The 72,089-nt window shown below is 41.6% G+C and overlaps 2 long non-coding RNA genes across 2 annotated transcripts; one reads left to right on the top strand and one right to left on the bottom strand.

Annotated features, from left to right (window-relative positions):
- Positions 1-29,504: 29,504 nt before the first annotated feature.
- Positions 29,505-41,109, bottom strand: LOC122688051. Its single transcript, XR_006339316.1, has 5 exons — positions 40,906-41,109; positions 37,904-37,988; positions 32,817-33,007; positions 31,307-31,416; positions 29,505-30,226 (listed from the first exon to the last, which is right to left on the bottom strand). It is a non-coding gene; the product is annotated as an uncharacterized LOC122688051 (long non-coding RNA).
- A 1,775-nt stretch (positions 41,110-42,884) lies between these two features.
- On the top strand, positions 42,885-63,762 carry LOC122688113. Its single transcript, XR_006339336.1, has 3 exons — positions 42,885-42,992; positions 45,609-45,791; positions 61,626-63,762. It is a non-coding gene; the product is annotated as an uncharacterized LOC122688113 (long non-coding RNA).
- Positions 63,763-72,089: the final 8,327 nt, after the last annotated feature.

Here is a 72,089-nt window from a genome sequence, read left to right as displayed (position 1 = left end):
CCTGATACAATCTTGGCCTTGAGGAGCCAAGTTCAGAGTTTTTACAGCTAATAAATTCCCTGAATGAAAGCACACTGCTCTTATAGTTGTGAATGTTTGGAATGCTATTTGAACTGTCCCGTTATTTCACTCTTTTCCCTATAAATTAATAAAAACCATTAAGATGAGAAATAGGGCCAGCTGATGATCATACCTCATTGTATTATGAAGGTCAATAACAGGTCAAGAGGGCAGAATCATTTCTAAAAGTTGAAAAACAGAAAATAAAGTTATGTTTACTTTCTTGTTGTAGATGTATACCCACAGAATAAGACGAAAAAAATATAACAATTGCATTTTATAACACGTGATATGGAGGGAATGCTCAGCTCGGCTCTTTGTTGTAGTTCAGTCCCTAAGTCATGTCCAACTCTTCGGCGACCCCATAGGCTGTCCATGGGATTTTCCAGGCGAGAATACTGGGGTGGGTTGTCATTTCCTTCTCTAGGTGACCTTCCTGGCCCAGGGATCGAACCCAGGCTCCGGCTACGTTTCCCGCATTGCAGGTGCGTTCTTTACATCTGAGCGCCAGGGAAGCCAGCTCTTTATTTGTGTTCCTGTTGAATAGCTGTAGTGTTTTCAATGGCTATGTTAACTGGAAAAGTTGCACATACACTTTTGCAAATTGTATTGCATTTTTTAATATTTCTCATGAAGACTATTTTTTAATTGTCTGCCAATGTGTGATTAGACTTTATATTACATCTCCAGTGGATGTGCTATCCAGATAATTCCTTTAATATCTAAAATAATTGGATTCAAGTGTTCAGGGATTCAGTATGTATAAGGATTTGTATTGAAGTTAATACATATTTTGTCCTGTACCCCTTAAGTTTCAGTTTTGTCTAATATTGAAGCAAATTAGATAATACTTATTTTCTAATTTAGCCATCTCATTTTTTATACCTATTCTGGTGATATATAGGTATATATGGGATATAAGTGTAACATATTTAATTATAATATAATAATAGCCTTTACCAAAAGTTGACTCTGCCAGGAATCATAAAATTATTTGATCTCCATAAAAATCCCATAAGATTGTTCTAATTTTAACCCATGAAGAAACTGAGGCTTGGAACTCAGAAATTTTTGTTTTACTCAGCAGTTTATAATGCCTTTCTTTCATAGCTTAATTTGATATTCCAGAGGTGATTCTAATGGGCAGCAAAGTTACAAAACTCTGTACAAGTTAGTTACCTTCATCCATCTGTTTTCTTTTTCCAAAATTCGCCAACTGTCATTTACTATTGTCTCTCCCCCCCATCCTCTTGAACTAAAATCTCTTGTTTGTTTTCGCTTATTATGATCATTTTTTCCTGGCTGTGCTGGTCTTTGTTGCGGTGTGCAAGCTCTTCACTGTGGGGCGCGGGCTTCTCTAGTCGTAGGCTTAGCTGCCCCGTGACACATCGGATCCTAGTTCCATCCCCTGACCTGGGACCACCAGGGAAGTCCCTTGAACTAAAATCTTAGAGGGGCTTCAGAAGATCCGGAAGATCGTGTTCACCCAGACTTAGTCATTTCAGAAAAGAAATTTCAGCCACTTGTCTGAGTGAAAACACATACACACACGAGTGACTTCAAGTTAGTAAGCAAGGCAGTGTGCCAGATTTACGTTTGCTATACTATTTATGAGTAGGCTATAGGCAGTATTTACTTTGCATGATGCACACACACAAACATACATATCCATTTATTTTCTGAAACGTACAGACTTTATCAGTTTGCGCCATTTCTTATCTGAAGCAGAGAAAGTATTGCCTTGGTTTGAGTGTTAATGCATAGAAGGGGACTCACCTGGGCTTATCTTGCTAGTGAAAAAATTAATCTAAATTTCATTTGAGACTCTGGGGCTAGTTAGCAATTCAGATATGCTTTTCAAAAACTGGTAGTGTCTCTTTGATGTGCCTGAAATGGAACAAGCTCTGTTCCTAGATGGTGTCACCTGTTTATTGCCACAATTCAGTATTTGAATTATGCAATGGAAAAAAAAATCCAGAAATTGCACAAAAAGAAAAGAACCAACCAGAGAATCCCAATAATGAACATACATGATGACTCAGACTCTCTCTCTACCTTTGCCTAATTCCATTTCTTAACCTTATTTCTTGGGTAAAGTTATTTTTACATCACTATCAAATTAATACTTGGTATGGGTGATTGTAAAAAAAATAGGTTCCTGCTTTGGAAGAGGATTCTAATGAGCTGGAGTGATTACTCTGGGGTCAGTGAATATTTCGGTGATGATGGAGAATCTGTTAACTTGAAAGTTAGTTGGCAAATGCTGAGCTACAGAAATATTCACACTGACTTCATGATGAATGATTAACATCCCAAAGGTTCAACAAGCCAAGATGTTCCCTCCTAAAAGTTTTTTCCAACAGTTCCTATACAGGCAAAATCCTTTCTGAAACCACTGCCCGTCACCAATATAAGCCAACTCTTTTTCCTATCAGGTTATCACTGACAATGTTGCCTTCCTTGATGTGTAGTTCAGATAGCTTTTAGAAGACAATGTCCTTGTGGCTGATGCTTTTACAATATTTTTTCTTCTGATTTCTGTATGGACACTTGAAAAGTCCTCTCTCTGCGTTCACTCCCCTTCCAGCCCCCTCCACTTTCTGACTTCAACCATTGGTGAACATCCTTAAGGTTTCTAAAAGATCATTATTTTTGTTCACAGAGGAGTCAAATCATAGGTGCTTTAGTCTTAAATTCAAGTCTATGTGTTATAAAAGAGAAAGCAAGCACTATAATGAGTGTAAATATAAAACATATTAAAAATAAATAATAACACAAGTGGAAATTCCAGCCATGGATTCATGCCTGGGGAGTGAGTCTGAGTGGGGCAAATGAATCACGCTCTTAGCTGTATCTTCCCTGATTTCTCTCAGAATGAGAACAATAAAGGCTGAATAAGATGATACTTTCAGGCAAAACCTTCGAAAAGGGTGTATGAATGATTTTAAAGTATTCAGTACTATTAAAAACAAACAAAAAGCAACCCCACATGTTTTAGTTTAGCCAGGAAAGTGGGTAGATCATTGAAGAAACTTATGAAATAAGATTCCAAGAGAAATCTAAGTGAACAAAGAATTGAGATTATTGGCATAATTGTATAGGTGAAGTCATGCTGAGTAGTTGCAATAATTTATTTTACAGCAATATATACTAAAGCCTGGCTTTCAAAATTTTGCCTACTATAATCTAACCCATGCCTCTCACTTCAAACTCATCTGAAACACTAAGTTACTTCTCTTTTATCTCAAAGATACCAGATTTTAAAAACAAAACTACAGTAAAATTGATCACAATATTATGTTAGTTTCAGCTGTACAACATACTGCTTCAGTATTTTTATGCATTAAATAATGATCACCATAATAAATCTAGTTACCATCTCTCACCACTCAAAGTTATTCCAATATTATGGACTATATTCCCTTTGCAGTACATTACATCACTGACTTATTTATTTTATAACTGGAAGTGTGTGCCTCTTAATATTTCCCTCACCCATCCCACCCTTCTGGCAACCATAGTTCACACTCTGCATCTATGAATCTGTGTCTGTTTTGTTGTATTTGCTCATTTGTTTTGTTTTTTAGACCCCCATATATAAGTGAAATAATATAGGTTTTGTCTTTCTCTGTCTGAGTTACTGCACTAGTATAATACCCTCTGGGCTTCCCAAGTGGTGAAGGAGGTAAAGAGCCTGCCTGCCAATGCAGTGAGACATATGAGATGTGGGTTCAATCCCTGGGTGGGGAAGATCCCCTGGAGAAGGGCATGGTGACCCACTCCAGTATCCATGCCTGGAGAATCCCATGGACAGAGGAGTCTGGTGGGCTACAGTCCACTGGGTCACAAAGAGCCGGACACGCCTGAAGCAACTTATCGTGCATACACACGCAATACCCCAGGTCCATCTATGCTATCTTAAATGGCAAGGTTGCATTGTTTTTCATGGCTGAGTGACATTCCATTGTGTGTGTATGCATGTATATTCCATATTCACAGTATCCCATTGTGTATACATCCATGTATACATTGTGTGCTCTGCATAGTGTGGTTTTTTATAATAAGAATAATTCTTTCAATCCATGAGCATTGTGTATCTTTCCATTTGTCTGTCCTCTCTTCAGTTTCTTTCATCAGTATCTTATAGTTTTTAAACAGATTGTTTACCTCCTTGTTTAGATTTATTGTAAATGAGATTGTTTTGTTAATTTCTCTTTCTGATAGTTTGTTGTTATTATATAGCAACACAACAGATGTCTGTATATTAATTTTTTCTAACAAACCTGAATTTTTACTCCCCCATTTAGTAGTATTTAGAAGTCATATTTCACATTATTTTGTTTTGTGTATCTTTTAGCTACTTATTGTGGATATAGCTGTTTTGACTACTTTTGTCTTTTAAACTTCTTACGAGACTTTTACGTGGTTGATCTGCTACCTTTCTTGTATGTTTGCATTCATGAATGAGATTTTTTTGTTTGTTTTAAATTTTCCTATTTTTTAGTTGTGATCTTTTCGATCTTTTCTTTTCTACTTAGAGAAGTCCCTCTACATTTTTTTTTTTTTTTTTTTGTAAAGCCACATCAGTGGTATTGAGCTCTTTTCACTTTTGCTTGTCTGTAAGACTCTTTACTTCTCTTTCAAATCTGAATGACAGCTTTGCTGGTTAAGGTATTGTTTGCAGGTTGTTGTTTTTTTTTTTCATCACTTTGAAATCATGGCAATCCCTTTTGGTCTTCAAAGTTTCTACTGAAATGCCAGCTGATTGTCTTATGGGAGTTCCCTGGTATGTAAGTAGTTGCTTTTTTGTTGCTGTTTTTAAGATCTTCCTCTGTCTTTAGTTTTTGCTGTTTAAGGACAGTGTGCATTGATATGGTTCTCTTTCAGTTTGTTCTGTTTGGGACTCTCTGTGCGTCCTAGACCTGCACGTGAGTGCCTCATTACCCAGGTCAGGGAAGTTTTCAGCTATTATTTCTTTAAGTAAGCTTTTGCCTCTCTCTGTCTTCTCCTGGGAACTCCACAGTAGAATCTTTAGCCTGCTTGATGTTATCTTACAAGCCTCTTAAACTATTTCTATTTTTTAAATTATTTCCTTTCTGTTCAACTTGGGTGATTGACACGACTGTCTTCCGGTTTACTGGCCTGCTTCCTGAGTCACCTGATCTAGCCCCTTTCTTCCCTAAGGCATGTTTTATTTCAGTTATTGTTTCTTCACCCCTGTCTTCCGGCCTGCTGGTGGCTGGCCCGGTGAGTCCCAGGGATGGCGTTGGCCAGCTGGTGGGAGGGCCCAGTCCCAGGGTAGCTGTCTGTAGTTCTGGCCTGTTGTGGGCAGTAAGCCCCTGGCACTGATAGGTTAAGGGCATGACTCTAGAATTGCACTTGTCAACACCAGTGTCCCTGTAGGAAACAAGCTCCCAGAAATGGCTGCCACCAGTCCATGTCCCCAGGGTGAGCTCCAGTCACCTACTGCCTCTCTGGGAGGCTCTATGAACCATCAGGTGGGTCTGACCCAGGATCCTTTTAAATGACTGCCTCTTCCCCAGTCCCAGAGTGTGTGAAATTTTGCACTCACCTTTTAAGAGTAAAGTCTCTATTCCCCATAGCCCTCTGGCTGTCTTGAAAGTAAATCCTATTAGCCTTTAAAATAAAACATTCTTGGGGCTCGTCTTCACAGTGCAAGGCCCCTGGGCTGGGGGGTCCAATGTGAGGTTCGAACCCCATGCTCCTTGGGGAGACCTACGCTGCTGTGATTATCTTCCTGCTGTGGATCATGTAGCTGGGGGTATGGGTGTTGATTATACCACGTCTCCACTGCTCCCTCCAACGCCACACTGTTGTGGCTTCTGCTTTATATCTTTAATTGTGGAAAACAGCTTCTGCTAGTATTCAGGTAGTTCTAATAGATAGTTGCTCTGTAGTGATAGTGAAGTCGTTCAATCATGTCTGACTCTTTGCGACCCCATGGACTATAGATTTCCAGGCTCCTCTGTCCATGGGACTCTCCAGGCAAGAATACTGGAGTGGGTTGTCATTTCCTTCTCCAGGGGATCTTCCTGACCGAGGGATCAAAGCCACGTCTTCCATGTTGCAGGGAGACTCTTTGCCATCTGAGTCCCCAACAGTTGCTCTGTAAACGGCTGTGATTTTGGTGTGTCTGAGGGAGGAGTAGGGCTCACAGTCTTCCTCCTCCACCCCCAGCCACACAGCTCCAGATTTCATACTTAATGTTCAAAAATTAACTCATAGTTTACTCTTTTTCCCTGTACTGCCCTTACACACACATACACATTCTTGTTCACAATTCAGATTACAGTCTATAGATCGCATTTTCAAGGTGGCTCAGTGGTTAAAGAATCCACCTACAGTCCAGGAGATGTAGGAGACACCAGTTTGATCTCTGGGTCGGGAAGATGCCCTGGAGGAGGGAGGGTAACCCACTCCAGTGTCCTTGCCTGGAGAGTCCCACGGACAGAGGAGCCTGGTGGGGTCGCAAAGACTCAGATATGACTGAAGTTCTGAGCATGCATACGCACCCCGAAGGTAGCCGGGGTGCCTCATAGCTCTCTCAGCACGCTGCACGTTCCTCTTACAGCACTTCCACAGTTACTGGCATCGGCTTTTGGTGACATATTTCCTCTCCAGGTGGCAGTGAGTTCCACAAGGGCACCATCACAATGGTCTCCATCACCTAGTGCAGTCCTGCAGTGTTGTAGGTTCTTTGTAGGTCTAAGTGAAAAAATAAATGCTTCAAAAATATTTTCTGAGTAAATGTATACTCTTCTGTTTAAAGGTAAACGTATACTCTTCTGTTTAAAAATAAATGTTTTATCTTCTGAAAATGGATTTTCAGTGCTAAACAAATCCATTGTGCTATGAATTGTGTGGTCTGTAGAATCAAAAATTAAACAACTGTCAGTGTATCTACTACTTTTTTCATCCAAAAGAAATTGGAGGCTCTATTATATTAATTGCTAAATAAAGAAAACTGGAAAGATGTGTTTTTCTGATGGGGGATGAGAGAGTAGTCATCAGTGTTAATAAAAGCTACTTTTTCTTTTTTACTCTTAAAGTAAAAGATAAGTATGTTAGACTATTAATGTGCAAGAAAATGAGTGCCTTAGGGGTTTATTTAGTGCCAAATAGTGAGCAGATATTAATAAAATAAAAAATGTGGTCTTTCAAACTCTGCAAAATAATGAAGGAAATCTAGTCTTGACTGTCAACCTATGCGCTAACTCTGTGTTTTGGGGCAAGTCACTTGTTTTCCTGTCCTCCGTTCATTTATGCCCAGACTGTGAAGACTGTGTTTAGTGATGCCTGAAGTAGTCACAGATGAAGCGTTGAGGCATGGGTGGTCTGGCGTATCTGCCCCTAATGGAGGCTGACGTGAGCATGCAGATTCCTAGGCCCTTGCACAGACCCAGCAAAGCAAAGTGAAGGGTGAGGAGTGGGGTGGAGTTCAGAAATCTTTTTGCTTTTGGTGGAAGGGATGAGATATCTTTTTATTTTTTAATCTATTTTTCATTGGAGTATAGTTGCTTTACAATGTTGTGTTAGGTTCACCTGTATAGTGAAGTGCATAAGCTATATGTATACATATATCCATTATTTTTTAGATTTCTGTCCCATTTAGGTCACTACAACTCATTCAGAAGAGTTCCCGGAGCTATATAGTAGGTTCTCATTATTATCTATTTTATACATAGTATCACCATTTGGTGATGTCCATAACCTTTTCGTGATGGATATAACCAAATGGTCATGGACAAGGAGATCAAACCAGTCCATCCTTAAGGAAATCAACCCTGAATATTCATTGGAAGGACTGATGTTGAAGCTAATGCTCCAGTACTTTGGTCACCTGATGCGAAGAACTGACTCTTTAGAAAAGACCCTGATGCTGGGAAAGATTGAAGGCGGGAGGAGAAGGGGACGACAGAGGATGAGATGGTTAAATAGCATGACCGACTCAATGGACGTGAGCTTGAATAAACTCCAGGGGATGGTGAAGGACAGGGAAGCCTGCTGTGCTGCAGTCCATGGGTTTGCAAAGTCGGACAAGACCGAGCAACTGAACACCACCACCGTACGTAGCATCAGCGTTGATGTGTACCAATCCCAATTCACCCCACCCTCCTCTCCCCTTGGTCACCATACGTTTGTTTTCCACATTTGTGGCTGTATTTCTGCTTTTCAAATAAGTTCATCTGTACCACTTTTTCTAGATTCTACATATAGGTGATATTATAAATAAACAAAAACAAACCCCATCTTCAGGTAAATCATAAGAACATTTATGCTGAGGAATGATTTCTCATGTTTTCAGGACTTCCCAATATTAGATATGAGGATATTTAATTTTTTGGTAGACTTGGGAAATGTTAAACTAAGGAACTTCCAACACTTTTAAAATACTAGGGGCAGGAGAAACTTGACTCATTTGTCTGACCTCCTTTCTTCAGCACTCAAGTTGAAATATTAGAGACACAACTTTCTTCACATAATTTTTGTCAAGTTCAGGTCTTACAGCATTAAGGTCTTACAGTCATTCAGTCAACACCAAAACCTGCAGAGGGAATAGCCTGTGGAGACATACTCTCACACCCGCACCACTGTGTGGATTTGGGCTCCTCTGTCTCATCCTGTCAGGTATGATGGGAAGCAGAGTGGTGACTAAGCCCGGCAATGACTGTGTTCTTGGTGTGAAAAATATGTCATTACAGTAGCCATAATGCAAGGAGATCCAACCAGTCCATCCTGAAAGAGCTCAGTCCTGGGTGTTCACTGGAAGGACCGATGCTGAAGCTGAAGCTCCAATACTTTGACCACCTGATGCAAAGAGCTGACTCACTGGAAAAGACCCTGATGCTGGGAAAGATTGAAGGCGGGAGGAGAAGGGGACAACAGAGGATGAGATGGTTGGATGGCATCACTGACTCGTTGGACATGAGTTTGAGTAACCTCCTGGAGTTGGTGATGGACAGGGAGGCCTGGTGTGCTGCAGTCCATGGGGATGCAAAGAGTTGGACATGACTGAGATACTGAACTGAACTGAAATAGATATTCACCCACATAACTATCAGGTAAAGACACTTGGACTGCCTCTCACATCTCCAATGTCATTCCTGGGGTGCTCTCAGCATTAATTTTTATCTTCTTTATGGGCATAAGATATGTGCTAGGAAAGTTGAATGATCCAGAGTTCTGCTTTGCCAGGAGAATTCCCTGCAAACCACTTTCATACAGTACTTTGAGTTGATGTCATCTAAACATGTCCATAAGATGGACAGCACAGCCACTGCATCTCCATTTGACCAATGAAGAATTTCCATAACTATAGGCTTTTCCAATTTGATGTAGAACTGAACCAAAAAAAATTTTTTTCAAGTTTTTCAGCTCTGAAATCAGCACTCTATCTTCCACACCCTATTCATACCACAGTTCTGAGGTTTTGCCATATTTTTTTAACTTCAGTCTTGTAATCAAAACCATCTGCGTATCCTTGCAGTAAAGGAAGTAGAGTTATCATACTGACTTTATTGATAATTTATTCATGCCTCCCCATATTGATGGCTACCGAGCTGACCCCACGGTGTGAAATCACTAGTAGAAAGTCGACTCCCGCAGAAATGAGGCTTTAGCAAGTCCATTAAGGAGATCCCAGGGAGAGAGAATGGCATAACGAGATCTCTATTTGCTTAGGAAGAAGCCAGTGTTCCTTTTAAAGTCAAAAGAGCCTGTCGGTCTGTTCTCTGGCCTCCATTCCTTCTGCCACTGCTTCAGTCTGGGGGCTGTTCGACTTATCTGACACCCAGTAGGCACCAGAAAACAAACATTTCTTGAACGAAGGAATGACTGAACTATATAGCAAATGCCTCTGAATTGGTTTTAGCCTCCTTTCTTTCTGAAAAATGCTTGGAAGTCACAACACCAAGACTGTAACCACGGTTAGAGGGGTTCAGGGTACAAGTTCCCAGCACTATGCTCTGCTCACTGAGTTCCCAGATCACTGGTCCCCTTGTGGTGTACATAACAGACTTGCAGGACGTGGTTGTTTCAGCACCAGCAAAGACTTTCGTACGCTTTAGATTTATAATTGTAAAATTCAACTTCCTACAACTTACCTGGTGGCTTAGAGGGTAGAGCGTCTGCCCGTAGTGCAGGAGACCCGGGTTCAATCCCTGAGTCGGGAAGATCCTCTGGAGAAGGAAATGGCAACCCACTCCAGTACTCTTGCCTGGAAAATCCCATGGATGGAGGAGCCCATGGGGTCGCAAAGAGTCGGACACGACTGAGCGACTTTACTTACTTTACAACCTCCGTAGTACATTTGACTACCATACTGGAATTTCCTAGGCAAGAACATTACCATAGTCCACGTGGTTTTTAGTCAGATTTCTGGTATTTTTTGAATATTTAGCAGCTGCTTCTTTTATTGTTTAGATCTTGAGCTCTTAAAGAGGAATCATTAAGAATTGAAGATTCAGTTCTGTGAGGAGCCTGGCACAGCCCTGGATGCAGCTTGATATGCCCACCTGCTGTCTGCCTGGGGCACTTTCAAAGCTCTTCCATCACTCTTTCGGGGAAACAAGGGCCATTTTATGTTCCTGTAAAACCCGCAGCCCTCTCTGCAGGAGAGTGACCCCATGGAGCCCAAGGGAAAGCAGGGCCGGCCGAGCTTCCTTTGGCTGCCTTGCTTCAGCTGGTCACTCACAGCCATGCCTGGGAGGGACGCTGGGTAAGGATAACAGGTCCCTATAGGCCATGTGCGTTAACATTAATTACAGGCACTAGTATTCCACGGACATTTTGCTGACCACCAGCCACCCCCCCGCCATGACTCTGACTTTGAAAAGGGCTCAAAGTCATTTGGATTTGGAAAACACCACTTTCAGTTATATGGATAGAGTATAGATATGATATATATTCTATATTTGTATATCATATATGTGTATATTGTATACCTCTGTTTATGTTGGTGTGTTAATTGCTCGGTCATGTCTGCCTCTTTGCGACCTGGTGGACTGTAGCCCACCAGGCTCTTCTGTCCATGGAATTCTCCAGGCCAGAATACTGGAGTGAGTTGCCATTGCCTTCTCCAGGGGATCTTCCCGACTCAGGGATTGAACCCGGGTCTCCTGCACTGCAGGCAGACTCTTTACCATCTGAGTCACCAGGGAAACCCCTACATCTATGTATAAATCCCTTTAATAAGAATATGATATTGTGTGAGGGTTTCCAGATTAATACAACTTAATCAAAGAAAGAGAGACCTACTCTGAAAGTGCTTTTTTTTTTTCTTTTTCTTTATGTCACATTTGTTTTTTGGGCAATATAAGCCTCAGCATTGCCCAAAACCACCCAGCTGGAGACTCCTTGTGCCCTGCTGTGGCCCTTCATTAAAGTCTGGCTAGTGAGTTCTGAGTATAAGTAACACAGGCAACTAGCTCACCACATCTCTAAAACGGAAGTAGGTAAGGCAGGTAGCCCTGCGTTCTCTTTTTCACTGTCTGGTCTCAGCTCCATCGATGGTGCTGAGGAGTTGGCTACAGCCTGGAGGAGGAAGCCAGCACTTTAAAGTATATGTGTCTAACGTGCACCCGATGTTCATCTCAGCACTGTTTACGATAGCCAGGACATGGAAGCAACCTAGATGCCCATCAGCAGACAAATGGATAAGGAAGCTATGGTACATATACACAATGGAATATTACTCAGCCATTAAAAATAATACATTTGAATCAGTTCTAATGAGGTGAATGAAAGTAGAGCCTATTATACAGAGTGAAGTAAGCTGGAAAGAAAAACACCAATATAGTATACTAATGCATATATATGGAATTTAGAAAGATGGTAATGATAACCCTGTATGTGAGACAGCAAAAGAGACACAGATGTATAGAAGAGTCTTTTGGACTCTGTGGGAGAGGGCGAGGGTGGGATGATATGGGAGAATGGCATTGAAGCATATATATTACCATATGTGAAACGAATCACCAGCCCAGGTTCAATGCATGAGTCAGGGTGCTCGGGGCTGGTGCACTGGGATGACCCAGAGGGATGGGATGGGGAGGAAGGTGGGAGGGGGGTTCAGGATGGGGAACACATGGACACCCGTGGTAGATTCATGTCAATGTATGGCAAAACCAATACAGTATTGTAAAGTAAAAAAATAAATAAATAAAACTAAAAAAAAAATAATAAAGTATATGTGTCTAAAGAAAGCAGAGTGTCTGCCACTAGGGAGAGCAGAACTGCCCGCCTTTTGCTTACTTACCTACTGCACAGTTATCCTATGGTGTCACTTGGATGCGGAATCTAAAACATGACACAAATGAACTTATCTACAAAATAGAAACAGACTCGCAGATAACAGAACCAAGGTTATGGTTACCAAAGGGGAAAGGAGGCGGGGTGGGGATAAATTAGGAGTTAGGGATTAGCAGATACACATACTGTATATAAAATAGATGAGCAACAAGGTCCTGTTGCATAGCACAGGGAACTGTATTCACCACCTTATTCACCAACCTATAAGTGAGCTATACTCACATTAGTGAACTACATTCACTAACCTGCATGGAAAAGAATCAGAGGAAAATATATGTGTTTGCGTGCTAAGTTGCCTCCAACTTTCTGTGACCCTATGGACTGTAATCATAGGGTCACAAACTCCTCTGTCAATAGGATTTCCCAGGCTAGAATACTGGGGTGGGTTGCCATTCCTTCCTCCAGGGGTTCTTCCCGACCCAGGGATCGAACACACATATCTTATGGCTCCTGCATTGGGAGGCGGTTTTGTTTTGTTTTGTTTTTTTAACCCATTAGCTCTACCTGGGAAGCCTATAGATGTGTGTGTGTGTGTGTGTGTGTGTAACTGAATTACCTTTATTAACACCAGAAACTAAAACAATATTGTAAATCAACTACACTCCAATAAAAAGAAAAAGTTACTGCATCTTAGGAAAGTCGAAGAAAAAATTTTGAGTGTGGTTACATGGTGACATCATACATACAACTCTGAACCTGTTTCCTCACCCATAAAATAATGAAAATAATACATGTCTTACAATATTACTGTGAGGAATCAGATCAATAATGTAAGGAAATTATCAGGCAAAATTGTGAATTATTTTTCTTCCAACTTTTTAAAACATGTCTCAGTCTTTTTTTTTTTTTTTTGGTTTTGGGGCTGCCTAGAGTAAGTTTTATTGTAGTTAGACCACAAACTTTTATAAAGAAGGACGATTTTTCCTGTTCATTAACTGTTCTTATTTCATGGTTTTGGAGTTGACAGAAAATAGTCCTGGGCAGGAATAGACAACAGCCACCCAGCAGTGCTTCCCCCCCTCACTTCCTGAGAACTAACTTCGTAGCCGTGTGTAAAGGGGATGGGGCCTGGTGGTGTAACACAGTCACTTCTGAGGGCTGCCCTCACCATCATCAAGAATGCTCTTTACAGAATCCTTTCCAGAAAGCACCAGAGCAAATGAAAACAGACACATTCCTGCATCCGTCCACCACACTATCTACCCGTTTAGCTTTGGTGATGGAGTCTCCGCTGCTTGGGCTGGCCTGGCGGCTCAGTGGTAGAGTCCACCTGCAGTGTGGGTGGCCTGGGCTTGATCCCTGGTCGGGAAAATCCCCTGGAGGAGGGCATGGCAGCCCACTCCAGTGTTCTTGCCTGGAGAATCCCACGGGCAGAGGAGCCTGGCGGGCTGCAGTCCATGGGGTCGCAAAGAGTCAGACATGATTGAGCAGCTAAACACAACACAACTCCCCTAGGGATTTGCTCTGTTGGCAAGGGTGTGGAGTGTCTATCAGAGCTCATCTGGTAGTCTGGTTGACATCTCAACTCCCTGAATTTTATTTTTCATTTGAAAAAGAGTCGTTGCAATCTAGTCATTTCCTGTTTCCTCTTCGATCCCAGAAAAGCTGGGGAAGGTCGGCCTTGATTCGTCTGAGTGCCTGTGGTTCATCTAGGATGGATCTATGTATTAGGAAGAAAAATGGGCAAGTTACATTGCAGTGTACAACTTTTGATCAATATATATCAAGTTAGTCCTCCTGTGTGAGGAAGAACACAGAACAGTTAAACACCTGCACTCTGGAGTCAGACCAAGCTTATTTCCAATCCTGGCTCTCTCAGTTACCAAAACCAGGCATTTCCACACCGTCCCGTGGGAAGCTGCTCCGTAACTCAGGGCACCCAGGCTGGCTCTCTGTGCTGACCTAGAGGGATGGGGTGAGGGAAGGGGAGGGAGGCTCCAGGGAGAAGGGATATATGTATAATTATGGCTGATTTGTATTCTTGTATGGCAGAAACCTGGAGAAGGAAATGGCAACCCACTCCAGTATTCTTGTCTGGAGAAGCCCATGGACAGAGGAGCCTGGCGGGCTACAGTCCATGGGGTCGCAAGAGTCGGACCTGACTTAGCAACGAAACCACCACCACCACCATGGCAGAAACCAACACAATGCTATAAAGCAATTTTCCTCCAAATAAAGAAAGAAAGAAAGAAAAAATTTCTGAACCTCAGTTTCCTTGCTCAACTCTAGAATAGTTGATGACAATGTGTCTACATCAAGATAATAATACTTATCTTGCAGGATTTCTGTATCACGGGTTCAAGGACTCAGTATGTGCGAAGTATCTAGAGTAAATGTAAACACTCAAAGGGTGGTTGTTATCTATCTTTTTAGGCCACTTGCAATTGATGCACTTCACATTTAAAAAAAAAAAAAATGCAGTTGTATTATAGAAGGTGAACCTGAATCAGCCTAAGCAAGGGAGCTTTATCTTATGCAAATAGAAATTCAAGACACTTTCCACAGCCAAATGTAAATGGTGGGTTTGTACTGCCTACAATTTTAGACTATCCATAATCCTGCTGTCTTTCACTGATGTAAAATTATGTATCTACATTCTCGTCTAAGCTATGAAATTATACTACATTTAAGATTCCTTACCTGCTATTTCGATGTAATACACAGTTCTTTAAATTCAAATTCATTCACTAAGTATAAATGATACTCAAGATTACAGAGAAATTTGAGACATAAACTATATATTGGTTAACTCAAAATCCATTTTCAATCCCTTCTCTCTTTCTTTGCTTACTAAGAAATTTAAACTGAACTGACAGCCTCTCTTGAAGTTAAGGGTGTCACATAACATGATTCTGATTAATAAATTGTTAGTAGAAGTCTGCCAGAAGCCTTTGGGGAAACACAAAATTTTAAGAATAGAAAAAGAGATGAGGATAAAAAACCTTGTGAAGATTTTAACCTACCATTTTCTTCCTGTCTGAAATGTGACTAATGCTAAATGTGGAGCTAGCTATTCTACAGCTCAAAATTCTAAATATAATCGAGTTAAAATATGGAAAGGACCCAAGTCTTGATGTCACCAATGAACATGTGAGTCAACACTTTAGCTCTTTATTCCACTTTAACCAAATGTTGATCAAATATTGATGTTCCCAATATTGTCTTTTAGATTTTGAAGGTGTCACAATGAAAACAACAGACAGAAAATCCTGCTCTCATGTATCTTACATTCTAGGGTGACAAGAGAGACAGAAGACAGGTTTATAGGTGTCTGTGTCTGTGTGTGTATGGTATGTCAAAGTGATAAAAAAATGCATCCTGCCTGAATGGGAGAGAATTGGTACATGTGTACGTATGGCTGGGTCGCTCGGCTGTGCACCCAAAACTATCACAACATTGTTAATCTGCTATACTCCTATATAAAATAAAAAGTTAAAAAATTCATCCTAAAGAGAAAAATAAAGCCGGGAGAAGATAGGGCGAGGAAGCGCTAGGCTATGAGCAGGTTTCACTGCTGAAAGACACATGCAGGAATCAGAATCCAGAAAGTTCTGGATTTGGGGCTTTATGTTCTACAGTATAAATTAAGAGCGCATGATTAAATTAGCCCCTGTGGCCACAAGGCAGATGGTGTGGGTGAACATGTGGGTGGGGAGGGCTTGCTGGGAGCGAGCGGAATCCTCAGGGCTCCCTACTGCCTGGTGAGGCTGATGCGGGTGGAGCCGACCACAGACAGAGAGCAGCAGGGTCTCCGCCCAGGTCTCCTCAACGGGTTAGCACTGCTCCACAGGAGGACCTTTTCTTTCTTTCTTTTTAATTTGTCGCTGTGCGCGGTCTCCACGGCTGCACGCCGGCCTCTAGCTGCAGAGAGCCCCGGGCAGACTCTTGGCTGTGGGGAGCGCGCTCTCCTTCCGGTGAGTTCTCCTGTTGGGCAGCCCAGGCTCCAGAGTGCGGGCTTCAGCGGTTGCGGTGCCCAGGCTGAGTCCCCTGCAGCAGGTGGGTCCCTCCAGGACCAGGGATCAAGCCCAGGTTGCCTGTGTTGGCAGGTGGATTCTTAACGACTGCACCACCAGGGAAGTCCCCGTAGTAGGACCTTGCTTATCTGTGTTACATATGGCGGTGTGTGTCTGTCAGCCTCAAACTCCCAATTACCCTTCCCCCACCTCGTCCCCGCTGGGAACCGTGAGTCTGTTTGCTATGCCTGTGATTCTGCCTCTATTTTCTAAATAAGTTTATTTGTATCATATTTTAGATTCCACATAGAAGGGATATCATGATATTTGTCTTTCTGACTTACTTCCCTTGGCATGGTAATCTCTAGGACCATCCATATTGCTGCAGAAGGCATTGTTTCATTCTTTTTATGGCTAAGTAAGGTTCCATTGGATTATGTACCACATCTTCTTTACCCATTCCTCCATCGATACACATTTAGTTTGCTTTCATGTCTTAGCTGTTGTAATACTGCTGTGATGAATATTGAGGTGCATGCATTTTTTGAATTACAGTTTTCTCTGGATACATACCCAGGATTAGTCTTGCTAGATCACATGGTAGTTCTGTTCTTAATTTTTTTAATTAATTAATTTATTTATTTTATTTGGAGGCTAGTTACAATATTGTATTGATTTTGCCATACATTGACATGAATCTGCCATGGGTGTACATGTGTTCCCCATCCTGAACCCCCCTCCCACCTCCCTCCCCATCCCATCCCTCTGGGTCATCCCAGTGCACCAGCCCCAAGTACCCTGTCTCATGCATCGAACCTGGACTGGCCATCTGTTTCACATATGATAATATACAAGTTTCAATGCTATTCTCACAAATCATCCCACCCTCGCCTGCTCCCACAGAGTCCAAAAGTCTGTTCTTTACATCTGTGTCTCTTTTGCTGTCTCACATATAGGGTCATTGTTACCATCTTTCTAAATTCCATAAACTCTACCATTCCGATACTGTGTTGGTGTTTTTCTTTCTGACTTACTCCACTCTGTATAATGGGCTCCAGTTTCATCCACCTCATTAGAACTGATTCAAATGCATTCTCTTTAATTGCTGAGTAGTATTCCACCGTGTATATGCACCACAGCTTTCTTATTCATTCGTCTACTGATGGACATCTAGGTTGCTTCCATGTCCTGGCTATTGTAAACAGTGCTGTGATGAACATTGGGGTACACGTGTCTCTTTCAATTCTGAGTTCCTCGGTGTGTATGTCCGGCAGTGGGATTGCTGGGTCATATGGCAGTTCTATTTCCAGTCTTTTAAGGAATCCCCACACTGTTCTCCATAGTGGCTGTACTAGTTTGCATTCCCACCAACAGTGTAAGAGGGTTCCCTTTTCTCTGCACCCTCTCCAGCATTTATTGTTTGTAGAATTTTTGATAGCAGCCATTCTGACTGGTGTGACATGGTACCTCATTGTGGTTTTGATTTGCATTCCTCTAATAGGTGATGTTAAGCCTCTTTTCATGTGTTTGTTAGCCATCTGTATGTCTTCTTTGGAGAAATATCTGTTTAGTTCTTTGGCCCATTTTTTGATCGGGTCCTTTATTTCTCTGATATTGAGCTGCACGAGCTGCTTATATATTTTTGAGATAAATTCTTTGTCAGTTGCTTCATTTGCTATTATTTGCTCCAATTCTAAAGGCTGTCTTTTCACCTTGCTTATGCTTTCCTTTGTTGTGCAAAAGCCTTTAAGTTTAATTAGGTCCCATTTGTTTATTTTTGCTTTTATTTCCATTACTTTGGGAGGTGGATCATAGAGGATCCTGCTGTGATTTCTGTCAGAGAGTGTTTTGCCTATGCTTTTCCTCTAGGAGTTTTATAGTTTCTGGTCTTACATTTAAATCTGTAGTCCATTTTGAGTTTATTTTTGTGTATGGTATTAGACTTAATATTTTAAGGAAATTCCATACTGTTCTCCACAGCGGCTACACGGATCTATACTCCTCCTAGCAGTACAGGAGGGTTCTCCTCTCTTCATGCCCTCTCCAGAATTTATTGTTTGTAGATTTTTTCATAACGGCTGTGTTTATGGGGGTGAAGTGACGCCTTATTGTAGTTCTGATTTCACTAACAATTAGATGTTGAGCATTTTCTCAAGTGCCTGCTGGCCATCTATATGTCTTCTTTGGAGAAGAGCCAGTTTAGGTCTTCCAAACATTTTTTGGCTGAATTGCTTTTTTGTTATTGAGTTGTGTAAGCTGTACACAGCAATACACGAACAGTATATTATGGAAATTAAGCCCTTGTGAAACCAACAGTTATTAGCTGTGTATATATGTCTAACACTAGGCTCATCCATATACATGTCACTATCACTGATTTTCACCATTATTCTGTAAGGCAGATAACTTTTATTATCATTTTATAGATAAGGGAAGTAAGGAACTGGTTCTAGCCTTTAATTAGTAAGTGAAAGCCTAGATTAAAATCTAGATATTTGCATGTGAACAGCACCCATGCTTATTTTCTTATTCATTCAGTGAAAAATTAATTAATGAGTATCTTTTATGTGTCAAGCATTCTGCTAGACACTTGACTCAGGAATAGTATGATAAACAAAAGAAAGTCCTAGTCATCTACAGATCTCTAAGTAGTGAAGAGAATGAACATAAACATAATTTTAAAATTAAGTTTAGTTGATTCACAATTTATGAAGTGCCTCTTATGTTCTAGAACCTATGCAAGGCATGGGTGTATCTGTGAATGAATTCACAGAAGTCTAATAGGTCAAATCCATGCCTGTTTTATCATCCATTGGGAGAGTTAGGTCAGAAACAAAAACTTCCAGTAAGGATTGAGATATCTGTTTGAAGAGTTAGGTGAATCATGGAGGAACCAAAGCAGAGATAGTGGTGCTGGAGAATGAACAGGCAGAGAAGGTGCTGGTATTCTTGGCGGAGAAAAGTCATGTGATGGAAATTAAAGAATGAAAAGACCTCGAACCATGGAGCTGGATGTTTCAGAGTGAAAGACGGGACTGACAGTTGAAAAAGTAGCTGGGGGCCAATAACGAAGGTCAAATGGGTCAGCTAAAATGGTTGGGGTTTTCTGCTGTACACAAAAGTTTTGAGCCAGGTGGTTGAAATCATCAGATGTAGTTTTGGAAAGGTAAGTATACCAGATGCAACAGGCAGGCACATGTAACCCTGTTTATCCTCCTGCACTTTGAAATCCCTTCTTTTTATACAATTCAGGACATAGTCTTTAGATAGCTCATCCTTTAAAAAAAAAAAAAATGCTTATCCTTCATAGGATGAATTAACTCTTCCCATTATTAAACAGTTGTAAATTTCAGCAGTCTTAAAATTTCCAACTTCTATTACCTCTGAAACTGTTTGATATGTCATCCCCTTTCTTCTGGGAAAAATTTCAATTAGTCTTTCCTACATGAATAAAGGGGCCAGTCATAATGTTAGGGGAAAAGAGGAGAATCATTCATTTTTTGGGTGTGCAAATCCTTCATGTTCAATCTGAGCAGCTTCCTGTCTTCTGGTCTGGTTATTTTTCTCCCAAATGTAAGTGTGTAATGAGTGCATGATGTGTTAGACCACAGAGATAAAATGCAGTGTGTTCAGAATATTATTGCCTTCTGTTATAAGACATAAAAGTAAACAAAATAAAAACAAAGGCAAACTCATGCATTTGAAAATAGCAAGGCTTCTGATGTCAGTTTTATCCTTACCAGGTAATCTCCTGAGGCCCTGGATCAGCTGAGATTTGCCACTATCCATTATCTCCTTTTATGAGCATCAGAATTGCTTTATTGTAGCAGTGCTTGGCAAAATACTTCTTTTACAAGTAATCTAGATCCGTCAAACTGTCTGTTTCTACTACATCAGTCACTACTCTGTGGTTTATTTGGTGATACTGACTGTCAATAAAATAACATTGTAAAATATTCCAGTGTGAGGAGGCTAATCCAGTGCAGGTTAATAAAGCTACCTTGCCAGGTAGCGTGCCTTTTATGTCAGACTCCTTTTAGGTGGATAAGCAAAATCACATTGAGGTTTAGCTGGAATTAATGCCATACCTAGAGGGTTACTTAATTTATATATTTGCTTTTTTTTTTTTTTTTTCAGACCCACATTTGGAATAAAGTGTATAGGCTGCTCTTTGGGATGATAGAGTATTTCCAAGGGTGAATTTTGAACAGGCTGGTGAATTCGGGTCGTAAGGCCATGGCAGTCTGGGGCCCGTTTGACAGTTCCTTCTCTTTGAATCTATGCAAAGCGGAAGTGGGACCCGAAACCTTGGAGTCAGTGTTTAAGCGGGCTTTTCCAGAACTTGCTCATCAGTGTTTTTTTCCATGAGTGTTTTAATGACCTCAGTTCAAGCCAAGAGCAATAAATGTCTCAGAAAGAGGCTGTTAATTGAAAAGACTGGCGATTTCAGAGGGATTAATATTACTGTCAGATTCCACTTGCCTCCTCTCCCTTTTAATTGGGCCTTCTGTTTCAATTTACAAACAGTCATACAGACTGGAGCTTTCAAAGGCAGGAGCGGAAGTGGGGAAGAGAATATGCCTGGAGCACCTTGGACCAGGGTTAAAATGCCCGGGTAGCGACCTAGTCTCAGCTCGGTCATTTTTCTTCTCTCCTCTGTAAACTGGGTATTCTAGAGTACTTTTTAGAATCACTATAACATTACTGTGACAATCCCTTGTCTGATTGATAACAAAGGGCTTTTTTAAACCATCTGTAAAATAAAAGTAAAGTGAATAAAGATAAAAGATAAAGAAATAATGTAGAAAAATGTTTAAAAGATAAAATTAAGGTAGTATATTCACTTTCACCAGCTGGAAGTACAAATAGGTTCAGATCATTTTCTTATCTCAATTAATTACTTGAGTTCTCAGATTCTACTGACAAATAACCTGATGCTTGAAACCCTCCTACCTGCTCCAGCTCTCCCACGTGGTATAAACTTCAGTTGCTGACTCAGTCCGGCACCTACTCCTGGTCTGCTGCTGTGGCTTCTGCTGCTGCTGTGACGTGGGGTCACTGTTGCAAAAGCCTCATGCAGGCCCCAGGGAGCGACCCCCGCTGCAGTAATTGATGCCTTAGCCGCGCAGACCCTCGCCCTGGCTGCAGTGGCGCCCACCCTTGGACGACCGAAGTGGCAGCCCTTTTGAGCTCTGCGCTCGTGGGCAGAGCCACTGTGTGGGCACCGCGCAAGGTCCAAACGGGCTCCGCAGGCAGCCCGCGCGCTGAGGCCAAGGCACGTGCGAGCTGAGATGGGGGTGGACGGGGCCTTTTCACGCTGAGGGCCACCGAGGAGGCTCCACGCCCACCGGGTCTCTGAGCGGATTCTCGCCGGGTCCCCCTCAGCCGGGTCCGCGCCCCTCGGCCTGTGTGCACGTCTCTCCCGGAGTTTCTGGGGTCCCAGGTAGGCTGGGAGTCGGTCCCCTTGCCCCGCGGAGGTGGCGTCGGCTCTGCCCACACTCGTCTCCCGAGACACTGCCACTCCACTCTTTGGGTGAGTCAAAGAAGGTGCCCAGGAGGAAGACATTCCCGTAGACAAAAATCATTAGTGCTTATTTCAATGAAAGAAACCTGTAAGTTGCTCTCTGTGAAGACTTCTGCTCTACAAGCAAACTTTTTTTTTTTTTTTTTGCTGTTTTTGTTCTATTTTTGAGTCATTCTATGAATATTCCTTTTCTGCTTCAAGATACAGTTCCAAAAAAACCTTTCAACTTAGGTTTCTCTAGACAAATCTATGGAGAAGGAAATGGCAACCCACTCCAGCGTCTTGCCTGGAAAATCCCAGAGACGGCGGAGCCTGGTGGGCTGCCGTCTATGGGGTCGCACAGAGTGGACACGACTGAAGCGACTGAGCAGCAGCAGCAGCAGACAAATCTAAGGGCTTCCCTGGCGGCTCAGTGCTGAAGAATCCGCCTGCAATGCGGAAGAATCAGGTTCGATCCCTGGGTTGGGAAGATCCCCTGCAGAAGGAGATGGCAACCCACTCCAGCATTCTCATCTGGAGAATTCTATAGACAGAAGAGCCTGGCGGGCTACAGGCCCTGGGATCGCAAGAGTCAGACGCCACTGAGTGACTAAACCCCCACCAGAGAAATTTAAAGGATTTCTTTCTTACTGTGAATCCCCATTCCCAATGCTGGGGCTTGGTTTCTTAACATACATGTAAACTTTGGGGAAAGCAAGTTATGTAGTAATGAATGTACACATGTGGCGCTGAATCTAGTGTGTTAGTTACATGTCCTGCGTTGCAAGTTTGCAGCCTACACAAGAGAGGTGCTCAATTACTTCTACTCCAACATGGGCTGGAATCCAGCCCTCACCCCATCCTGGTGGTTTCCTTGAAGAAAATATTTAATTTGATAGAGCTTATTTCTTCTTCTATTTTTAACCATTAACCACTGACATTTCTTTTTTGTTTATTCCCAATGTTTCTTAAAACTTATGTTTTTATTTCCATCCTTCATTCCACAGTGAAATTTCAGCTCTTCATCATCTCTTGTCCAGACACTACAAGGTTCTCCTAACAGCTTCTCCTCCCTGGCTTGCTCCTGTCCATTCCATCTTCTGTCCTCTAGAGAGTGGTCAACTGAGAAGGCTAATCTCACTGTGTTCTTTTTTTAAAAATAAAATTTATTGGAGTATAGTTGCTTTACAATCTTCTGTTAGTTTTTGATGTGCCATAAAGTGAATCAGTCACACATACTCAAGTATCCCCTCATATATGCACCCCTGTGTTCATAGCAGCAATATTTAAAATAGCCAGGACATGGAAACAACCTAAATGTTTATCAACAGATGAATAGATAAAAAAATGTGGAGCATATATACAGTGGAATATTATTCATGGAAAGGAATGATATTATGCCATTTGCAGAGACATGGGTGGACCTAACCTCACCATGTTCTGTCTCTCTTTTCCGTGGGTCTCCATCATCCTCAGACAAAGCCACATTTCTCAGCAGGGCTTACCCCACTTGCCAGCCATTTCTCCCACTTTACACACCCTTTTTTTTTAATGTTTCCCCTTGCTTTTTAATATTTCTTCTAGATCCTCTGTAATGTCTTGTCTCCATTTTTTGGGAATCTGTATTTCTCCCTAGAATTTTCCTCTCCTTTTTCTTTGCTTAAGTCTTTCTATTTAAGCCTCAACTCAGTTAGCATCCCTTTCTCAAGTCGCACGATATCTTTGGCCTATTTTCTTTTATTGCACTGAGTAATTATTTCATTGTCGCCCATATTTCTCCTGCATTAGAGGATGAGTGATTTGAGGTACAGATTCTCATTTCAAAGATTTCTCATCAAAGATTAGCACACAGTAGTAGTTCAACAAGTGTCAGTTGAGAGAATAGACCTGCAATGTGGAAGTCATCATGCCTACCTCAAAGTTTCATCATGAAATTTCAACGATATATCTGCTGAGGTGGCCAGATTCACCTTTATCACCTGGTAGACATTCAGTGGGATTCCCAAGTGGCTCAGTGGTAAAGACCCTGCCTGCCAATGCAGGAGATGCAGGAAACTCAAGTTCATTCCTAGGTTGGGAAGGTCCCCTGGAGAAGGACAACCCACCCCAGTATTCTTGCCAGGAAAATTCCATGGACAGAGTAGCCTGATGGGCTTCAGTCTGTGGGGTTGTAAAGAGTCAGGCACACCTGTGTGACCGAGCATGCACGCAGGCATTCAGCGCCTGTTTTATTTCCTTCTGCTTACAAGGAGTCACACAAGGCATAAATCGCTTAAAGTTCATGAATGGAGGTTTGAAGTGAAGCCATGTCTTCTATCTGTATTTCTTCTAAACCCTACTGGACATTTTGACTACTAATTTTCAGATGTACCTGTTGGAAGACTTTTTAAAAAATATTGTTCATAATGACATTGCAGGATGGATATTTTATTGAAAGGTGGTGAACCCTAAGTTGATAGTTATTGGATCCTGTTTCTCTCCTTAATTACCATCATCCCTTTGGTCTGTTTCCATATCCAAGTCTGACTGTGTTCCGACATGAAAGAGAAATTGGTTTTCAAGACTGCTGTGTGGCTCGAAGAGTTACTTTGTGGAGTGCAAGGTAGGATGAGTCCAAGGTAGCTCCAGGTAGCTCAAACTAGCCTGTGGGGAAAGATTCAAGCACTTGGGAAAGTAGGGACACTTGTTTATCTGAGTCATTTTTGTGGCATTTCTGTCTCTCTTTTCAATTTTTATTTCTTCCAAGAAGCAGAAGGAATGGTACCCTTCTGTCTCAGGACATGAACTCTACCATTCACCAGCTGTATTACTTTAGCAAGACCTCTTTCATGAACTTCAGTTTCTATTATAAATGGAATAATTATGCCCATCTTATCTACTCTACAAAGTTATTGTAAATGTATGAAAATCTTAAATCACAAAGCAAAATGAACAGGTAAGGAGCTATTATTAAGGTTTTTCTTTCAAGAAAATCCCTTTCTCCCACAATATCTCGAAGGTTTTTAGAATATGGATTAAGCCATAAACTGTCTTTCATGAATTCTGTAAGCTGGCATATAGAACATGATCATAAATGGTAAATAATCACAAAAACATTGTCTCAGTATGTAAATTTGCCCACTAAAATGTCTTTTGTGTAGCCAAATGTTGCCTTTTATCCAAATGTCTCATAGCATTTTGTGAACAGATTATGTATGACACATACCAAAAATAATTCTGTCCCCATCATTCTAATAGCACCACCTTTCAAAAGAAAGTGTTGTTTAAAACCCCAGGCTACCGCCAATCAGGAGAGCAAATAAAGAATATTTTCACCTCCTTGAAAATGGTAGCAGGCAGCTAGTAACCAGCTAATACTGGAGCCAATACTTTCAGCAAGATTTATGTTCCAGGCAGCATGAAAGCTTTATAAGCATGCATATTAGCTTTCTAAGAAAGTTTAGGTGTGTATATCTTTATTTTACAATGGTAAGATTGGGAATAGTAGTTTACAATAGTAAGACTGTCTGTGAAGGACAGCCAGGAGGAAGGGCTGAAGACTAGCTGGGGCCTGCAGAAGCAAGACGGTTTCAATGTGCTTGGAGTCACTGCCCCTCCTGCCAGTGCTTGTCAAGGTCACAGCTCATAGGCTGATGGTGTCACAGTGCCAGAACAGTACTGGCGTCACTGACCAGAGTGGAAAGCCCTCACGGACTGCAGGCTTATTTCTAGAGCCCTTTGTCTTTCTGTCCTGGTTTCCTGCCTTTTCTTAAAGATAAAAGTATCCCAAGGAAAATCTTTTTCTATTTTTATTTTGCCGGCTGAGCAAAAAATGCAGGAAGTGAAGGAAGGGAAAAGGTAAATATTTGTGATAAGCAATTTGCCTGAACATTTTCCCATCTTTTAAGTCATTCCCTCTTGTGTCTCTAACACCTCTTCAGTTTTGCTACTTGCCACTGGTCCCAAGGAAGAGGGAGTTAGAGCAGTGAGCCTCAACCTTGACTTTGTGTCAGAATCACCTGGAGGATGACTGAGTGGGACAGACCCACCCTTGAGACTGTGACCTGGGGGGTGGTCTCGGGTGGGGCCTCATAATACACATTTCCAGCCAGTTCCTAGGTGATGCTAATGCTCCCAACCCTGGCCCCACACTTTCAGAACCACCAGTTCACAGACCACTGGGCAAAGCGCCGGCTTTTTCTTTGGAGGAGAGATCAACAGCAACGTAAGTGGTTTGACCACGGCTTTTTTTCAGTAATAATTTCAGCTATACAGAGAGAACTTCAGACAAGTGACCAGTAGTCCCTCAGGTAATTAGGGTCTGAATACAGAGAAGTCTCCTGAAAGCAGGAGCCAGTTGACAGGTGTAGCAGTGAATAGAGCCGGCCCACTCATACTGCAGGGGCTGTTTGCTCTACCTCATCTGTTTATCTCAGTTCTAGAATGTTTGTGGTCGGACCCTTCAGCCAAGGACCCCAGAGAGATTTTCGGTCTTGGATTTGGTATCATGCAGACCATTCATGATGGGTTTTGTTCTTTTTTTCGCCTAGTAGTGTAGTCGAAATGTCTGCCGTTGGAAGAGAAAGAAGCCCACTGCTCCTGCACGCTTTCCCGTGGTTGCAGACCTGGGGAAAGAAAAAGAAACTGAGGCATCAGTTAGGGTCAGGGGTTTCCAGCAATTTAAGAGACAGCCTTTATTTATATAATATCTTCCTCAAAACCTCAAGATCAAAACCTGGTAAATATTTGATTGCTTTGGTAAAGCAAGTAGGCAGAGCCCCCATTGCCCAGATGGGTTTTAGACTCACAGCTAGAAAGCTCTGCAGTTTCCAAATGGAACCAGGCCCTGGTGAGCAAGCAGTGGTTGTTGTTTTGTAGATAGTGGGAAGCCTAGGGAGATTTTGAAGTCAGGATCAAGGGCTCATTGAACACTGCCCAGGTCTTTCCGTATTGAATTATACATGGAGATCAGCAAGGTCTTGTAGCTCCTTCCTCAGTGAGTGTAACATCCTCCCACAGAGGTGTTTATCAGGACAAATGGGTGAAGAAGATGTGCTACATTATACAATGAAATATTGGGTTTTGTTTAGTAGCTCAGTCATTTCCAACTCTTTGCGATCCCATGGACTCTAGCCTGCCAGGCTAGATGGGATTCTCCAGGCAAGAATTCTGGAGTGGGTTGCTATTTCCTTCTCCAGGGCATCTTCCTGACCCAGGGACCGAACCCAGGTCTCCTGTCTGAGCCACAGTGGAATATTACTCAGCCATAAAAAAGAATGAAATAATATCATTTGCAGCAACATGGATACAATGAGAGATTATCATACTAAGTGAAGAAATCAGAAAGAGAAAGACAAATACCATATGATATCACTTGTATGTGGAACCTAAAAATATGATACAAATGAACTTATTTACAAAACAGAAACTGATTCACAGACTTTGAAAACAAACTCATGGTTACCAAAAGCAGAATGCTGAGGGGAGAGGTGGATCGGGAGCTCGGGACGGAGGTGTACACACCGTTATGTGTGCGTGCATGATCAGTTGCTCCAGCCACGTCTGGCTCTCTGTGACCCTGTGAACTGCGGCCTGCCAGGCTCCTCTGTCCATGGAATTCTCCAGGCAAGAATACTGGGGTGGATTGCCTTGCTCTCCTCCAGGGGATCGTTCCCAACCAGGGGATCGAACCCCCAACTCCTGCATCTCCTGCATTGCAGGTAGATTCTTTACCACTGAGCTGCCAGGGAAGCCCACACATTACCATACGAAAAATAAATAATCAACAAAGAATACTGTATAGCACAGGGAATTCCGTCCATTATTCTGTAATAACCTAAATGGAAAAGGAATTTGAAAAATAATAGACATGTGTATGTAAAGCTGAATCACTTTGCTGTACATCTGAAACTAATACAACATTATGAATCAACTATGCTCCAATATAAAATATTAAAAAGAAAGCTAAATCCAAGGGAGAAATGCAGGAGCCAGGATCAGGAAAGCCAGTTGTCAATAATCTCAAGAACATTCTTTTAACAGCAATTATTATGAATACACCATTTGTACTTAACTTGAAACTGTTGATTTCCATAGGTTTTCAACAGGGGAAAAGTTGAAAGCAAATGAACTGTTTAAATCTTCTAAGCAGCAACATATTCAACTTTTAATTAAAAAATCAAACATGCTACCTTGAGTGAAATAAAAAAATAATTGAAGAGGGGCAAGTATGCAATCTTTCATTGGTTGAAATTGAGAAAACTGATGTTTAAGAATTGGCTAAAACATTTTGATGAATCCATTAAAAAAAGACAAAATATACTCTCTAATTAAAGGAGATGTTATGCTTCACTCAGAATACAACTTTGAAAATATTAAAAACAAAAATTGTAAATAAATGTTAACATAAACACACATGCAGAGAAAGGAAATTATTTGCATCTGGTTTATTCAGATCATCGTTGCCACTGGGACACTTGGAAATCACTATCATGACTCATATTTACTAAGTAGGAAGTTGAGAGGTTACAAATACCATGATGAAATTTCACCAAATCCTTAGGGGTTTGGTATCTGAAGTATGACTTTTGAATACATGCATTTTATTTGAAAGATACTAACCTGTTTGTAGGATAAGAAATTTTTGTTTGTTTTTATTATCATCATTGACTGTTAGTTAAATAGCATTTCTGTTTATGATCTTCAAAAGGCTCTTGAATCTTTATAAACGAATTCTCTTTTAACCCATTTCAGATAAATGCTTCCTTAGCAGCTAGTATTTGCAAACAGCTTTGAGAGATGTGGGTAATTAGAGAATATTTCTTAGCATTGACTTCCTTTACATTTGCTTTGCCAAAATGATTCTTCTACTCTTCAGGGGAACTCCTAACCTGTATGTGTCATAACAGTTTTGAGAGTGACTTTTCTAAAACCATTTCTGGAGCAACTCATGCCTTTTTGCATTTGCATACTTTGCATTGTTTATCTGGAATGTTGAAACCTTTCTCATTTGCTGGCAAAGTTCTGCCTGAATTTCAAAACTCAACTAAAACATCGCCTTTTCTGTGAGGCTCTGCAGGGAGGGTGTTCACCCTTGCTCTGATGCCTACACCTTAAATGAACACCCACCCTGCCTTGCTAGGAGGCAAGTTTCCTGGAAACTTGAAATTGGGTCATAATCCCTGTTGGGATTGAGCAGTGGCATGAAACCAGAGCACAGAAGGCCGTGCTTGCTCAACTGCAGACGCATCGAGAAAAGTGACCCGCAGGGAAAGAGAACAAAGCCAGCCTGGAGGAGCAGAAAGCTGAAGCTAGGTGAGCAGAGGAACCACGGGGGAAGAGTCCAGGAGAGGGAGAGATCTGCTGCTTTCATTCTTGGTGACCTTTCAGAGCACAGCCCCATGCCTCTGCAGTTTTGCTTCTAGTTTCATAAAATGTAGCTCTAGGCTCTCAAGAATGTCTCTGTTTTGTTCAGGCTGTGTGCTGTGCTTAGTCATTCAGTCGTGTCCTACTCTTTGTGACCCCATGGACTGTAACCCACCAAGCTCCTGTGTCCATGGGATTCTCCAGGCAAGAATACTGGAGTGGGTTGCCATGCCCTCCTCCAGGGGCATCTTCCCAACAAAGGGATGGAACCCAGGTCTCCCGCATTGCAGATGGATTCCTTACCATCTGAGCCACCAGGGAAGCCCGAGAGTACTGGAGTGGGCAGCCTGTCCCTTCTCCAGGAGAACCTCCCAATCCAGGAATTGAACCGGGGTCTCCTGCATTGCAGGCGGATTCTTTACCAGCTGAGCTATCCAGCAAATGAGCTAGCCTGAGTGATTTTTGTCATGAAAGCAAATAATCCCCCATCACCTGTTAGACAACCTCATAGAGGAGGCTCTTCTGCATTTCTGCTATTTTAATTATCTGCTTTTTCTACAATATACTGTATTATACTATGACTCTCCACTAGTCTGTGCTCTCATTAATCTATAGCACCCTAAAAAAATCAGAAACAACAACTCCTTCGTATGCTGTCAGCCTCTAACATAGCACTTGACCTTTAGGTGTTCAATCAATATGTACTGAATACATGAATAAATGCACTATTCATTCTACAGAAATTTTGTCTGGGGGAAAAACCACAAGAGAGGCCGATGATTAATCAGAATGAAGTCTAGTAATTCAGGTGGTGGCAGAAAGCTCTGAAAATGTCCGGCTTTCCTCCCCGGGTTTTCTCAGGCGTTGAGGGCTTGCAGTGGTGCAGCGGTGTTCCTGCCATCTCTTCCTGGTGCTGCCGTGACTGTGAAGGAAGCTTGGCTTGCCACCGTTGTCTCTGAACTCCCTGGTAGCAGCCCGCTTATCTGTGCAATCTGCAGCTTCAAGTCGTAAGGCCGAAGTATTTATGGTAAAGAGCCTGAGATGACAAAGAAAATGAATGGAATTAGACATGCTTGGAAGTCTCCTTCCACCTCCCTTTTAAAACACATAGTTTATGAGATGAGATTGGACGGTTTACTAAAGGGAACAAGAGCTGGCTGAGCTCTTCTCTCCGTTGGTGTGGACAGGGCCGCTTCTGGAGTCTTTGGGCAGTATGCAGGAGTCTCTGAGATGGAAACTTTGTTGCTCCCATCCTCCCCTTCCTCTTTCTGCTGTTCCTTCTTCTTTGCTTATTGTAGTGTAACATGCAGGCAAAAAGTTGTATATATTGTAAGTGTGGGCTTCCCAGGTGGTGCTAGTGGTAAAAATCTCACCTGCCAATGTAGGAGACATAAGAGATGCGGGTTCGATCCCTGGGTCAGGAAGATCCTCTGGAGGAGGACATGGCAACCCACTCCAGTGTTCTTGCCAGGAGAATCCCACGGACAGAGGAGCCTGGCGGGCTATGATCCAGGGGGCCACATAGAGTCGGACATGACTGAAGTGACTTAGCAAGCACGCATGCATCGTAAGTGCAGAGCGCGGGGACTATTCATAGACAACATATGTGTCCAAGCAGCAGCCAGGAAGTCCTCCTTACACTTCTTTTGTCACTATTACCCCATCCTCAAGGGTAATCACCATCCTTCCAACATTTTGCCTGGTTTGGTACTTTGTTAAGTAGGAGCACACAGTAATACTCTGTCTTTTGTTCAGTGTTATGAGGTTCATCCTTGGTTTTGTGTGATTGTTTGTGTTCACGGCTGTGTATTACTCCTGGTTTGAATACACCATAATTCATTTATCCATTCTACTATTGATGGACATCACAGGGCTATTTATTACGAATAATATTGATATCCACAGCTTTAGTACATGTTTTTGACACCTGACTTTCTTTTCCTTGATCTGAAGTCCCCCCAAATACCTAATCACTTTGAGTCACCATCACAATCACTGTAAAGAAGACATGCAATAGTTTTCTAGAATATTCTGAGTGAGATTCATTGCTTGAGGAAAACTTATATCCAATATCTGCTTCAGCCGGGGGGTGGGGGGGGGTGGAGAATGTGCTGACCTCAGATTCCAATAGGTCCCTGGAAGATTCTGCTACTCGAATATCACGCTTACAGAAGATGTACAAACTGCTAAGAGACAAAGGAGGTGCTTCGCAGAAGGCCGGGTTACCTGTGGTTGAAAAAGCAGGAGAATGTGACAGTTTAGAAGGCATGGAGCTTTAGGTAAGGGCATGTTCTGTGACCATTATTTTTGCTGCTCCAACATGTGTATCAAGTGGGCTTCTGGGAAAACTAAGCAAAAACAAAGAACTGTTTGATGATATCACACTTTGCTTATCATGACTCCCTTACTCAGCCCTTAACTGGGCAGGATAAAACCCCACTCTTTTAGAATTAGCTTATGGGAGGAGGGTGACTTAAGAGAAAAAAAAAAGCACAAAAATAGAATTTGAAAATAGACTCCTGAAATACCATTTATTTTTTAAATTAAATTTTATTTTATACCAGAGTATAGGTCATTAACGTTTTGTTTGTTTCAGGTGTACAATAAAGTGATTCAGTTTTGTGTGTGTGTGTGTGTGTGTGTGTATGTGTCTATTCTTTTTCAAATTCTTTTCTCATACAGGTTGTTACAAAATGCTGAGCAGAGTTGCCTCTGCTATACAGTAACCTTCAGTATAATTTAAAGTGAGGTATGATTAAAAAGAGGTGATGGAGTTAAGTCTTACTAGAATCCTCTGGGAAGCTTCTTTAATTTGAAGATTCTGGGTGCCTCCCAGTTGACAGGAGCTGTGTACTTCCTCAGGCCCTCATGTTTCCAGAGCTGTCCTCTGTCTGACTCTGGGTCCCTACTTCTTCAGCTGAGACACCCGGGGTTAGGGACTTAGCCAGGTAAGATGCTACAAGCATCTAAAACCCACTATAGAACACTAAGAAACACAATATGAGTCACAAATGCAAGCTTTATATTTGGTTTCACATTTTCTAGTAGCCAAACTGTTGTTTTTGTTTAGTTGCTAAATCATGTCTAACTCTTTGCGACCCCATGGACTGTAGCATTCCAGGCTCCTCTGTCCATGCAATTTCCCAGGCAAAAATCTGGAGTGGGTTGCCATTGCTTCTCCAGGGGATCTTCTTGACCCAGGGATGGAATCCACATCTCCTGCATGGCAGGCAGATTCTTTACCACTGAGCCACCAGGGAAGTCCCGTAGAATAAAAAGAAACAAGTATGTAGAATATGTAGTATGTAAAACAGTTATGCAGAATAAAAAGAAACAAGTAAAATTAATTTTAATAGTGTATTTCATGTAATTCAACATATCCAAATTATTGTCATTCACTATATAATCAGTATAAAAATTACTAACGAGGTCACTAACAGTCATTCATTTGTAATAAGTGTTTGAAAACTGGGGTGTATTTTATAGTTATGGAACATCTCGATTCTAGTTACATTTCAAGTGCTCAGTGGCCTCCTGTGGCTAGAGGCCACCGTATTGGACAGCACAGATGATCATCTAATAAACAGTCTAGAGAATCAGATCAAATTATCAGCTAAATTGCTTACTAAATAAATGAGTAAAATCCTGAAAGTCACTCCTCTCAGCTGCTCACGGTCCCTCCTCGTCCCTGATGCTTGGAGGTGGAGAGGTCATAAGGATGCGCTCGAAAGAAACACTGACCAAAGGACGCATGCAGCGGATTCTCATTTTCAAAGCTTCTGTCTGTCGCCATTTTTATGTGTTTCTTGAATTTTTCCTTAATGAATGGAGAAGGGAAGAAGGAAGAAAAGGAAGGGGGAAGAAGGAAGGGAGTTGCATCAGAACTGAAGGATTAAATATAAACTTTTAAATTTTAATCAATTTCATTACAGCAGTGACTTTTCAATTATCACGTAACCCCTAGTCACCTAGAGAACATTCTTAAAATGCAGTATTATGAGCCTTGGCCCCCAAAACAAATTAAAAGTAGTAGGATTTGGATGAGCCTTTTAACAAACACCCCAGGCAGCTTTGATGCAGTATATGCAGGCGACAATTTTAGGAGTATTAGGTTAAATACAAGGTCTAGGACAGGTCCATTAGAAACCATAACTTTTCCATTATAATGAGTTATTCTATGGCGAGAAGAGAATGGCAGTTATTTTTCAGTGCACCAGAAAGCCACAATTAGAGGGAGCACTAACTGGACATAGTATTTCTTGAGTAGGACAAACCTTGAAGAACCATATTATGCTGTTGCTGCCTTGGAAATGTCATCATGAAAGGAAGTTTTTTAGTGGGCAATGAATGATGCAGAGACGTTCCTCTTAGAGCAAAAACACTCATTCTGAAATCTGATAGAAGTATCAGGGACCATTGACATTCATTGTCCCTTATCTTTGGAATTTAATGGATATAAGTATGCTTTGGCTCTTGCAGTGCAATCAGAGTTAGCAAAAGAAGGAAGCTCTTCACAATGAGACCTGGAGAAGCATGGACTTCTGGATGTCCGCCAAGCAGCAGCAGCTTCACACAGCAGGTGCCTCATTAACGCACACGCCCCTGGACAAACTCTAACACCAGGCAGTGTACAAGATGCTCAGTCCTGGTGGTGACCGATGTGGAGCTACAGAGGCATAGAGGAAAGGAAGAGACTCGGGAAGACTTCCTGTAGGAGGCATCGTGGGAACTGTCCTGGAGGGTAGGAAGGATGTCTTCAGGCACAGACAGGAGGGATGTTTGGCAGTGGAGAAACCTAGGGCCATTCTGGGGAAAGTGGTTACAGTGACAGAGAAAGAGTGTGGGAGTTAAACAGTAATTCACCATTGGTGAGTCCTTGTTTTCTGTCGTGAGCCCATATTTGGGTAAAGGTATTACATATCTAGGGGTCATTTTGTCTCAATTTGCATCAGACAGACCTTCCCTGGGCTCCTCATCCTGGTCAAATTGTTACTGTGGTGACTTCATTCTCGTAAGAGTCCTGATTCAGATATAAACTACACAGTCGCTCTTCGGTGACGGAAGGGCTTTCTCACTGGTGGTGCCTCAGGGAGAAGTGGGTGACTTAGCACAGACACCTGAACTGCGTTTACAAGTCACATAATTTTGCATACATGCCCGGCTTTCACCCAGCAAGGATGCTTGCACCTGTATAAACAGTTGCTGAAGAATAGACTATTTAACCTCTATGAGTCAATTTCCTTATCATTAAAGTTCAGATAATAGTGTTACACGGCCACAATCTCTTATCCAGAAACCTTGGAGAAAGACAGATTTTGAAATTCAGTATTTTCCAGATTTTAGAAAGGTATTTTTATTTTCAGATTTTGAACAATTAATTATGTACCTCCCTTCCCAGGATATATGGCACCTTATAATCATCACAATTCTATTTCTGCAGCAAATGTATGAATATTCACACAAAGTAGAATAAATAAGCCTGTTGTTGAAATGACTGACAAGGATTAATCTCCAAAATATACAAAGAGCTCATGCAGCTTTATGTCAAAAAAATAAACAACTCAATCAAAGAATGGGCAGAAGACCTAAATAGACATCTCCCTCTAAGTGAGACATACAGATGGCCAAAAATGTACATGAAAGGATGCTCAACATTGATTATTATTAGATAAACGATAATCAAAACTACAGTGAGGTATCACCTCACACTGGTCAGAATAACTATCATCAAAAAATTCATAAAGATTAAATACTTGAGGATGTGGAGGAAAGGGCGCCCTCCTACACTTCTGGTGGGAATGCAAAGTGGTTCGACCACAATGGAGAACAATATGGAAGTTCCTTAAACACTAAAAATAGAACTACCAAATGATCCTGCAGTCACCCCCTTGGGCATATATCTGGAGAAAACTAATTCAAAAAGATAACATGCACCCAAATGTTCACTGAAGCATTATCTACAAAAGCCAAGACACAGAAGCAGCCTAAATGACTATCAATAGAGGAATGGATAAGGACTTGTGGCGTGTGTATACACACACACACATACACACCCCGGACACACACCCCGGACACACACACACGGACACACACACACGCACACAGACACACACACACACACCCCAGACACACACACACACACACACACACACAGACACACACACCCCGGACACACACACACACACACACACACACCCCGGACACACACACACAGACACACACACACACAGACACACACACACACACCCCGGACACACACACACGGACACACACACACACACACAGACACACACACACACACCCCAGACACACACACACACACACACACACACCCCGGACACACACACACAGACACACACACACACACCCCGGACACACACACACACACACACACACACACACACCCCGGACACACACACACACACACACACCCCAGAATACTGCTCAGCCACAGAAGAATGAAACAGTGCCATTTGCAATATCGATGGCCCTAGAGACTGTCCTACTAAGTGAAGGAAGTCAGAGAATGACAACTATCATACGACATATCATACATACATGTCACTCATACATGGAATCTGATTTTTTAAAATGATACAAATGGACTTATTTACAAAACAGAAGCAGGCTGACAGGCATGGAAAGCAAACCTGTGGTGACCAAAGGGAAGCATAGTGGGGAGGGATAAAGCAGGAGCTTGGGATTAACTTACACACACTACTATACATAAAACAGAGCACCAACAAAGGCCTATGCACTTAATATTCATGATAATTCTCATATCGGTGAGAAAATGAATTGAAAAATAATATATGTGTGTGCATAACTGAGTCACTTTGCTATATACCTGAAACTAACACAACATTGTAAACCAACTATGCTCCAGTATTTCTTTTAAGTGGAAAAAAAAATAAATAAGTAAGTCTGGTATAGCTTCAGATCAGTTCTGCTCATGTTCTGCCATGAATAGGTTTGCCAAAAATTTGTGGGAAAAAGTTATTTTGTTTAGTTTTTACAGCTCATGAGATGTCAGAATTTCTGACAAGGGGTTGGTTGTAGAATTGTATTACACACATAGAGTGATAAATATATTAAATTAGATTTTCCATGTAGAGTGTTAGTAGAATATTCCAGGACTATGGGCTACTAACAATTATTTTAGTAGGAATATTTCCTAGAGAAAAAGTTGTGAAACTTAACCTGCACCTGTTTCCTGCTTTAGAATATCCCTGTCTGCTCAGAATCAGAATTCCTCAGATGACCCCAGTCTCACAGCTCCATCGTCCATCAACCAGAACAAACGCTGACCCTCAGTTGGATTCCTGAGTCCAGACTCCTTAATTGGATAGTGAAAATAAATAAGGTCCTATGCAAATTCGATTAAAATCCAATCAAGGAAAATAAATTGCAGACATCTGCTCTCATCTGCCAGTTCAGTGTCATTTGAACACTGTCTTCTGGTCTTAAAAACAAGAACAAAGCAAAATAAAAATTAAAAAAAGAGACCTCTAATTTTTTTTGAGTGCCTGCCAGGTTGGCATTTGAACATTTGATTCACTAAATAACTATTTGAACAAGAGCAAGGTGAAGGACACATGGCTATATATTATTTGAATCCTGTTTCTCACTCAGAAGTGTATTGTTTGGTAAGCTTACTTTTCTTTCAGATAATAGTAAATCAGTGTTCTGAGTTTTCTTTTTTTTTGAAATGTTCACCCAGCTCTGTAAATCTACCAGCCTCGATAAAAAAAAAAGTCATTATGGATATTAAAAAAAAAAGAAAAAAGAATACGTCTTTATTGGGTCTGTCTGGGTGAAGTAGGTATCTACTCAGCTGACCTCTGGTGGATCCCATCTGGGAAAAGCGTTCCTCTTTCTCTGCAGTTCAGCTCAGAATAGTCTCAATGTGATTTCCACGCCAAAAACTAAGAAGGTACTCAGTGATGTGTGAACATCACAGCCAGCCACCGTGCTGGGACAGCAGAGCTCGGCAGAAACAGCCTGCCTTCGTCAGTTCATGCTGCCGTAACAGAACAGCACAGACGGTAGTTAAACAACATGCATTTACTTCTCACGGTTCTGGAGGCTGAGGTCCAAGGTCAGGTGCCAGCCCGGTTAGATTCTCGGGGAAGGCTTCTCCTGGCTCCCAGGTCAGAGAGTAGAGACTGATGGGGGTGGGGGTGGGGTCTCTCTTTTTATGAGGGCGCTAATCTCGTCACAGGGACACCCCCTCATGACCTAATCACCTCCCAAGGCCCCATCTGCAAATGTCATCATATTAGGGCTTCAGCAGATGAATTTCAGGGGAGACAAACATGCAGTCCAGAACACATCCCCAGGACCTTGGACCCAAAGAGTTTAGACATAACGATGGTTCAGCCCAACTGGAAACCCTCAGCTGACAGTCCAGTCCAGACGGGTAGCCTCTGAGAGGCCACACGCTCCCGCCACCCTGTGACCCAGTCACATTCTCCACTGTGGCCTGAGTATCTGCTCAGGACCAACTGACCACTCGCTCGTACTGACAGGGCCCAATATGGAAGACCAAAGGCCAGTCTACACCCTAGCTAGGTGGTCTTACCCCAGCATTCCAAAGCCGTGGACGGCAGCCCTGATACCCTCACCGCTCGGGGTGACTGAGACACACCGTCCAGACTCCGGGTGACGCCGGCCCACTCCCGCCTCCCACGGTGAGCCGGGGGAGGGCGCTCACCTCTCAGACCACAGAGCGGCTTCCGTCCGTTCTCACGGCCTCTCAGGGTCCCAGGGGACTCTGCCAGTCCAGCCGAAGGTGTTCCCTGCAGGGGAAAGGACTAAGATACGTTTCTCTTGTCCTTACAATCCCTAAGACTCAACTGGGAGAGCTAAACAAAATACTTTCATTTATTCTAAGACTTGCACGAGCTTCTTGGTCTCTCACAGGGACAGATGTGAACCACTTTGTATTTTATTTTAAGGGATTGATCACTGAACACAGACTATTGTGTCTGGGAAGAATGAGATTATTAATTATGCTTATAATACAGTACACATTAATGATACAGCATTTTTAATAACTGTTAAGAACTCCTCAGATGGCTTATGTTGTGCCGAGTTAGTTGAATTTAATAGCAGAATACAGATAAATCGACAAAATAGAAAGACAAACATAAAGCACCAGTGTTTGTTTACTAGTTGGCTTCTGTTCTACCCAATTATTAAATTACTTGCCCCAGTTCACCAACTGGCTTCTTCTGTGTAAATATATTCTTTGTCAAAGCAAATGGTCTGCCAAAATGTGAATCGTTATAAATCCATTTAGCAAAAATCCTCTGTGAGGGTTTAATAACTAGTTTCCCTGATGATTTGTGCAACTGGGTAGAATAACCCTCTTCTTATTCAATTCTCCTCAGACCAACTTCTGATTTGTGACTGTGGGGTGGGAAGGATTGGATTTGCACTCAGGAGATTGGCCAGGTCTGGAGACATTTTTTAGTTGGCAAAATCAGAGGATGGGAATTGGTTGCTCCTGGCATCCTGCAATGCACAAAATACCCCATATAACAATCATCTGTCCCCAAATGTCAATAGTGCAAAGGTTGAGAAACTCTGTAGTACATAATAAAACAAAATGCAAAATTTTCATGGCTGGTTCCGTAAACAAATATTCTGACAATGCAATGACCTCCATCTTCTCAGAGATGGGAAGGAGGCACAAAAGAAAATACAACAGCAAGAAGGAAGCTAAGGATTATGTATTTTAAATATAGCAATGTGTACATGTCACAACAATAACAAAGACCTATGGCAAAACACAGGGGACTCTCTTCAATATTCTCTAATAGCCTAAATGGGAAAAGAATTTGAAAAAAAATGGAAAAAAATAAAAAACATAAACTTTTTTTTTTTTTTTTTTTTACAAAAGGGAGTAATTCACATCACAAGCCTTTGAGGCAGAAGATGTTAATGTCCCCATTTATACAAATGAAAACCCGAGACTCGGAAAGTTGAAAGACTTTTCCAAAATTCACTCTGAGTGATTGGTGAATCCTGCTTTTGAAGGCCGTGCCTTCTCCCACTCCGCAGCCTCACTGCCTGCAGCAGGGGGGGCAGAAGTGCTGGGCTCTGCACGATGCCTCGCTGGATGCTCCAGACTCCAGCGCACAGGGGCGTCTGTCTGATAGCCGTGAGGTCATGAGAACTCACTCTTGGCACTTTGGTGAGTGAGGAGGAGGCAGCGGTGACATATCACCCTTTGCAAAAAATCTGTCCGGTGGCCAACGTGGTGGGAAATCTCCCGTTTGCCCGTCTTATCTTCAGATATGTGTACAGAATGGTCAGCATAAGGCGCCATAAAAACAATTTGAGCTCTAATTTTACTACCATGGAACCCTGGAATCATAATACTTATCATGGTTTAAGTTTTTGTTTTTGTTTTTTTTTCATCTATAACCTGGAGATGAAGACCACAATTTCTGGTGCTATAGGTCTGGGTTGGGGGCCGAGAGTTTGCAGTTATAACACGTGCCCAGGTGATCATGGTGCCACTGATTGGGGATTCCACTCTGAAAGCCACACTGACTTAGGACATGGGGATTAATTCTACTAAGGAACCTCAGAAGAACTCACTGTTGTTCAGCCGCTAAGTCATGTCTGACCCTTTGCAACCCCGTAGGCTGTAACCTGCCCAGCTCCTCTGTCCATGGGATTCTCCAGGCAAGAAGACTGGAGTTGGTTGCCATTTCCTTTCCCAGGGGATCTTCCCAACCCAGGGATTGAACCCGGGTGTCCCACATTGCAGGCAGATTCTTTACTGTCTGAGTCACTAGGGAAGCCGGAAGAGTTTCCTCAAACTCATGCCCATTGACTCCGTGATGCCATCCAACTCTATACATGCTGGCTGCTTTTCCCTCCTAACTGTCTGCCAGCCTCATTCTCCACTTATGTGCTCATTTCCTGCCCCCTCGATGAAACCTGGCAGGATGCATTATCCTGCACAGCTTCTTTGGTCTGGATGGGTAAGGTGGCTTTGAATCTCGGGGCTGCCACTGTTATTTGTCTGCATGCTGCTGCATATTTTAGCTCCAGAGTATTTCTCTCTCCTGTTGCTCATTACCAATATGGAGTGTCTGTAGCTCGTTTGCCAGGCCACCTGCATCTTTTCCACAGATTGAGGCTCTGACTGTAGAGTATCCTGGTATCACTTATCCAATTTGCCTTCAACACATGGTGCTCAGAAGCCAAAAAGTAGGAAATGCGGAAGGCTCAGTCACACTCCAGTGCCACATACATCTTTAGCACCACTCACCGCCTGCTTTTAAAAAGGAAACAAACTCCTCTTCTGTGTGCACTAATAATCCTTGAGCAGGGAGAGAGAGCCTTGCCAAGACCCCTTCCTCTTAGCAGCCTCTCTGAAAAGGGTCTAACTCAGAGTGTCCCTTCCTCATAAGAATTCCCTACTTACATGACAGTCATGAGTGTAAGAAAGAGAAGGCAAGGCTAAGACCTACTGCTGAGACTTCTCAACTTCTAACTTTCCATGTCATCTACCCAGTCCTTTCAGGTTCAGCAGAAATTCCATGATACCTGTATCAATGAAGGTCTAGCCAGAAAAGTAAAATCACCACGTCAAGTCAGCCATTAGAAGAAATGCAGTATGGAAAATTAGTGACAAAGGGTTCAAAGAGCTGAAAAAGCACACAGGGAAAGGAAGAACAGCCTAGAAGACGGCATTACCAGAGGCTGTCATCAGCTGGAGAGACGGAGGGGGGATAACCACGGGTTACAGCCTCCTGGCCGAAGCTGCAGCCACAGTGGGCCAGTCTGCTGGGAGCTGGAGCAATGGTGAAGTCACAGGCGCTGCTGCTTGGAGAACGAGGACACCACTCAGAGAAGAGAGAGGAAGAGAGAGATCCTGGCTTCTCTCCTTATGCCACATTCCCTCCCATCATCCACCAGCAGATACTTCCATTTAGCCCAACCTAGGCAGAAAGAGAGTCTGGGAAGTGTAGTTTGCAGGGTCAGCCTTGTTTGATGCAAAGCAAGAGAAGGACCACAGTGGATCTGAAGGCAAACAGGCAGATAAACGTTACAATACCCAACCCCTTCAGCTTCAAATATACCCCAAGTTAAAAACAGCATTTAGTAAGTCAGCTTTCATCCTGCCTTGTGATCAAGTTACCTGGTAATTTATCTCTTTTCTACTAGATTTCATGAAAGGTAGCCATTGTAACTGGGAGTGAATCCTATCTCAGCATTTATGGGTTTTGGGAATTTGGCCAGAAGGCATCCTTGACTCCCAATGTCACCATGTGTATAATTGAGGTAAGAAGTTGCTTTACGTCATAGGGTTTTTGCAAGGATCAAATGAGACTGTTTATAAAGCACAATGTCTAGCACAGAAACGGCACTCATTATTAAAAGTGAGTGGACCTTGTCACGTGTATTTTATGTCTCTCAGCATCTTGCATAGACTCTCAAATATTTGTTGAAGACACAAGTCAATATAGTGATACCTGCCTTTCTGTTTTACTGTCTAACTATATTTGTTTTTAAGCCGATAATTCTTTATTCAAGAGGGGCTGTGATGCAGAAAGTACCAAGGACACGGGGATGTTCCAGTGCTTCAGAAATGTTTTACACAGAGCCACCCTAGACCAAATCTAGTGCTGACTTGAATATTTCCTGATGAGCTGGTCTTTAAGGTAGAGACTCACAGCAGTTTCTGTGAAAAGTGTCATTTGAATATCAATTATATTGTCCTTGCTGCTATTATTTAAGACAGAAGAGTCAATTTTGCCTTTGTTTGCCCAAAGAAACAGAGCCAGTCAGGAGGAGTGGGTCACCACTTGTGTTGTTTTGTTTGAGAAATGCACAATGAGCCTGCTTGTGAGGCAAAACAATAAGCACCTCTAATTGCAGCCTCTCCTTGTCCTTGGGCGTCAATTCCTGCCTTGGGTCATTCACTTAAGCATTTAAGGCTGACTTTCAGCTTTAGAAAGGGAGGGACAACCTGTTTTATTTATACAAAGATAAATTAAAAGCAAGAACTATCAAGGGGCCACCTATCCTTTCTTTGGGTTCCGACAGATCCCAGAGTCATTTATTTTGGAGCAACTTGGGTAAAAGCCAACACAATTTTGCTGTTTTATGGCCAGTCATTGGCAGGATGATGGTAAATGAATGGGAAAATGTCACTGCAAAAACCAGAGTAAAAGTGGAATTTTAGGTTGTTGAATTATAGTTGTTTTAAGATGAATGCTACAGCTAAAACATTTTACTCTCATTTATATTAGCATATTCATCTAGGTCAAAGGCTCACTTTTTATTCTTAATGTAACATTTTTAAGAGATCATATTTGACAGATTTAGAGAAAGGTCATTCAAAGTTGAGATAACCTGCAATTTGGTGAATGCATGGCTATAATTGAAAAAAAAAAAAAAAAAGACACATTAAAGGTCCTGAAGTTAAGTACAAACTATTGATGCCTCAAATTTAGAATCCAGCTTTGCATTTTACATGCTATGCAGAGGGAGCAAGTTCCTATATTTGAACTGGGTTCCACAAAGATGCAGGAGGCATTATGCTGTTGCACTTCTGGGTCTTTTGTTTTCTTACCTGCAACAGACAGTCGGACTCAGCAGGAATTGAATCCAAGGCTTCGTGCGGCTCCAAGCAGGCTGAGCACGGTGGGTCTCGGACTCGGGCTCTGATGCCGGCACCCCGTTTGCTCTCCTGGATCCTGAGACGCCACCGCAGGGCTGCCCTGCGAGGTCTTTTGGAGAAAGCTGTTCTCTGTCGCCACCTGCAATTGAAATCAATGGTATCATCATTATTAATGTCACATATTCTTATTTTTACTAGTAATGATCATTCAAGGCATCAAATGTTACACTCTGGAAAAATCATTAACTGGTTTATAGGAAAGTGCAAGTTAAAAGCTTCATTTCATACAAAAACTCAATTCAGCAATTAGTTCTTGATATGTTTTAGTCAGAGTGACTGTCCTGCCTTAAATATCTCTAGTTGCCTAAGATCTAGTTGGCTCTGATTTAGCTAGTATCATACCTAATCCAGAGCTTGGTTACACTGAGCATTAAGGCTGATATTTACCCTAAGTCTATTTAACGTTTACTATAAGGCATTCATTAATCGGAGAACTGACCCTCTGGTAGCTCAGACAGTAAAGAATATGCAATGCTCAGGAGATGCAGGTTTGATCCCTGGGTTGGGAAGATTCCCTGGAGGAGGAAATGGCTACCCACTCCAGTATTCTTGGCTGGAAAATTCCATGGACAGAAAAGTCTGATTGGTTACAGTCCATGGAATTGCAAAGAGTAGGAAATGACTGAACAAGTAATACTTTAAAATGCATTCATTAATCTAAGCATTAATCCCTTTATTTGTGCACTAATTCATTCAACAAGTATTTATTGACCCTCATTAAGTGCTCAGTTCTCTAAGAGACACTGAGGATAGACTCTCAATATACTTTGCTTTTCAAGTAAATCTCAACACTGTACCTGCCTTCATGAAGCTTATAGTGCAAATTGCATTTTTAAAACATGATCACACATGTGAATTTAAAACTATAGCTGTGGTAAGTTCACAAAGAGATCTTTGTTGTGCTATGGAAAACTAGAATGTGAGAATGTGGCCTATCCAAGGGAGTGAGAGATTTATTTAAATGCATTAGATAAAAAATAAGTAGGAGTCAGAGCAGGATGTTTTAAGCATAGTGCAAGGTCTTGCACTGGAAAGTGACATGCATATGTCAAAGAGCTAAAAGAGAACCAGTGACTAGATCATCAGGGATGAGAGAGAAAGACTGCCGGTGATTTTGCAGTGAAAATCACAGGTGTGGCTGAAAGGGCCTTGTAGGCCACTGTGGGGATTTGGGCTTTTACTCTAAGACCCTAAGACTCTAAGACCAATGCGAAGTTGTCTGATTTAACCCAGGGTCATGGAGGGATGAGCAGTTAGTGTGAGGATTAGAACCTAGGTGGATATCATATTCAGATGTATATTTCAGAAGGATCATTCTGATTGTTTTGTAGCCTGGGTCCACCAAGGTGAACACTAGAGCCCTAGTGGAAGATAATAACTCGATCACTCGCAGTGAATTTTAAGAGATGAAATCATGGATTAAATATGGTGAAGAGGGGAGAGGACAAAGATAAGGATGCCTTTGGGGGCATGGCCTGTATCCCTGAGTGCGTGATGGTGCCATTCACGGGGACACGTAGCACTGGAAAAGGGCTGGGGCCATCTTGCTTGTCCACCACCCTCTGTTCACACCAGACCATCTCCACATACACCTGTTAGTTTAAATCACCAAACATGAAGAAGGCAAACACAGTGACCACTGATGTACCGTACAAGTGAGACTGATTTTTATCAGAGCACTGATACTGATGCCGCTGATGGAAAAGAGTTCAGTTGTTCAACCAGAGTCGCATGGGCTTCCCTGTGGCTCAGCTGGTACGGAAGCCGCCTGCAGTGAGGGAGACCTGGCTTCCATCCCTGGGTTGGGAAAGTCCCCAGGAGGAGGGAATGGCTTCCCACTTCAGAGTCACACAGAGGAAACAGCATGAGCTTTGTAGTTTGTAATTTGCTTGGTTCTAGATATGCCTGGTTCTAGATCCTGGTTTACCACCTCTTAGTTTTGAAAGAGTGGACACTTTATTTAAAGTCTCTCAGGCTGGGCTCCATTGGCATTTTTGGTTGGGATAATTTTTGGATATGGGAGGCTGTTCTCTGCATTTTAGGATGGTATGCAGCTTCCTTGGCTTCTATCCACAAGATGCTGGTAGCCACACCCCTTTGTAATAAAACCCAAAAATATCTCAGTGAAGTGAAATTTGCTCAGCTGTGTCCGACTCTTCACGACCCCATAGATTATACATTGAATTCTCCAGGCCAGAATACTGGAGTTGGTAGCCTTTCCCTTCTCCAGGGGATCTTCCTAACCTAGGGATCGAACCCAGGTCTCCTGCATCACAGACAGATTCTCTACCAGCTGAGCCACAAGGGAAGCCCAAGAATTCTTGAGTGGGTAGCCTATCCCTTCTCCAGTGGATCTTCCCAACCCAGGAATGGAACTGAGGTCTCCTGCATTGCAGACGGATCCTTTACCAACTGAGCTATCAAAGAAGTGCAAAATGTCTCACGGAATTGCCAAATATTGGGCAGGAAGCAAAACCTCCTCAGCTTGAGACCTTCTTTACCTTCTCTGAGTCATAAGTATATCATTTGTGAAATAGCTGTGATCTACAGAGCTCCTTGTCTGATACTTACTTGGCACATACAAAATTAGAAATGCACAATTAGATACAAATGTGAATACTTTGAATAATCAAGCAATCATAGCAAATCATGATTTTTGAAAGCCAACTATCATTAACAACAAAAAAATATCAAACTTTTTTCCTTTTTCTAGGGTTCCTTGGAAAGAAGGGCCTGTGCAGGTGAAGAGCCCTGAACCTCAGCGATCTCACAGAAGGCAGATCTCTGAGCAGAAACTACCAGGTTTGGAAGATGAGAATGGATAGAACCAAAGTCATTGACGACAAGCTCTGCCTGGGGTCTTGCCGGCAGGACCCACGGCTGACTTTTCTCGGAGGTGAGCCCGTTCCTTTGTTCTAGTTCCCCTGACCGCGGGTGGCCTCAGTGACGACGCGGAGTGGGCTTGGGCTCCCGCCCAGAGACTGAGGCCGGTTTGCAGCGGTGAGGGCACCAGACCCTGGCCGCTAGACTGGTGCTCAGTGACAAGGGCCCTGGCCTCTGGATCTGTGGGAGAGAATTTCCGCAAAGAACGTAGGGAAGCAAGTAATATACTAAGAGGAAAAGGAGTGTAGTACGTGCGGATGAACACAGAGGCAGACAGAGGCCGAGTCGCACCCTCGAGGGGGTTTGAATTACTCTCATGGACACTCCTGGTTTTCCTTGAGTCGATCGTTTTGCTTTGCTGGTTCGCAGCCGGTGTTTGGTGTATCTCAGGATCCTCCGCTGTGTGCACGATCTCTTAGCCAAGAGGGAATCTACTGCAGAGGCTTGTGGGTAGCTTAACATCACTCATCACTCCCCTTTGACCTCCAAGGAGCCTTTCTGGCATGCGTATTGGAGAGGTCTCCTGACTTCAAGAATGAGGAATATGTGGTCGGGGCAGGGCCCAGCCTCCCTCTTAACTGTCCTGCGAGCCTTGTCCTGGAGTTTCCGTCCCCAGGGAATGAATCTCCAACCGCTTTCCCCTGGTCGGGGCGGGGAATCTACCTCCTGCCTCATCCCTATACTGTGTGTTACAAACATCCATAGCAAACGTCCTTTAATTACTGCAAGTAGTTATTATATGCTACAAGAGGATATAATTTCTATCGCCCAATCTGTCTTAGAAAATGAACCGTCAGTTATTTTAAGGCACTATTTAATTATCAAGTTACAGGGCAGACCCTCCTTAAAAGCCTGTTGATTGGAAGATGAACGGTTCAGTGGCTGAGTAACCAGGGAGCAGGCTGCAAACATTAGGGGCTTCATTCTAAAGTTTAACATGATCCTATCACGTTAGAAACAACTTCCTCTATGGCCTTTTTGTGGGATTCGTTGAAGAAATAATTACCTGTTCTGAAATCTGTTGAAATTAGCACTGGCATCTAAAGATCTATTAAGAGATTAAGGTTTCAAGACTATGCAGCCCCTGACTACCAAACATGTCTACATGGTCAGAGACTTGGTTCCCATAGAAATGACCTCGCTCTCATTATACGTAAAAGAAACTGTGCTCATCAGGATTTCTCCTCTAGGAGAACTTTCTCCTTTTGGAACAATTAGATGTGTAACTAGTTGCATAAACATTTGTTTTGGCTTAATAGAGCTTGTGGGGCTTCTCTGGTGGCTCAGTGGTAAAAAAGTTAAAGTCGCTCAGTCATGTCCTGCTCTGTGTGACCCCATGGACTATACAGTCCACGGAATTCTCCAGGCCAGAATACTGGAGTGGGTAGCCTTTCCCTTCTCCAGGGGATCTTCCCGAACCAGGGATCGAACCCAGGTCTCCCGCCTTGCAGGAGAATTCTTTACCAGCTGAGCCACCAGGGAAGTTCTTGTGGTGAAAATCTGCCTGTAGTATAAGGATGTGGATTCGATCCCTGAGTGGGGAAGATCCCCTAGAGAAGGAAATGGCAACCGACTCCAGTGCCCTTGCCTGGAAAATCCATCCCATGGACAGAGGGGCCCACATGAGAGTCAGCTCGCATCTGAGCGAGTGAAAACAGCAGCAACAGGGCTTCTATTGACTCTAACCTCCAGCTGTTCTTTTAATTTCAAGTAATAATAGTAACTGTATTTGTTTACTAAGGCTGCCATACGAATGTCTCAGACTGGGTCACTTAAACAATAGAAGTTTCCTTCCTCTCCATTCTGGAGCTTAGGCCAGGGTGCCGGCAGCACTGGGTTTCTCTTAGGTCTCTCCCTGGATGTTGTCTATTCATGGGCTGGTCTCTGCACGCACACCCTCGGTGTCTCCCTGTAGATTCACGGGCTGGTCTCTGCACGCACACCCTCGGCGTCTCCCTGTAGATTCACGGGCTGGTCTCTGCACGCACGCCCTTGGCTTCTCCCTGTAGATTCACGGGCTGGTCTTTGCACGCACGCCCTCGGCATCTCCTTGTTGGTCCTCATCTGTTCTTCTTTTAAGGACACCAATCAGATTGAATTAGGGCCTACCCTGGTGGTCTCATTTTAACTTAATGACCCTTTTAAATGGCCTATCGACAAATACATTCACATTCTGAGGTCCTAGCGGTTAGGGAGAGATACAATTCAGCCCATAACAGCAACTCTGTGTATTTAGATGGAAATCACTGTTTAAAAGATATGTTTTCATATATTATTTCAACAGCCTAAATATCCTTAAACTTGTAGTGATTATGACAAAGAGTAATTCCATTGTCCCTACATTTCTTGGGAAAATTAAATCCTTCAAATTCATAGTTTAATATGATATAGGCTCAAAGCATGTGTCATGGACCCATATCTAGTGTGTGTAGTAGTCACTGGTTAGTTTATTGCTATGAACACATTATAGTTGCCTACTGCTTTGAATCTGAGTTTTTCATGATAAAAGCAGCCAGTCGATTTTTTAGTTTATGTTGCTTTGTGGGAGAGATGGATTTTGGCAGTGACATATGAGCAACTATTATGACCTCCTAAACTAAAATCAAGGCCTGATTCTGAGCTGTTCAGGGTAACTTAAAGGGCTCATCGTGTGCCTGACTTAGTGAAGGACAGATACTCCCTTGCACTCTGAATTCTCCCTCTTTGAAAATTTGATATTAACATTATAGAAAAGTTTTCTGGACATTTATTCACCACTCACAAGAATCTGTTTTAACAAATAGGCATGTGCATATGACTACAAACATTTAGGTTACACCTGAGGTCTAGATAAGACCATATAGAGTGCACTGAAATTAATTTAGTTGTTTTTCTCAAAGAATTCAATGTCTTGTTGTTGTTGTTCAAATGTAGTGTACATCATCGCTATTATTCTCCTATATTCATGTGATTCTATCTTATGAGCAGGTGGAGATGCTTTTAAAGAAAGTAGATAAGCATAAGAGACCTAGAAAAGCCCATAGATTAAAAGGAAAATTGGAAATGATAAGAGCTACTGAGAAAAGTGTGAATGGAAATTGGACAGAACCAAACTAACTGAGACTTTGTTAAGGAGTCTGATATAGTGAGGTGGACAGTGAAAATACTGAAAAACCATTAACATCCAATAGTGAAGGAATCATTATTGAATTGATCAGTCAGTTTGATGCCCATCATTGCTCCAAGGAAGAGGAAGATGAAGAGCAACTCTTATGTAACTAGAAGACATATATATGGAAGGGTATACAAAAGAGTCTTTGTGAATGAGTGTGATTCTGCTCTGAGTAAAAACATCACATCCAGAAGTTGCAGTTGTAAGTGTAGCCGTGTGTTATCAGTAGCACATGGAACCCAAATATTGCTCTTTGGAAGGTCTGCTGGTTTCTTTGGTCCATTGCTTCACAAGTTGCTTTATTCAAAGATTCATGGTCATTCCCTGACAGCTCAGCTGGTAAAGAATCTGCCTGCAATGCAGGAGACCCTGGTTTGATTCCTGGGTCGGGAAGATCCCCTGGAGAAGGGACAGGCCACCCACTCCAGTGTTCTTGGGCTTCCCTGCGGCTCGGCTGGTAAAGAATCTGCCTGCAGTGTGGGAGACCTGGGTTTGATCCCTGGGTTGAGAAGATCCTCTAGAGAAGAGAAAGGCTACCCACTCCAGTATTCTGGCCTGGAGAATTTCATGGACTGTATGGTCCATGGAATCACAAAGAGTCGGGGACGACTGAGTGACTCACTTTTATGGCTATTCATTTCCAGAGTCTTGAGAACCAAGAAGAAAAAATTACCTCTTTCTTCCTAGATTCAGGAAGTTGACACTTTCTAGTTTTACTTTGCCCTTCCACGGCTCATTCTGCTGATCCTCAGCCCAGCCAAACAGCACGTGTGACCACAGACTCCAAGCCTCTCTTTCTGCCACCAAACCCTTTTCCACTTACAGAGAGCCATGCAGAAGTACTTCACTAAGGGTGGTTTTCCAACCTAGTCAACAGTAGCATTATTTCACTGTATGTATTATAGTTCATTTTCACTGAAGTATGGATGGAAAGTATAATTACACCTGATACTGGGCAATACCTAGATGTCTTACTATTGCATAATTAGGAATTGATATTTGGTGGCTCAGTGGGTAAAGAATCTGCCAGCCCATGCAACTGACCCAGGATTGATCCCTGGGTCAGGAAGATCCCCTGGAGAAGGAAATGGCAACCCACTCCAGTATTCTTGTCTGGAGAATCCCATGGACAGAGGAGCCTGGTGGGCTACAGTCAATGGGAGGCAGAGAGTCGGACACGACTGAAGTGACTGAGCATGAACGTACGTCAGTATTTAGACATAGTAGGGAATCCTACTTTTGATGAGAGAGAGAAAAAAAGGGGGAAAGGGGAAGAAAGGAAGGAAAGGAGGAAGAAAGAGAGAGAGAGGGAGAGGAGGAAAGAAAAGCACGTTTCTCTAACGTTGCAACTTCTGGGCTACCTGAAAACATCATCTTTGTAAGAAACTTTCTTTCTACGATGAAATGTATTCAGAGTTACAGGCATTTGTTCACAGAAACCCTGGAGCACAAACTTGGCGTGCTGTCCCATTCTTCATCAGAGTTAGCCTCGCAGAGTTTTCTGGGATTCCTCTGTTGAGACCTGTGCTGTTTCTTTCGTCCCCGTCTGTGATTGTTCATTTCAGTGCCTGGTGCTTCCTGTCGGAACTGACTGTGACGCCCAGCTGAAACTGCTCCTGCCCCGGTGTCCCTGACACGCTGCCCTCCAGCCAGAAGGGCACGCGGGCGCAGTCTAAGGAGTCGTGCACAGTTCTGGGCTGCAGGCCCGGCTTGCAGGATGACCCAGCCTGCCTTCTTCAGACCCATGCTCGGGCTGCCGGCGGCCCCGCGCCTCCCAGGCAGACGGCTCGCTCCCCGTGAGGAGGAGAGCTTGTCACGAGCTTCTCCGGTGCCCCGGTGCCAGCCTTCTGCTGGGGTGTTACTTCATCTCTGTGCGCTCTGTCCTCTGGGGCGTCTGACAGGAGGATGTCTTCCCCTCAACGCCACAGCTATCTGTGGTAAATTTCGTCCTTCCTGTTAGTGTTGAAGGTAGAAATGATCACTCAGATTTGCAATACAATAAAAAAAAAATTCTCAAGGCTTTTTGGAAAGGCTAGTAGACGGAATTTCTCAGGAAATTATGCAGGAATTGACTTATTTCTACTTATTTATTTATTTGGGGGGGTGTTTTACAGGAATGGAAAGTCATCAGATAAGTGTGCTTACCAAAACCATAATGAAACAAGTACTTTTAGTGTGTTCTAGAGCTTTATTTTCTTCCCTACCTTTCTCGCCATCTCATGGGCTGGGAAATTATTTCTCATTTTAAATCTTTCATGCAAAGTCTTGTATTTCTATTTATTTCATTTTTTCTTTGTCACTTTTATTGACTAAGAGTTGTGAAAAGTTAATAGGAACTTACAGTTTTTATTTAATAGAAGAGAAAATTATATAAAGTTAAACACAAATAGCTTCTTACAGTGTCAACATATATTTTGAAACTCTTCATCATAAACTAACTCAGAAATATCTATAGAAATTATGAACTTGGCATTATTTATCAATTGCTAATATCCCAAAAAGGAAAGCAGTCATTTATCATGTGGCTGCAAAGAGAAGATCATAATACTGCCTCCAAAATATTCTTGCCAAAAAATTAAGTCTGCATTTAATCAAATCTACATCTATCATTTGCCAGGAGATACAAAGACAGACGCAAGTATTAACACTACAGGAATGTGATCAGCAAAACTTAGAGCTTGTTTATTTAACAAATAAATTGCGAGGAGGAACAAAAAAGGAGTTGGAGGGAAATCTATAGATTTTAAGAGATTCAGGAAATGCATCAACCCACTTTTGACTAGATTGCACAAGAGAAAGATTTGGAATTATTGCCCAAATTCTTAGTTCATCTGATGAGGGACTGCAGTCTTAGAAAGGCCAAATCTCTTGGCCAAGGTCACATAGCTACAAGAAACTCGACTGTCAATGCTGTTGTTCCCCGGTGCCATATGTCTTAACTGCATGGAGTATCTTACAATGTACATGTAGGTCATGATTTCCAGCTTACACAGAGCTCAGAGAGAAAGTAATAGAATAAAATTCTACTTGGTCATAGAAGTAAATGGCAATATTTCTTTTCCTCAATCCATTTGACTTTTATTATTGGTCATATGTAACAACTGTAATAGCCTATCATGTTTCATGTTTGAAAAAAGGAATTAAAATGGAAGCACAAAACACTTTGCACTTCTTTCCCTCAGAGATTAGGTGTGCTCTTTGCAGTGCATGACATTAGCTAGGGACGAGGTGCCAGTAATGCTGGCCAAATGTCTTTGAACCACATGTGTGTCAAGCACACATCACCCAGCCGAAACCAAAACCACTTCATTTGACTATCACTTTTGTTCAAGAACTAAAGTGACAGAAACCAGAAGTTTCCTAACTCCTTTTCATAAGTATATTTGAAAGTTGGGTCATAGTGTGCCATGTAAGGAGACAAATTTTCTCTTCATTTAACTGAATTAGCATTGAAACAAATCTCTTATGTTAGTTTTCATTGCTTATACTTTCCATGAGATGAGCAACTGGAGAAACTTAACTCTGGGAAAGTGAATATTCTTCAGAAAAGATGTGGTGTGACAATCTGTTTTTTTTTTTTTAATGTGTTTCTGCATTGACACCTATACCGCATTTGTAAGATGTGGAAGATTTCAACATGAGCCGATGCAAAGTATGGATGGGGGAAAGATTTTGAATGTTTTATCATGTCGGCAGAAGAGAACAAGTATCTTGCAAATATGTAAAAGAGCACATGTTTGTTCTTACCACTCTTCTCCCATTATTTCCACTCTGTCGTTACAGTTTGAACTTGGTGAAGTGTCTGTGACTGCGTTTTAGTCACATACAGGAGATATAATGGTGTCCTCAGTGGGGCAGTCCAAACTTAAGGCACATCTCTCTATCAGTCATGTTGCGGAAGGGGTGGCCACTGATACGTAACACAACCTCTTGAATGTAAAGATGCGATTCATTTGTTGAATAATTTGGCTGGTTTATCTTAATTGTGATTTTGTGGTACTGAAATCAGGAAATACTCAATATTTAATATCAGACAATCTAGAATTACTTTGAGGTAAATAAATTAACAAACTTAAACTGAGCACCTACTATGTGCCAGATGCAGAGTTATGTATGCCCCTTTGAGAGAGCGAAACGGGTAAGACAGCATTTCTAGTTAACACTTTCCCCCCAGTTTTTTTAAGATATAAATGACATAGAGCATTGTATAAGCATAAGGTGTATGGCATAATGATTTGACTTATGTGCATCATGAAATGGTGACCACAATGGGTTTAATGAATATCCATCATCTCATATCAATACAACATTAGAGAAATAAAAAAATCATTTTTTTCCTCTTGATGAAAACTCAAGGTTTACTCTTTTAACTTTCATTTATAATGCATAGCAGTTTTAATTATCTTTATCATGTTGTACATTACATTCCTAGTATTAATACTTATTTATCTTATAACTGGAATTTGTACATTATGACTGCCCCAAACAATTTGCACTCTGCCCACCGCACTTCTAGTAACCACAGTTCTGATCTCTTTTCCTGTAAGTTTGTTTATTTTCAAAGTATCATTGACCTACTAAACAATGTTAGTTCCTGGTACCCAGCATAATGTTTCAATACTTTTGTACATTTCAAAATGATCACCATAAGACTAGTTGTCATCTGTCTCTGTGCAAAGATATTACATAAATATTGACTATATTCTCCACTCTGTACACTTCGTATCTGTGGTTCATTTATTTTGTAATAAAAAATTTGTGCCTGTGAATCTCCTTCATCTATTTCTGTCCTTCCCTGACTTCTTTCTCCTCTGGCACTACCTGTTTGTTCTCTGTATCTATGACTCTTGCTTCTGTTTGTTCATTTTTTGATTTGTGTTTTAGATCCCACATATAAGTGAAATTATATGGTATTTGTCTTTCTCTGTCTTATTTCACTTAGCATAACACCCTCTGGGTCCATCCATGTTGTCATAAATGGCAATATTTCATTTCTTTTTCACGACTAAAGAATAGCTCATTATATATATATATATATATATATACACACACACATATATATACACACACATATACACACATGTATATATAATAGGCATACATATAATACATACATGTACACATATGTATTATATGTATTACATATATATATGTTTGCATCCATATCATGGCTTAGTTTGCTTCCATCCATATCTTGGCTATTGTAAATAATGTTGCAGTGAATATAGGTGTGCATATATATTTTTGAATTAATGTTTTCATTTTCTTCAGAAAAATACCCAGAAGTGGGATTGTGGGATCATATGATAGTTCTGTTTTTAGTTTTTTGAGGAATACCCATACTATTTTCCATGGTGGCTGCACTAATTTACATTCCCACCAATAATACGTAAGTGTCTCTTTTTCCCACATCCTTACTAACACTTCTTATTTTTTGTCTTTTTGATGATAGTCATTCTGACATTTGTGTGACATTTATCATCATCCCAGTGATATTTCATTGGGGTTTTGATTTGCATTTCCCTTATAATTACTGATACTGAGTATCTTTTCATGTGCTTGCTGGCCATCTGTATATGTTCTTTGGAAAAATGTCTCTCCAGGACCTCTGCCCATTTTTTAAGAGGGTTGTTTTGTTGTTGGTGATGTTTTGGAGCTGAATTGCCTAAGTTCTTTGTATATTTTGGATATTAACCCCTGGTCAGGCAAATTGTTTGCAAATATCTTCTTCAATTCAGTAAGTAGCCTTTTTATTTTGCTGATATCTTCCTTCACTGTGCAAAACTTTTGTAGTTTGATGTAGTTCCACATGTTTATTTTTGCTTTTGTTTCCCTTGCTGGAGGAGACATATCTATAAACCATTGCTAAGACTGATGTCAGAGAGCATACTTCTTGTTTTCTTCTAAGGAGTTTTATGGGCTCAGGTCTTACATTTAAGTATTTAACCATTTTGAGTTTATTCTTCTTTATGGTGCAAGAAATCAGTCCAGTTTGATTCTTTTGCAGATTGCTGTAAAGTTTTCTCAAAACCATTTATTGTAGAGACTTTCTTTTTCCTGCTGTTTATTCTTGCCTCCATCATTGTAGATTAATTGTTCACAAACATGTGTGGGTTTATTTCTTGGCTTTCTATTCTGTTCCATTGATCTGTATGTCAGTTTCTGTGTCAGAACCATGCTTTTTGATTGTCGTAGCTTTGTAGTATAGTTTGAAATCAGAGAGAGTGAATATTTACTGTTTTGCCTTTCTTTCTTAAGATTGTTTTGGCTATTTGGTGTCTTTTGTGTTTCCTTTCATGTTTGGAATGATTTGTATGGTGAAAAATGCCATACAAGTTTACATTACATAAGAAGCTGAGAGAATAATTTTTCAAACTTGAAAAATTATTCTCTCAGCTTCTTATGTAATGCTCGACATTTTACCAGAAACAGAATAGAGTGAAATTAGGAGTCATGTGACTTAATGTATTCTCATTCTACATTACATGTATGGTGACCATAATTTCAGATTCATAATAGAATAAAGTATCTGACAATAGAATCTGATATTCAAAGTTCAGCAGTGACCACAGGACTGGAAAAGGTCAGTTTTCATTCCAATCTCCAAAAAAGGCAATGCCAAAGAATGTTCAAACTACTGCACATTTGCACTCATCTCACACGCAAATAAAGTAATGCTCAAATATCTCCAAGCCAGGCTTCAACAGTACGTGAACCAAGAACTTCCAGATGTTCAAGCTGGATTTAGAAAAGGCAGAGGAACCAGAGATCAAATTGCCAACATCTGTTGGATAATCAAAAAGGCAAGAGAGTTCCAGAAAAACATCTTCTGCTTTATTGACTATGCCAAAGCCTTTGACTGTGCGGATCACCACAAACTGTGGAAAATTCTTAAAGAGATGGGAATTCCAGACCACCTTACCAGCCTCCTGAGAAATCTGTATCAGGTCAAGAAGCAGCAGTTAGAACTGGACGGGGACCAAAGGACTGGTTCCAAATCTGGAAAGGAGTACGTCAAAGCTGTATATTGTCACCCTGCTTATTTAACTTATATGCAGAGTACATCATGTGAAACGCCAGGCTGGATGAAGCACAAGCTGAAATCAATGCTGGGAGAAACATCAATAACCTCAGATATGCAGATGGCACCACCCTTATGGCAGAAAGCAAAGAAAAACTAAAGACCCTCTTGATGAAAGTGAAAGAGGAGAGTTTAAAAGTTGGCTTAAAACTCAACATTCAAAAAACAAAGATCATGGTATCTGGTCCCATCACTTCATGGCACATAGACGGGGAAAAAATGGAAACAGTGATGGATTTTATTTTCTTGGGCTCCAAAATCACTGCAGATGGTGACTGAAGCCGTAAAATTAAAAGACATATTCTCCTTGGAAGAAAAACTTTGACCAACCTAGACAGCATATTAGAAAGCAGAGACACTATTTTACCAACAAAGATCCATCCAGTCAAAGCTATGGTTTCCCCAGTCATGTATGGATGTGAGAGTTGGACTATAAAGAAAGTTGAACACCAAAGACTTGATGCTTTTGAACTGTGGTGTTAGAGAAGACTCTTGAGAGTCCCTTGGACTCAAGGAGATCCAACCAGTCCATCCTAAAGGAATCAGCCCTGAATATTCATTGGAAAGATTGATGGTAAAGCTGAAACTCCAATACTTTGGCCACCTGATGCAAAGAACTGACTCATTGCAAAAGACACTGATGATGGGAAAGATTGAAGGTGGGAGGAGAAGGCAAGGACAGCAGATGAGATGGTTGGATGGCATCACCAATGCGATGGACATGAGTTTGAGCAAGTTCTGGGAGTTGGTGATGGACAGGGAGGCCTGGCGTGCTGTGGTCCATGGAGTCCCAAAGAGTCAGACACTATTGAGTAAATAAACTGAATTGAACTGATTTGAAGTCAAGATTTATACAATTTATTTATTTATCAGATAAGTCCACTTATTTATTATAAGTTTTCTACTTTTGTCACTCTGGGACCGTTTAAACAAAGAAACATTTCAGAAAAACACTAGAAGCATGAGATGAGGAGACTGAGGTCTGCAGAGCTCAATACTGTGTACAAGAATCAATTGTGAATATTTTCTAATGGGGCTGTCATGTCTGTCTTAACCCCGGAGAAAGAAATGGCAACCCACTCCAGTATTCTTGCCTAGAAAACCCCTGAGGCCTGGTGGGCTACAGTCCATAGAGTCACATAGAGTCGGACATGACTGAGTGACTTCACTTTCACTTTCACTATCTGTCTTAAGTCAATCAAACTATGTGTCTTAACTTGCCCTACTCTTGACACATACTATATTTTAAAAAGTATAATTATCTGCTGCCCAAGCTAGTAAAGGTTTATGGTGAAACGAATCATCTCCAACGTAGACAGTCATGAATTTTTCTCTAGCAATTCCCTCATTAGCTGTATGTTTGAATGACTCTCTTATGCAAAGTAATAATGACCCGTCTCTTTTCTTGTCGCTTCCTAATTTCCTGTCTGCTAAATTCCTTACTTTTTAGCATAAAAATAACTAAACTTGCATCTGATCCACCTAAAAGATTTATTGTTTTTTGCCTTCGCTTCTGTGTCCCTATTTCTCATTCTTTTTACAGACTTAAAAAATAAATCCATATTTCAGTATTCTTATTTTCTGCTTATGTCAATTCATAACAGATTGTAAATTTTCTGGATTTTACTATGAAATTGAGGTTGCTAAGGGAAACAATAATCTAATTATTATTCAATTAAAAAGAACAACATATGGCACTATTAAATTGCCTCCTTTGTTGATACTACCTTCCATTGACCTATGCGGTGGAAAAGAAAAATTAAAGCATTTTACCTGTGTTCCATCCTTTCTCCATTACCAGGAAGGCAGGTGGGATACTCAGGAAGGAAATAAGGTGGATGAACTTGTCGAGTCATGAAAACATGATAAGCCGACTGCTTGTCAAACAGATTAATGATATTTACTAAGAAGAGAATCCTTACTTATAAAATGTTTTTAACAGGATGTTCCTGGTTTGCAGTTGCTATGGATCAAGTTTAAAATCTAGATAGATGGCTAGCTGGAAAATATCACACAACTAGTGGGCCATTTGAGATAAAAAAAAAATGGAAATGTTTATAATCTAAACTTTTCACACTGTGTGAGATAACCTTCATAAATCATTTGGAGTTCTTACCTACTTTGAACTGGGAGCTGATGTCCGTCATGGGAAGAGTGTAACCACGGAGTTACGTCCAATATTCCAGGTGTCTCCCTGCTTTCCCTGTGACTCCTCTTTGACTGAACCTTCAGATTATTTGTAAAGGCTGATCTTGGGGAGAATCACTGATTGGTGTCAGCCAGATTTGATGATCCAGCTTGTGTGTTAGCACATGCATGTATGTGTTTGTTAGTTTCCCTCCAAAATCCTTACAAACTCTTTCTCTTCTCCTCATAAATGTCTGTTTCCCCCAAGCTTTCCCCTCTGCCATTTAATACACAATTGATGAGCTGCCACATTGCCCCAAATGGCATCCAATTGCCACCATGACTCCCCTGATTTTTCCCAACCCTGTGAATGCCCCTGCCGTCTCCCCAACGGTGGATGAAACCAGATTCTTCCATCTCAGTTACTTTTCACATTCATGAAATCACAACATCTTACAAATCCAACTCTCATGTCTCTTTTACTGTTCCTATCAATGCCATTCCCAGTGCCACTAGTTTAATTCAGATGTGGTCATTCTTGTCATGTATTAATGGACTTTTCTTATACCTAATTGTTTTTTCTGTGTGTGTTTTTTTCCCTTTAGTTGGTTTCTCTGTGGTCTGTCTCTTGCACTGCTGCTGGAGTCAGCTTGATAAATATCAGTCTAATCAGATTATACCTGTGCTTAACGTTCTTCCCCGGTACTCTCTGGATATCAAGATTTTGTTAATACAAAACCCTTCGTGATGTTTCCTGTTACCTCTCTACTCTCATCTTCCAAAAGTAACTTGTATTCCTATTGTCACTCATTATGCTGCAGTTCCACAAATAGATAAAGCTATTTTCCATGGTTTCCGTGAAAGTTTACAGGATGTCTTTTTACCCTCTGTTGAGATAATTGTTTTATATTCCCTACACTGCCTATTCTCTTATGTATTGTATTCTCTTAGTAAATTTCTTAATAATACAATGCCCTTCCTTTTTAAAAATAAATCTTGCTTGGTCAGGATGAATAATTATTTTAAAGTATTTTTGAATTCTATTAATGTTCCCTGTTGAATGTTTTTCTGCACCTGTGTTTATAAGGGAGCTGGACAAAGGGTTAGTTCTCTATTATTTTGCTGTTATTTCTGGATTTTGGTATCAAAATAATGCCGTCACATTAAATGAATTAATATTTTTTATCTTTTTCTTTTAAAATATGCTGATATACTTTATATTAGATTAAATTGGCTTTTCCTTTAAAATACAAAAGAACTCAACACAAAATGATCTGATACCTAAGGCTTATTTGGAGATAATTATTTTACAACTTTTCAATTTCTATGTATATTACTAATAATTTTTCAGAGCACTACTTCTTTTAGAATAATTTTAGAATGATATATTTTCCAAGGATATTGTCTACTTCATGGAAATCCTTTTAACTTTATTTGAGAGTATTATTCCTTTGTACTTTTAAATTCCTTCTGTATTTATTGTTACAATCCTTTTGTGAATTCTCTTTTTCCTTGATGAGTTTTATCAGAGATATGTTCAACCGTCTATCCCCTTAAAAGTCAGCCCTTGAATCTAATTATAATTGCCAATATTTTGTTTAGTTTTTAATAGTTAATTGTATCTTTACATTTATTATTTTATCACCTTATTTTCCTTTTCTTAAATTTTTAAATTAAGTATTAAGATAATGAGCAAAAATATAAACAGTGGAAAGAAAAAGAGTAATAAAAATAATAAAAATAAAATAATTTGAAAAATAAATATTAATAGTAACACATTAATATATCTATACTATATAGTATTATATGTAATAATATATATATATAAAGTGACATAAATAGACATACTACTTAAAAGATAAATGGGATTAGAATGCATAAAACATAAGGAAGTTTACAGAAAAAAAAAAAAGAATGGACTAAAATTAGGCAAATGTTAACCAGAAGGAAACTGGTTTAAGTATCTAATTATCAGGCAAAATAGATTTTAAAGTAATTATTGATGACAAAGAAAGTAATTATCTACTGATAAAAGCTTCAATTCACCAAGAAAAATATAATAATTTATAATTTGTATACCTCTGATATAAATTCAGAGTGGAAAACTGCAACACACCTTTCTTGTAATCAATAGATCAAATAGATAAAAGATCAGTGAGAATATGGAGCCTGTGAACAGCACAATTAATAATTTTGGTATAATAAACATACACAGACTACTAAAACATGAAATGGAGAACACTCTTTTATTTGAAGCACACCCTTGAAATATTTATGCAAATCAACTACAAATTATATGAAAACTTTAAAATTTCAAAGAATCTAGTTTTATCTCAAAATCTCTCTTCTCCAAAAGGTGTATGTCCTTCACTTTTCAGGAGTCTGCATCCAAGAGCTTAATTGCACTGTCCTTCCACCACTGGAGACCTTTTCTTTTTGAAGAATGTTGCAGATGTCGTTGAGGGTGTAACCCACCACTGGGGTATCCTGCCTTGGATTCACTATCCAGGATCGAATTTGATCAGAGCCGTCACTGAAAGGCTGGCAGAACCAGAAACTGAAATCTTCTGAGTTAATTCCCTGTCATAAGCCTGTCATAAGCCTGTCATGGCCAAGACAACTTCCAGGAGTCAGGGAAAGGACAGTTCACAATCGCTCCTTGAATTGGAGTCATCATGTAGATCTCCTTCCACAAAGTGAGGCTGAAGCGCTCACTGCACTCAAGTGGACGTGTCTGCAGGCTTTGCATCACAGCTGGATGGAATTCCAGCCCTCTGTCCCTGCCTTCATCACATAGCCAAGTTCTTGAACAGTAGCCTGCTGAGTCACTCAGGTCATACATACAGTAGAGCCCATTTCATAGCTATGCCATCCAAGATGAGCACTTTTATTCCAGCCTACCCTATGCACTGGCATCTGATATCTGTTTATACCTCAGGTCCATCTCAGCAAAGGGACCACACTCTTGAATTTCTGATTCTGTATAAGTCAAGTCTCAGTGAAACTGCAATTTCTCTAAACCATTCAACCCTAAATATGGCATACAGTCAGGAGATGAAGGTCAACATAGTTTTTTAAAGGAAATAAAATATTCAGTTATGATTCAAGAAAGCTACAAAATGCCACTGGATTCACTCTTTTTGTTACAAAGGGCATTATAACTTCCATGACATTTCCACTAACTAGGGGTCTCCAAGCATTTTCTGCCCTTCAACAAAAAGCATGTGCAGTGGGAGCGACTGGGTTTCTCGCATCCTAATGCACACCTTGGGAGTTTATTGAGGTTGAGCCAAGTGTTCACAATTCCATGCCTTCTGCAAGAGAAATACACACGATATTTGCATGCATTTTAAAACCACATAACCAGCAGAGAGGGCATAGGAAAAACTAGAATGTACTGAATCAGATAAGTGTTAGTAATACTCCGATGAATTCTGATGCCATCTCAATACAACTTGTAATTAACCCCCTGTTCTTTGCTTTGTTAGATGTCTGTTAGGATGAAAACCTGGAGTTCTTATGCCAGGAAAGTCATAGGAACAGGTCATGAAAACTGGATTCTATTAAGTTATCCATTCCTGAACGGAAGTGCGCCTGAGATGCTCGGAGAATGCAGATACACATGGAAAACGGCCCCCTGAGACCGACCCGAGGCGCGGGGCCGGTGCTGCAGTGCTTGCTCCTGGACGCACCTCTTCTTGAGCAACAAAATGCAAAGAACTCATGTGAGACTAAAAGTAACTGTGTGAGCAACTAGGACAAGTTCTGGACGAACGATAGAGACAGAAAACCAACAGCCACTTCTGATGGGCACCGAGCAAAAGCAGGGGGCAGCGCACGCCCTCTGCACACGGCACCGCCGAGGGGCGGGCGGACCACCTGCCGCCTCCACCCGGACGCCTGCACACGCCTCCCTCTCCCCAGGAGGACCCGGCTTGCCCTGCTCCACCTGTTACCGGCCGTTGCCGTCCACTGCTGCGGCAGGGGCTCCAGGAAAACCTTGCCTGAATTTCTTAGCTGGCATCTGATCAATCTCTATTGATCTAGGAGGGCAAGAAGGGCTTGCCTGGCGGCTCCATGGTAAACAATCTGCCTGCCCTGCAGGAACCACAAGAGATGGGGGTTCCATCCCTGAGTCGGGAAGTTCCCTGGAGGAGGAAATGGCCACCTACGCCAGCATTCTTGCCCAGAAAATCCTACGGACAGAGGAGCCTGGAGGGCTACAGTCCATGGGGTCGCAAAGAGTTGACATGACTGAGCAGCTGAGCACGCGGGAGGCCGAGAACCCCGGATGGTGGCACTTCCGCAGAGAGGAGGGGCGCTCGTTAAAACAGGGCGAGGAAGTGGTGTTTGAACTAGACGCCTAAGATGAGTAAGATTAGGAAGCAACAGGAATGTTAGCATGAAGTTGTGTTCCCATAAAAAAAAAAACTGATGTCAATACGTTGTAAAGAGCCCTGTGTATGTTTATTCCTTGTGTTAATTTTGGGTCCCTACAGCCTATTTGCCTTTCAAAAGGCTTCCACATGGGCTCATTTGTTCCTGTGTGCAACTCTGGGTGAATGACCTTGTGACATCATTATTCCTATTTTATAAATGAAGCGCAGAGAGATTTTGTGATTTCTCACAAAGCTCTTAGTAAACAAGTCAGAGAACTGACTGGGAACTCTGTGTGTGCGTGTTTTGCCATCTTGAGGTTGGGTGCTTTGCTCAGTACTCCGATCATTTTGTACCGTTCGTATTTTCCCCCGGAAACTATGAGCCATGATTAATAAGTTGGTATTGATCCCATTTAGTGCTAAAAAGGAAGTGGAAAAGCAGAGGCTGCTGCTGTCCTGTAGTCCGTTGTGTCCGACTGTCTGCGACCCCCTGGATTGTAGCCCGCCAGACTCCTCCGTCCATGGATTGTCCAGACAAGAATACTGGGTGGGTGGCCATTTCCTTCTCCGGGGAAAGCTGTGGTAGCCCTGTAGTCAAGTTAGACGTGTGTTTTGTAACTGTTGAGAGTATCAGAAGAATCTGATGGTCATAAACATAAACATAAACAGCCCTTGTTAGGTGTCCATTTTTCTAGAAGTAACATTAGATGTAATATCAATTTGTGTGTCTCTCTGTGTGTGTCTTTATGAATTCAAACATATATGGAGAAACATAGATCCGTGTTCAGCTTCGTGAATTTCACTGAACGTACCTGTGGGGTAAACAGGCAGACAGAGACGCTGACCTTAGGGGTCACACACAGCGTCTCTGCGCTCTCCTCTCTAGGCAGCCAGTGCCCGCCGTTCTGACTTCTGACCTCACAGGCTGGTTCGCCTGTTTATGAGCTTTAGGTGAAGGGCCTGCTCTCTGTGTCTTTCTCTGCATCTGGTTCCTTTGCTCATCGTGATTGTGAGCTTTATCCGTGTTGTTGCATGTGGCTGTGGTTCACTGTCTCTCACTGCTGTTTCATGTACTATTGATATTTTTCTCCTACAGTGACGAGTGTTTGCTTTGGACTATGGGAAATAAATGGCATTGTGGACACTATTAGGCTGTCTTTTGTTTTGCCTAATTTAAAAGTCTTATGAAAAGAGCTTTATGAAGTAAGTTTAAAAAAAAAGCATGTCAACTTTGTTACAATGTTTGCAAGTAGTTCTGAAGTAGGAATGGAAATGGAAATGTTTTTTAAAAAGTGAGAAGGAGAGAGAAAGGAGGAAAGGGGAGCAATGGTCTCCCTGATTTCGATAATTATGAAAATTATGATAGTAATCTAGATGAACTATTTGCAGCAATATGGATGGACTTAGAGATCATCACACTAAGCAGGTAAGTCAGACAGAGAAAGACAAATATCATGTGATACCACTTACATGTGCAATCTAAAATATGACACAAATAAAACCTATCTATGAAATAGAAATAGACTCATAGACAGAGAACAGACTTGTGATTACCAAAGGGGAGAGGGGGCTGGGAGGCAAGGACTGGGCGTTTGGGATGAACGGATGCAAAGTGTCATATAGGGCGGTTAGACAGCAAAGTCCTGCTGAAAAGCACAGTGAACTATATTCAACACCCTTGAGAAAACTTAATAGAAAGAATATATATATGTATGTATATATATGTAACTCAGTCACTCTGCTGTATAGCGGAAATTAGCATAGCATTGTAAATCAACTACACTTCACTAAAAGAAATTAAAAAGAAAATTCGATGGCCATGACAATACTACTTAGTATTTGATACATACCAGACACTCTATTGGGGCTTCCCTGATAACTCAGCTGGTAAAGAATCCGCCTACAATGCAGGAGACCCTTGTTTGATTCCTGGGTCAGGAAGATCTGCTGGAGAAGGGATGGGCTACCCACTCCAGTATTCTTGGGCTTCCCTATGGCTCAGCTGGTAAAGAATCCGCCGGCAATGCAGGAGACCTGGGTTTGATCCCTGGGTTGGGAAGATCCCCTGGAGAAGGGAAATGGAAAGGCTACCCACTCCAGTATTCTGGCCTGGAGAATTCCATGGAATGTATAGTACATGGGGTTGCAAAGAGTCAGACATGACTGAGCGACTTTCACTTACTTACTTACTTACTTAGACACTCTATTAAATGTTTTGAATTTTTCTCTTTTAGTCATCAAAACAACCTTATGACAATTTAAGAATAATTAGTCATGTTTTATGCAGGAAACTGAAGCTCACACATATCTTGCTTAAGTCACATGGCTAGAAAGGGATGGGACTGGGATTTGCACTCTGCACTGTGTCTCTAAATTTAGTGAGCTAAACTACTGTACTCATATGTCTTAAGATGTAGAGAACGTTATTCCTATTTTACACTTGAAGAAACTGGCTCAGAAAGAAACAAGCTCTCACAGATAGGAAGTGGTAGTCAGGATTGAAAAAGATCCACATGGAAGTGCAGCATTTTAAAAATTCTTAAACAGAAGAGCAGACAAGAAAAGATGAAAAAGAATAGAAAAAAACCACTAAGCACATTATCCACTGGTATACAACTGGAAGAAGAAAAATCTCCCCAATTATTTACAAACGGCAGAATTTAAGACAGAATGAGAGTCACGGGTGACAGCAGAGCCCAGCCAAATGGGGGGTGATGCGGGAACCCAGAGGCCAGCGCTGGCAGGGAGCCACCACTGTGTGCCCATCAGTGGGATTGCTGGGTCGCATGGTAGTTCTAGTCTTGGTTTTTATGGAACCTCCACACTGTTCTCCATAGTGGCTGCTCCCGTTTACATTCCCATCAACAGGGCAAGACGGTTCCCTTTCCTGTATGCCCTCTCTAGCATTTATTGTTTGTAGATTTTTTGGTGATGGCCATTCTGACCAGTGTGAAGTGATAACGTTACTGTAGTTTTGATCTGCATTTCTCTAATAATCAGTGCACAGCAGATATCGAGTGGGAAGCTGCTGTATCGCAGGGCCCTCAGGGCAGTGTGGCGACCGTGACGGGGGGTGGGGAGGAGTGGGAGGTACCCCCGGGGACGGGATCCATGTGTTCACGCAGCTGACTCACCTCACCGTACAGCGGAACCAACACAACTCTGTAAGCAACTATACCCTATTTAAAAACAACAAGTTGTACATATGCATAACTGAATATTACTCAGCCATTAAGAAGAATGAATAATGCCATCTGCAGCAGCGTGGATAGGCCTGGAAACCATCAGATTAAGTGAAATAAGTCAGAGAAAGACAAGCATCAAAGGATATCCCATACATGTGGAATCTTAAAAAGGGGGTACAAATGAACTTATTTATGAAAAAGAAACAGGGTCACAGACTTAGAAAGCAAATTTATGCTTACCAAATAGGAAAGGTCAAGGTGAGGGATAAATTGAGAATTTTACATGACATGTACACAGTGCTATATATAAAACAGATAACCAACAAGGCCCTACTGTATAGCACAGGTAAGTACTCAGTATTCTCTAATAACCTGAATAAAAAAAGAGTTTGAAAAAGAAGAGATGCATGTGCACATATAACTGAATCACTTTGCTGTGTACCTGAAATGGACACAACACTGCAAATCAAGAGTCCAATGTAAAATAACTTTTTTTCCCATTTATTTTTATTAATTGGAGGCTAATTACTTTACAATATTGTAGTGGTTTTTGTCATACATTGACATGAATCAGCCATGGATTTACATGTATTCCCCATCCCGATCCCCCCTCCCACCTCCCTCTCCACCGGATTCCTCTGGGTCTTCCCAGTGCACCAGCCCCGAGCACTTGTCTCATGTATCCAACTTGGGCTGATGATCTGTTTCACCCTAGATAATATACATGTTTCGATGCTGTTCTCTCTAAACATCCCACCCTCGCCTTCTCCCACAGAGTCCAAAATTCTGTTCTGTACATCTGTGTCTCTTTTTCTGTTTTGCATATAGGGTTATCATTACCATCTTTCTAAATTCCATATATATGCGTTAGTATACTGTATTGGTCTTTATCTTTCTGGCTTACTTCACTCTGTATAATAGGCCCCAGTTTCATCCATCTCATTAGAACTGATTCAAATGAATTCTTTTTAATGGTTGAGTAATATTCCATGGTGTATATGTACCACAGCTTCCTTAGGGTTAGGGCTAACCCTAACTTTTAAAAAAATAAATAAAAAGAAACTTAAAGAACTTACCCTGATTGCACATGGTAAGAGAAGCAGTGAATGCCAGCACTGAATCCTGGGCTCTGCCCTAGAAATTCTCGTTCACCAAGTCTCAGATGGGACCCAAGAGCTGCATTTCTGATGAGCTTCAGGTGTTGCTGAATGCAGTGGGCCCGCAGGAGGTACTTGGGGCAGGGCTGTTCTAGAATTTCTAGACATTCAGTTATTGAGTGGGATATTATGAGCACCTATTATGATAGCCACTGTATGTAATATCACCACCATCACCATAGCCCAGTCCTACACACACACACACACACACACACACACACACAGCAGGGTTGGTATATGGTAGAAGCTCATTGATTAATTCAGTGACAAGTAACTATCTCTGCTAGTCAAAACTTTATTTTTATAACATTTTCCACTTGAAACTGGAAGTAAAACTCATCCAACCATTATCTTAAAGTCTTTTTGTGAATGTCTTAAGTCATTGTTGTGGTTCAATTACTAAGTTGTCTCTGACTCTTTGTGACCCCTTGGATTAAAGTATGCCAGGCTTCACCATCCTCAGCATCTTTATTTTTCAGACTATGATATTGTGAACTCCGATATATGATTATTTTAAATTGACCTAATTTCTTAATTTAGAGTTTGATGCTGGGATAGGCAAATGTTGATTTTCAGAGTTAGGTCCATGAAGGTTCTGCTTTATTGACTATGCCAAAGTCTTTGACTATGTGGCTCACCACCAACTGTTCAAAATTCTTAAAGAGATGGGAATACCAGACCACCTGACCTGCCTCCTGAGAAATCTGTGTGCAGGTCAAGAAGCAGCAGTTAAAACTGGACATGGAACAGCAGACTGGTTCCAAATCGGGAAAGGAGTACATCTAGGCTCCATACTGTCACCCTGCTTATTTCACTTATATGCAGAGTTTATCATGCGAAACACTGGGCTGGATGAAACACAAACTGGAATCAAGAATCCTGGGAGAAATATCAATAAGCTCAAATACACAGATGACACTACCATTATGGCAGATGGTGAAGAAGAACTAAGAGCCTCTTGATGAAAGTGAAAGTGGAGAGTGAAAAAGTTGGATTAAAACTCAACATTCAGAAAACTATGATCATGGCATCCGGTCCCATCACTTCATGTCAAATAGATGGGGAAACAATGGAAACACTGAGAGACTTTATTTTCTTCTGCTCCAAAATCACTGCAGATGGTGACTGCAGCCATGAAATTAAAACAAACAAACAAAAAAACAAAAAAACACTTGCTCCTTGGAAGAAAAGCTATGACCAACCTAGACAGCACATTAAAAAGCAGAGACATTAGTTTACCAGCAAAGGTCTGTCTAGTCAAGGCTATGGTTTTCCAAAAGTCATTTATGCATGTGAGAGTTGGACAGTAAAGAAAGCTGAGCACCAAAGAATGATGCTTTTGAACTGTGGCATTGGAGAAGACTCTTGAGAGTCCCTTGGACCACAAGGAGATCCAACCAGTTAATCCTAAGGGAAATCAGTCCTGAATATTCATTGGAAAGACTGATGTTGAAGCTAAAAATCCAATTCTTTGGCCACCTGATGTGAAGAGCTGACTCCTTGGAAAAGACCCTGAGGCTGGGAAAGATTGAGGGCAGGAGGAGAAGGGGATGACAGAGGATGAGATGGTTGGATGGTATCACCGACTTAATGGACATGAGTTTGAGTGACCTCCAGGAGTTGGTGATGGACAGGGAGGCCTGGCGTACTGCAGTTCGTGGGGTCGCAAAGAATCAGACAGGACTGACAACTGAACTGACTATGCGTAAGGCACTGTTCCACATACTTTATGTGTGTAGTGAATGCTCTTAATACTCACCACTTCCTACCAAATGCTGCTTTCAGAAAAAAACACCTCTGCTATCTATACTTGAGAGACTTCTTTCTGTGTGCAGGACCCCACTAATGCTACAAATAGGAAAAGATAGAAGGTCTGTAAAACGAATACCCCTGGAAACAGCCCTCAACTAATGTCAGATTAAGAACTGGTAGATAAGACTCCAGCATCCTTGCCCTCAGTCAGAATAACTCAGCTGTGTTCTGTACTTTCTCCCCGAGTTCCCCAGTGGAATCAAGTTCTAATTAATCACAGTAGCAACTCGCTTGACGTCACACCCTTAATACCCCTCCTCTCTTTCGCTGGCTTACTATCCTAATATCCTGCAATATTTCCTAAAGTCACTTTCCAACTAAAGTGTTCTCCTTTGAATTTATTTCTTAGAGTTGACATCAGGAAGAATGCGTCCTAGAAAATATGTTTTCTCTTCTATTACTTAAAATAATCCTCAAAGTGTCCTCATTTTACTGATGAGGAAACTAAGGTATAAACAAGTTTGTTTCTTTGTACAGGTCACAAAATTAGAAAACAACACAGGCAGAATTCAAATGCAGGCAGTCTTTTCAGTTCAGTTCAGCTTAGTCTATCAGTCGTGTCTGACTCTCTGCAACCCCTTGGACTGCAGCACGCCAGGCTTCCCTGTCCATCACCAACTCCCGGAGCTTACTCAGACACATGCCCATTAAGTCAGTGATGCCATCCAACCATCTTATCCTCTGTCATCCCCTTCTCCTCCCACCTTCAATCTTTCCCAGCATCAGGGTCTTTTCCAATGAGTCAGCTCTTCCCATCAGGTGGCCAAAGTATTGGAACTTCAGCTTCAGCATCATTCCTTCCAATGAATATTCAAGACTGATTTCCTTCAGGATGGACTGGTTGGATCTCCTTGTGGTCCAAGGGACTCTCAAGAGTCTTCTCCAACACCACAATTCGAACCCATCAGTTCTTTGGTGCTCAACTTTCTTTAATCAGTCTCTTAATCAGTCTCTATCTATTGAAAGCTATGATTTCTTCCTCCATGGTATATTGATTCATTTGTTGCGTCTTTAATACTTTGCAGCGGCTCCGGTATCAACTGGCTGAGAAAGAGTAGTCAGGAGTGTGTGTGTGCGTGTGTGCGCATGTGTGCATGTTTGTGTTCAGCAGTGCAATAAACAGAACCAAGTGCACAAGCTCAGTGAGAAGCCATGTTTCTGCAGACACGCCTGCTTCCGAGCAGGCCTCTGGGGCAAGGTCTATCATCAACCAGTCTTGCTCCTCCTCAATAAGGTTGAACCCAAAGATGTTCAAGTTTCACCAGATGAATTGATCTCAGTTTCAAAATTGTGTACCCACTACTGGTCTTTCCTGTAGCTGTGCTTTCTGACCTAAGGAACTTGCAGGTATTTAGGAGCCTTTGGTTCATGGTGGTATGAAATTAAAAGGGGTGGTGGTAGCTATAAATTACTGAAGGTACTAAGTTTTGGGAGACTTAATGTGTCTAGAGTCAGTATGTTTTATTGTACTTGGAACCCATTTTAGTCTAGTGTATTGAGGGCAAACATCTCAAATCTCACAAGAAGGCTTGAAAACTTAGTGCTCCTTGTAAGCTGAAGAATATGATTGTTATCTTGGCCAAGTTACTTGATATATCTATGTTATAGATTCCTTATATGTGAGAAGGAAAATTAAGTGTTAGCTATTGTTGCTGAAAGATATGAATGTGTGATGTGATTTTGTTGAAGCATGATAAGAAATGGAAGGTAGCACTTTTTTTTCCCTTTAGCAGTGTTTCTAAGAAAGGGTTCCTCTCAATATCATTTCCAGAAGATAGTAAGAGAAAAGGTTTCTGGGGTCAAAGAAATTAGGGAAGTGTTGCACACACAGTGGCCTTTTCTAGGATATTCACAATGTATTTTTTTCTCATCCTTGAAAGTGAAAATGAAAGTCACTAAGTAGTGTCTGACTCTTTGTGACCCCACAGACTATGCAATCCATGGAATTCTCCAGGCCAGAATACTGGAGTGGGTAGCCTTTCCCTCCTCCAGGGGATCTTCCCAACCCAGGGATCAAACCCAGGTCTCCCGCATTGCAAGCAGATTCTGTACCAGCTGAGCCACAAGGGAAGCCCAAGAATACTGGAGTGGGTAGCCTTTCCCTTCTCCAGTGGATCTTTCTGACCCACGAATGAAACTGGTGTCCCCTGCATTGCAGGCAGATTCTGTACCAGCTGAGCTATCAGGTATATATATATATATATATATATATATATATATATATATTTTTTTTTTTTTTTTTTAAGTAACATGAAAAAGCTAGCATTAGGAGATTTTTTTTTCATTTACTTTTATTAGTTGGAGGCTAATTACTTCACAATATTGTAGTGGTTTTTGCCATACATTGACATGAATTAGCCATGGATTTACATGTGTTCCCCATCCCGATCCCCCCTCCCACCTCCCTCCCCATAAGTTTCAGGAATTTTATGATGTTACTCTCCGCTCATCACTATCTTGGACAGCAAGGAGATCAACCAGTCAATCTTAAAAGAAATCAACCCTGATATTCATTGAAAGGACTGATGCTGAAGTTGAAGCTCCTATCTTTGGCTACCTGATGTGAAGAACTGACCCACAGGAAAAGACCTTGAAGAAAGATTGAAGATTCAAAGCAAGAGGAGAAGAGAGCAGTGAAGGCTGAGATGGTTGGATGGCATCACAGACTCACTGGGCTTGAGTTTGAGCAAACTCCGGGAGATGGTGAAGGACAGGGGAGCCTGGCGTGCTGTAGTCCACAGAGTCTCAAAGAGACAGCTACAACTTAGTGACTGAAAACAGCAACGTCACTGTCTTCAACAACATTTGACCCTTGAGTAACATGGTGGATAGAGGCACCTACCATCTGCACAACAGAAAATTGATGTATAATTTTTACATTTGTTTTTAACTGGAGGATAATTGCTTTACAATGTTTTGGCTTCTGCTGTACAATGACGTGAATCAGCTCTGAGTATGCACATGTCCCTACCCACCCACCCCATCACACCCGCAGGTCACCAGCAGCCCCGAGCTGAGCTGCCTGTGCTATGCGGCAGGTTCCCACCGGCTGTTCCACACGGGGTGGTGTACGCATGTCAGTGCTACTCTCCCAGCCGTCCCACCCTCTCCTGCCACATTTTAACCTAAAAGAGGTTCTGGAAAGTTTTATAGTGAAGAGACTACTTAACCTAATATCTCCCAAATTTTTTTTTTCATTTATTTTTATTAGTTGGAGGCTAATTACTTTACAATATTGTAGTGGTTTTTGTCATACATTGACGTGAATCAGCCATGGATTTACATGTATTCCCCATCTCGATCCCCCCTCCCACCTCCCTCTCCACCCGATTCCTCAGGGTCTTCCCAGTGCACCAGGCCCGAGCACTTGTCTCATGCATCCAGCCTGGGCTGGTGATAAGATCTCCCAAATTTTTTCG

This window comes from Cervus elaphus, chromosome 32, assembly GCF_910594005.1.
Source record: "Cervus elaphus chromosome 32, mCerEla1.1, whole genome shotgun sequence".
NCBI classification, from domain to species: domain Eukaryota; kingdom Metazoa; phylum Chordata; class Mammalia; order Artiodactyla; family Cervidae; genus Cervus; species Cervus elaphus.
Note: the sequence above shows the minus strand (reverse complement) of the source record. Positions and strands in the feature narration are given on the sequence as shown.